We start from the raw sequence: 70,633 nt of genomic DNA, 5'->3' as shown, positions 1-70,633 counted from the left end.
ATAAGTACTAACCCTACTGATCCACCAGGTATGCACTTTAGCTGAGTGTATGAGGTCAGACTGAACCCGAGTCTCTCGTTATGCAGATTAACTGATACATCAGTAGAGTCTGCTAACTTGCATGTTGTTGCCACAAACTTTCAATGATTTTTGTTCTGTATTCAAAACAAAAATTCCATGCAATACCCGGTGGTTTTCGTTTATTTTATAGAGGGAGCGCAAAATTATTGTAGGTGATGGGGAAACAAGTGGTTTTTCCCTCTCAAAAATGGCTAAAATCAGCACTTTCCGAACGCAATCCAATAACGAACTGAACAGTCTTTGAGAACCAAGAAAAATGCGATAAAATAGTAATAGTATTACTCAAAAATTTTAAGTGAAATTCTGAATGGACAAAGTCATAAATAAGAGTGCTTTTATGTACGAACTCTTGAGCGATGAAACGGCCAAATAAAAAAGAAATAAACTGCTCTACAAGGGATTACCTTGCAGCCGTATTTAAAAACCAACAAAGGTTTTTCCTTTTGTAGGAACGACACGCTTGTCCTGTTCTGTTATACGATCTCTTGACTCATATTTATAATCATTTAATGAATGACGATCATGGATCGCTCGCTCGATTCTCGCTGATCGATGATGCATGTGCAAGTTAAAAGCCCTTTTTAGATCTCTCTTGGTTTAGCAGTTTCCAGGTGCCGGACACCTTTTCTCAATGAAGTGTAACATATCAATCCATTAGACAGTTTTAGATTCACCTTTACGGAAAACGGCAACGTCAGTTTGTACCACATGACGAAGTTCTCTCTCTACTTGTCGTTTACTATTTACAATACAAAAACTAGTAGCTAATTCATGCTAGATTGATCTATATGAAGTATTTCTGCTCATTTCTGAATATGAGAAATTGTCACCTTGAATTTGCCGTATGGCGACTTTACCGTAAACGTGAATCTAAGGCTAAAAGCTACCCAGTATGATATGAACAACTATCCGATATATGTAACTCTCCACTTTAGAGATCGGCGTGGCGCAGCTTCGTTCCGTTACAAAAATCGCGCCAAAATCCCTGTTCTTATGTGTGTAAACAGAAGCTCTATCCGGTATGGTTTTCGTGCCGGCGCAAAAGCTATCCAGTACAGTATGAACACCTATCCGATATGTAACTCTTCACTTTAGACACTGACGCGGCGCAGCTTCGCTTCATCCGTTACAGAAATCGCGCCGAAATCCCTGTTGTTATGTGTGAACAGACGCCCTATCCTGTATAGTTTTCGTGCCGTCGCAAAAGCTATCCAGTACAGTGTAAACATAGTCTAAAACTCACTAATATTATCACGCTTTTAAAAAGTCGTTCCCAGCACCAGTTTTGAGGATCGCCAAAGAAAAGAGAGTTCGATAGAGTTCCCAAACCAACACCCCAAAAAATTGGAAAGAAGGGTGAGAGAGATAAATTTTATTGGAATATAAATACCAATGAAATGTCGAACTTAAGGAAGAAAAGCCACCGGACGTTGGATGTTTTTTATCTGCACATGGATTGATCGTTTTCAATTAAGATAAAAGTCAGTTATAACGCGGAAATTTTCTTTATGTGCTATCGGCTTCTTCATGATTGGTTGCTTATTTTGATGCCCAAGGTCTTATTTGAAACTTTATAACGGAAGGACATCTGTGAGCGGGGAATAAGTCAGCACAGAATTTGATTGTCGGCGAATTTCTGTTGGTCTGATTGGTCCGTTTCGATCCTATATCATATGATGATCCTCACTGAAAACGACTATCTTAACAAGACTCAGGAGCACCCAGCGACTATATTCTGTAAAATAACTGTTCGAAGGAGCAAATATTGCCTAGAAATTTCTAAAGCTTGAGAAGAGCTAAAAATTTCTGGATAACCGTTCCATTTTTTTACACTTTAAACTTTGAAAAAACTGAAAACTGCTCCGCGTGATCTGGATATATCAGGCAATTATTGAATTAAAAGGAAACAAAATTTAACAACAACAACAAAAAAAATACCGAGATGAAAAGAATTAGAAGATACAATTTAAATTTATCGTATTCGAAAAACACTATTTAAAAATACTGTTTCATCACTCTTTCCGGCAAGGATATATAGTATTCTGATTCCAACTTCTGTTCTGTTTCACATCAGTGAAACTGTAGAAATGTAGCCTCGAAATAAAGAACTAAAAACCTGCTAAAAATATGAGGTAAGTAAAACTCCTGTAAAGATGGAATAGAACAGTTTGCGGACGAAAAAGCATGTAGTTTGTACTGAAAAGCACGACAAAACAATTAAAGGGTTCAGTTACGTTGCAATAGTGGAAACGCGCCATCTTTCGATGCTATACCAAGAAAAAGTGGTTTTGTTCAAGATTTTGGTCTACACAGTCTTCGCACATATTTTTAAGGCACAGTAAAACCTCATTTTGTGCTAGGGGAATTTAAAATGTAAGTGAAAAAATACAGAGAAGGCTTTCAAAGTTGACCGTCACAACCTACAAATTTCTATTTCTTATGAGACTGATAAACAATTCTCATTTCCAGTCCCATGCTCCGCCACTTTTTAAACAGTTAACTATACTTCAATGACTTTATATTTCGTTCTTATAGACTTATATGTTTATTATGGTTTATAATTTTTTTGAATCATAAGCTGCCTGAAGTATATTTGAAAGTTATTTTAAGCCTGTTTCTAAGATTCATTTCTTTTATATTAGAGATGCCCACTGCAATTATTTTCTTCCCAAATTATGGCGAATTTTCTGTTCGCTTTACTGGAAATGCTCAGTCTTTGCTACTGGAACGAGTGAATAAATAAAAACAGTACCTTCGTAGGAGTCAATTTAAAGGGAAATTAAGCCGACTATTACAACTGTGAAACTATCTTTGACCTACCTCTAGCACTTTTGATCATTTTAATGTCTAAAGGCGCTATATTAAGTGAATAAATTATTATTATTATTATTATTATTATTATTATTATATTTTTATAGTTTCTGTTGTCTACATGCCTGTCTCACGAAATGTAAATACTTATTGTTTTCATTAATGTCTGTTTCTTTCATTGGAAAGAGAAATAAACCTGACTTGACCCGATACGACTTCACTCACTCAAACTTAACGCCCCAGTCGCAATTCTAATTCACTGATGAGCCGTGACGTACCTTACATAAAAGTAAATACTCCAATGTTGTTTGGCTTTACAAAGGTAACTCACAATTTCAACTGACCACTTTCACCCAAAGTTAAAATGGCCCCGTCAGTCCAAGTCGCAAATTCAACTCGTTCTCTAGCAATTTACAACTCGTTAGCCTGAGTACTAAGGATTAAGCATTTCTGGGGAGAAAAAGCGAGCTAGAGAGAAGCGGAAAAGGTCTTTTAAGTCCTGACCCTAACAGGTGAATATTTCACATACGGCGCATTTGTGACCGTTGGACATGAATATCCTCTGTCAGGATGATCAAAATTGATAAATGATTACGAAATATTGTAGTTACAAAAATCTCTATCTGCCATTCTTGTTAAAAAGTTTTATATCTTACGTACCTCAAATTTTTCAGCTCCTTTGATCGGTTGTATGTTTACCAACTTTTGGTGTCAAAAAAGCTTCTTAATTCTGAGCAAACTTGTCTGAGTAGGTTGCTAATGAAGATGTTTTATAAATTACGTAAATGGTTTGGTCAATAAAGCAAACAAAATTTAAAGCAATTAAAACTCAAAGATAACGTTCAACACAGGATATGTTTAAATTTTTTTTTGGAACGTCAAAGGTCCCCAATTTAGAACAATTAGAGACATGACTAAGAAACTTAAACGCAGAAATTCAATGTTTGTCAGACCGGTGGCGCCAGCAGTTAATTTTATTTATTGCTTATAAGTTGATAAAATGTTTGACCAAAACTACCGGGTAATAATGTCATATTTCAGTATTACTGACGTTGGCAGTTCGGAGTACTATTTAAAAACGCCAAAATATCTATTTGTAGTTATTACTCACTATTTTCCGATCCTGTCCATAAATTGTTAAATTCCGCCATCTGTCCGCAAAGAGACAATTGCAGTTTACTTTAACAAATACATAGTTTATTAAACTTATATGATTGATACAGAATTTCTTGTTTTTCCCTTTTTCCTTTTAACTCCCTTCCCTTTTCTAGGAACGACACGCTTGACCTCTTCTGTTATACGATCTCTTGACTCATATTTATTTAATGAATGACTATGATCGCTCGCTCGATTCTCGCTGATCGATGATGCATGTGCAAGTTAAAGCCCTTTTTAGATCTCTCTTGGTTTAGCAGTTTCCAGGTGCCTGACACTGTTTTCTCAATGAAGTGTAATATATCAATCCATTAGAGAGTTTTAGATTCACCTTTACGGAAAACGGCAACGTCAATTTGTACCACATGACGAAGTTCTCTCTCTACTTGTCGTTTACTATTTATAATACTAAAACTAGTAGCTAATTCATGCTAGATTTATCCGTATGAAGTATTTCTGCTCATGTCTAAATATGAGAAATTGTCACCTTGAATTTGCCGTATGGCGACTTTACCGTAAACACCTTTCTATCGCGTACCAGGGCATCAATTTACTGCGCCTGCTGAGAGTTTTTTCTTGAGCAAAGCTCCTCATGGAATCTAAGGCTATGTTGACACTATACTGGAAAGCTTAAAAATTAAAAGCTACCCAGTATGATATGAACACATATGCGATATGTGACTCTCCACTTTAGAGATCGACGCGGCACAGCTTCGGTAAACAGAAGCTCTATCCCGTATGGTTTTCGTGCCGGCGCAAAAGCTGTCCAGTATAGTATGAACACCTATCCGATATGCAACTCTCCACTTTAGAGATTGGCGCGTTGCAGATTCTCTCCGTTACAGAAATCGCGCCAAAATCCCCGTTGTTATGTGTGAACAAAAGCCCTAGTGTCCGGTATGATTTTCGTGCCGGCGCAAAAGCTACCCGGCATAGTGTCAACATTTTCTTAAACTCACTAATATTATCACGCTTTTTAAAAGCCGGTCCCAGTACCAGTTTTGAGGATCGCTGAAGAAAAGAGAGTTCGACAGAGTTCTAAAACCAACACCCCAAAAATTTGAAAAAAAAGGGTGACAGAGATAAATTGTATTGGAATAAAAATACCACTAAAATGTCGATCTTAAGGAAGAAAAGCCACCGGACTTTGAATGTTTTTTTATCTGCACATGGATTGATTGTTTTCAATTAAGATAAAAGTCAGTTATAACGCGGAAATTTTCTTTATGCGTTATCGGCTTATTGATGATTGGTTGCTTATTTTGACGCCCAAGGTCTTATTTGAAACTTCATAACGGAAGGATATCTGCATGTGAGCAGGGAATAAGTCAGCACAGAATTTGATTGTCGGCGAATTTCTGTAATCCTCCATCGTTCTGCTAGTGATAAGCTAGCCGTTGTTCACTCCTCTTGCTTGTTTGGGGCTGAGTCTTATTCCGGTCAAAGAGAGAGAAAGAGTGTCTGGCAAGGTTTCCAATATAACTCTTGAGCGATGAACCGGCCAAATAAAAGAAATAAACTGGTCGACATGCAAGCGATAACCTTGTAGCCGTATTTAAAAACCAACAAAGGTAAAGTTTATTTGCTGGCTCTTCCTCAGTCGTACGATACATGCATAATACATGAAATAAACAAAAACTAGACAATTGATGCATGCGCTTGAAACATTGTGTAATATATCAGACAGTTACTGGATCGAATTGGAAGAAAACAAAATTTCTGAGGACAAAGTCGTAAATAGATAAATGCTTCTATGAACCAACTCTTGCAAGCGATGAATCGGCCAGATAAAGGTGCTCTATATATACTGGGATAACCTTGAAGTCTAGATAGCAACAAAGAAAATATATTTACCGACTCGTATACGCAACGGTCAAAAAAGAAAAAAGAAAAAGAACTTTAAAAAAAATATATGCCAACTGATGCGAAATTTGAAACACAGTCCCAACTTTTTGAAGAAAAAAAAAAGAAAAGAAAAGAAATACACATTTTCAAATAAAAGGTTTCTTTGATGGAATAAGAATGGCAGACCTCGCCGAAGCATCCAAATTGATGACTGGTCCGTTTCGATCCTATATCATATGGTGATCCTCACTGAAAACGACTATCTTTACAAAACGCAGGAGCACCCAGCGACTAAATTCTGTAAAATAACTGTTCGAAGGAGCAAATATTGCCTAGAAATTTCTAATGAAAAGAGCTAAAAATGTCTGGATAACCGTTCCATGTTTTCACACTTAAATATCAAGATACTGCAGAGCATGATAAATGAAATTGTCCCGATCTGCAAGCTTCTACTGGTAAATCCGCAACCATCGCAGCAGGAAGAGGTCAATTTCGGCAGCTCGAAGGTTAAAACCGTCTGAAACATGGCTCCATTTCGTGACAATGAATAAAGAAAGGTTCTAAACAGCCGCAAGGAGAAAACGGACAAGCTTTTGAACTAAATGAAACACGCGAAAATTGTGATGCTGCTGTGCACGGTTACACCTTTTTGTTACTAACTCCTTTCTCGTTTGTTGAACTATTTAAAAAAATGATTGATGAGTTGCAACTGTATTAAAAAATATTGAGTCGGCACCAGGTAAACCATTTTTAGAGTCTACAACCCCACAACCTCCGCCCCCCTCCCCCAACTTCACTTTAAAAGAGGTGGATCGGCCCCCGCACTTTGAAAACTGCCGCGCGTGCCCTGGATAGATCAGGCAATCATTAAATTAAAAGGAAACAAAATTTAATAGCACAAAAAAAATACCGAGATGAAAAGAGTTAGAAGATACAATTTGAATTTATCGTATTCGAAAAACACTATTTAAAAATACTGTTTCATCACTCTTTCCGTCAAGGATATATAGTATTCTGATTCAAACTTCTACTCTGTTTCACATCAGTCAAAATGTATAAATTTAGCTCCAAATAAAGAACTTAAAACCTGATAAAAAGATGAGGTAAGTAGTACTCCTGTAAAGATGGGATAGAACAGTTTGCGGACGAAAAAGCACGTAGTTTGTACTGAAAAGCACGACAAAACAACCAAAGGGTTCAGTTGCATGTTGCAATAGGGGAAACGCGCCATCTTTCGATGCTATACAAAGAAATACTGGTTTTGTTCAAGATTTCGGTCTACACAGTCTTCGCACATATTTTTAAGGCACAGTAAAACCTCATGCTAGGTGAATTTAAAATGTAAGTGAAAAATACAGTGAAGGCTTTCAAAGTTGACCGTCACAACCTGCAAATTCCTATTTCTTATGAGACTGATAAACAATTCTCATTTCCAATCCCACGCTCCGCCACTTTTTAAACGGTTAACTATACTTCAATGACTTTATATTTCGTTCTTGCAAACTTATATGTTTATTATTGTTTATGATTTTTGTGAATCATATGCTGCCTGGAGTATATTTCAAAGTTATTTTAAGCCTGTTTCTAAAGATTCATTTCTTTTATATTAGAGATGCCCACTGCAATTATTTTCTTCCCAAATTATGGCGAATTTTCTGTTCGCTTTACTGGAAATGTTCAGTCGTTGCTACTGGAAAGAGTGAATAAATAAAAAAAGTACCTTCGTAGGAGTCAATTTATAGGAAAATTAAGCCTACTATTACAACTGTCAAACTATCTTTGATCTACCTCTGGCGCTTTTGATCATTTTAATGTCTAAAGGCGCTATATTTAGTGAATTAATTATTATTGTTATTATTATTATTATTATTATTATTATTATTATTACTATTATTATTATTATTATTATTATCATTATTATCTTTTTTAGTTTCCGTTGTCTACATGCCTGTCTCACGAAATGCAAATACTTATTGTTTTCATTAATGTCTGTTTCTTTCATTGGAAAGAGAAATAACCTGACTTGACCTGGTACGACTTCACTCACTCAAACTTAACCAGTCGCAATTCTAATTCACTGATGAGCCGTGACGTACCTTACATAAAAGTAAATACTCCAATGTTGTTTGGCTTTACAAAGGTAACTCACAATTTCAAATGACCACTTTCACCCAAAGTTAAAATGGCCCCGTCAGTCAAAGTCGCAAATTCAACTCGTTCTCTAGCAATTTACAACTCGTTGGCCTGCGTACTAAGGATTAAGCATTTCTGGGGAGAAAAAGCTAGCTAGAGAGAAGCGGAAAAGGTCTTTTAAGTCCTGACCCTAACAGGTGAATATTTCACAAACGGCGCACTTGTGGCCGTTGGACATGAATATGTTCTCTGTCAGGATGATCAAAATTGATAGATGATTACGAAATATTGTAGTTACAAACATCTCTATCTGCCATTCTTGTTAAAAAGTTTTACATCGTACGTACCTCAAATTTATAAGCTCCTTTGATCGGTTACATGTTTACCAACTTTTGGTGTCAAAAAGCTTCTTGATTCTGAGCAAACTTGTCTGGGTAGGTTGCTAATGAAGATGTTTTATAGATTACGTGGATGGTTTGGTCAATAAAGCAAACAAAATTTAAAGCAATTAAAACTCAAAGATAACGTTCAACACAGGATATGTTTAAATATGTTTTCAGGAACGAAAAAGAGCCCCAAATTAGAACAATTAGAGACATTACTGAGAAACTTAAACGCAAAAATTCAATAATGTTTGTCAGACCGGTGGCGCCAGGAATTAATTTTAATTATCGCTTATATGTTGATAAAATGTTTGACCAAAAACAGCAGACAATAATCTCATTTTTCAGTGTTACTGACGTTGGCAGTACGGAGTACCATTTAAAAACGCCAAAATATCTATTTGTAGTTATTACTCACTAATTTCCGATCCTGTCCATAAATTGTTAAATTCCGCCATCTGGTCGCAAAAAGACAATTGCAGTTTACTTTAACAAATACATAGTTTATTAAACTTATATAATTGATACAGAATTTCTTGTTTTTCCCTTTTTCTTTTAATTCAACTCCCTTTCTAGGAACGACACCCTTGACCCGTTCTGTTATATGATCTCTTGGCTCATATTTATTTAATGAATGACGATGATCGCTCGATTCTCGCTAATCGATGATGCATGTGCAAGTTAAAAGCCCTTTTTAGATCTCTCCTGGTTTAGCAGTTTCCAGGTGCCTGACACTGTTTTCTCAATGAAGTGTAACATATCAATCCATTAGAGAGTTTTAGATTCACCTTTACGGAAAGCGACATGACGAAGTTCTCTCTCTACTTGTCGTTTACTGTTTATAATACAAAAACTAGTAGCTTATTCATGCTAGATTCATCCATATGAAGTACCGTAAAATTCAAAAATAAGCCCCTCCAAATATAAGCCTCTCAAACCGGTAACGCAAAAAACCCTCCATTAAATCGCCCCTCCAAACATAAGCCCTCCGGGGGCTTGTACTTGGAAAATTGCCCTCAAGTACAAAGTAAAACAAAGCAAAAACGGTAAATTTCCTTCCAACTATAAGGCTAGCCCAATCGATTTTGAAACGCAAATTTCCCTCCGTATATAAGCCCCTCCGAATATAAGCCCCTCAAAAAGGGCCTTTGAAAAATATAAGCCCCGGGGCTTATTTTCGGAATTTTACGGTAGTTCTGCTCATTTCTGAATATGAGAAATTGTCACCTTGAATTTGCCGTATGGCGACTTTACCGTAAACATGAATCTAAGGCTATGTTGACACTATACTGGAAAGCTTAAAACTTAAAAGCTATCCAGTATGATATGAATATCTATCCGATGTGACTCTCCACTTTAGAGATCGGTGCTGCGCAGCTTCGCTCCGTTACAGAAATCGCGTCGAAATCACCGTTCTTACGTGTGAACAGAAGCCCTATCCTGTATAGTTTTCGCGCCGGCGCAAAAGCTACCCGGCATAGTGTCAACATTTTCTTAAACTCACTAATATTATCACGCTTTTTAAAAGTCGGTCCCAGCGGTGACCAGTTTTGAGGATTGCCGAAGAAAAGAGAGTTCGACAGAGTTCCCAAACCAACACCCCAAAAATTTAAAAAAAAAAGGGTTAGAGAGATAAGTTGTATTGGAATACGTATACCAATGAAATGTCGATCTTAAGGAAGAAAAGCCACTGGACTTTGAAAGTTTTTTATCTGCACATGGATGGATTGTTTTCAATTAAGATAAAAGTCAGTTATAAGGCGGATATTTTCTTAATGCGTTATCGGCTTATTCATGATTGGTTGCTTACTCAGGCCACTTAAGGCATGACTATGTAATTAAATACGCATATTTTGATAAAATGCTATTTAGCTTAGAACGGTTTGTTTTTATCAATGATCCTGAAAATTGAACTACAAATGTAGCTTAATGGCCTTAGCAATATGAGTGCATTTTAGAAGCTCAAATTTTCGTCACGTGACTGATAATTGAGAATTAACGGTCAAAATATTTACTCTAAAATGGGGAAAGGATAATGAAAGAGCAACAAGTTCTTTTAGGTACATTTCAGAGGCTATTAACGTTAACGTGCTTACGTTATATAGGAATCGGTAAATAAAGGGAAAAGGGTCACGTGACTTATTAATAGGATAAATAACATTTCCAATCATACAAGGCGAATTTACGATTTACACTGTTTAGGTAACACTTTGGTAGTGAAAATTCCTAAGATTAAGGTTTGCAACCCTTCCCCGTTAAGGAAATCGTGTTTTGTGACGTCATTGACGAAGCGATGTCACGTGTTATTTGGAATCACGTTTCACGTGATTTTTTCGTTGAGACACATTTGTAGTTCACTTTTCAGGAGCACTGATGGAGGCAAACCATTCTAAAGAGCATTTACTAAAATATGCATATTTAATTAGGTAGTCATGCCGTAAGTGGCCTGAGTATTTTGACGCTATCGCGGTTTTGACTTTTTTTTTCATGGGGTGGATTGAACAGTATGGTAAACTAGCGTCATTTTTTTATGCGTCTGTCCTGTTGCCGTTGATAAATTAACTGTGTCATAAACTTTGACAACGTTACGACGAAATTTAACATCTTTAAGAAAACACCACGCCCAAACTAAAGTGACGTCATTTTAGAAACAAAAATCAAAGAGAGCAATATTAATCTCAAGTCGAGGGAAAAGATTACCCAAGCAAAATTCATACAATTTATGAATTTTATATTCTACAAATGAGGTAATTATTATTTTATAAGTAAGGTTATTGTCGTCAGCAGCATTGGCAAAGATGCTTGAGATAGCGTGTCAGCGATAACTAGGGTGAAGCCCTTGCGATCCTTTACCCTGAAGCTGTACAGCATGCTTTGCAGATGACGGGGAGCAAGTGCAAGGGAACGATTGAAAATCGCCTCCAAGGGCTTATGATTGGTATGTACTGTGATGTCTCCTTTGCAAAAAGCAATTGATCGAACTCCTTAAAGGTATGGACGATAGTCAGGCTCTCTTTCTCAATCAATTTTATGCGTATTTCTGTTCTGTGGGCTCGCAGTAGAGAACTCAAACTGTAGGCAACAGTTTGTCACTCAATTTAAGAAATGTTTGGTGACACTAGATTCGATTCTCCCAGTGCTATTTAATCCCCGGGTCGACGGCCCGGCGCAATTTCCACTCTTCTTTTCTCCCACGTTTATTTACAGGTTAGGAATTTTTGTTACAGCAAGGGTTATGTTCTGCTGCCCTTTTTACTGTCAGCCCACTTCAGCTATAAACAGCAAGGGGGTTAAAGCCGTATGCCCAGCCTTTACCCATAGGAATAACTTTTATCGGGATCAAGCACTACTACAATGATGTGCCAGACAGAATGGCCTGATAGAAGGTGACGGCCGTACGCCCATGAATGATAGAGACATGGGAAAACAAAGAAAAAGTGTTTTTTTAAGCAATGCGTATATTCAACTTAATTTCTACCATTTCTACCTGTTTCTATAAGCGTTGTAAAATCCATTGATTTTTGTCGGGCGTGAACTGGAACCATGTTGGTTGATACTTATTGCACCAAGATGTAGCCCATTTCTCTCTACCGCCATAGTCTGGATGTTTTGAAAGTTTTTCTTATTCTGGGCAATCTGAGGTGGGCTCAGGAACGATGACTACGTGTTGCGTGGTGAACGCGAACATGGACCAGTCAGGGGATCCGGGTAATCAATATTGCATGACAAAACATGACTCTTCCTACCCACAGATAGTCTACTGTTGGCGCGTGAGCGGTGTTGAATTATCCAATGGATGAGCGTATATAAAATGATCGCGTTTACCACGCAACATGGAGGCATCGAGGTTCCTGAGCGCACGTCAGATTGCCCAGAACCAAACACTTTCAAAAAAATTTCCCTCAAAACACAACGCAATGCCCATGACCTGGCGTTAAGGATTTGGCGCTCTCATGACGGGTGAATCGGTGCGCGGTTTTTTGATGCAGGAGAGATTTGTGAGTTGAGACTGCACACAGTCACCTGCTTTGCTTCGCTTTATGTAGGAAAGCAACACCAAACAAACAACGAGCCGAAAAACAGTATAAAGTGGCCATGAATTGAGCCCAGTTTACACAGAAAAATCAACAACAGACCCAAGTTTCCGTAAGTACAATTTATTCCTATATTTAGGCCTTCATTTCTACGTTTGAACATATATATTAAATTTCTCATACAAAGTCTTTAAATCGTTCATAATATGCAAACCAGTATCGAAACTAGCGGTAATTTGTGCATCGAGTTTGGGTCGCCTGTAGTTTAAAAAGGAAAAAATGGTGCACGAGACGTACATTTAATGCCGCACTGTATTCATTTTGGGTAGAAACCAACTAGCATACTATCTCGACCTCTGCAATGTGACTGGCTAACGTACTCACTATCTATTGATACGTAGTGAGAAGCGCGTCGGTATTTTGTGCAAAAACAAATAGAGATCGGCGTGGCCCAACTTTGTTTATCGAAATCGCGCCGAAATCCCCGTTGTTACGTGTGAACAGAAACCCTAGTGTCCGGTATGATTTTCGTGCCGGCGCAAAAGCTGTCCAGTATTGTGTGAACGTAGCCTAAGTTTCGATAAGATGGGAAAAGATTCCATAATCTGAACTAGTCATGAATTCTTTATTTATTATCCGTAGGCTTTAGTTTGATTCTGTCAACAGGTTGTTTTGGATGTTATGGCTTATTTTCCATAAAAGTTGAATTATTTATTCTGTTGTCGTTAGTAGTGGTGTGCCAGCATTTTGGGCCTTTTTAAGTACCAGCCATGTTAGGGCCATTTATACGAGGAAAAATAAGACGCGTCTTAAATAAGACGCGAACTGTACCATTTATACGAGCATGTCTTATCTAATAAGACGCGTCTTAGCTAAGCCGCGTCTTATTTTAGACGAAATGTGCCGTTTATACGGAAAGTTCGCGTCTTATGTAAGACGCGTCTTAATTTTCCTCGTATAAATGGCCCTATTGTGGCTCATAAATAAAATGCGCGGGAAACTTTTTAATTTATGCTAAACATGTTCAGCCAAGTACTAGTAATGACGTCACGACAGCATAAAGGGGCCTGTCGACGTCTCTTTGACAGTTTAGCAAGCCCATTGTGTTTTGAACATAAAAGCTCCCATGGCAGGTACTAGTAATGACGTCACGATACCATAGTGTCGATGTTCATTTGACAATTTAGTAAGCCCATTGTTCTTTCAACATAAAAGCCCCCACCTTTTAAGTCAAACGGGCCATTTTAAAGGTAAATTTTCGCAAAAGAAATTACAAGTTCCTTAGGACTTCATTGACAACGTACTTGTTGGTCTTGTTGGTTGTCTAACAGTTGTTAAGTGTCATTGTCACTAAGGACCAGGCAGGGTCCGCGGATCGAGGTCGGCCGATTACCTCCAAATTTTCAGCATTTTTTCTCTATCAGATAAGATTACGATCGGTGGTATTTTTAGTAAAATAAAATTAATTTCTTAGAATTTTGACCACCCCCCTAGTTTTTGATGCTATTTTGCCCACGTGAGACGGAAAATTTGGGTAAACTTCCACGACACATTTTACTTACTTGGCATTAGCCTTATTCATTTATACGAACTGTACATACTTTGCAGCCTATAACCAGCTCATGTCTCCAATATAAACGAATTTGGTTAAAAATAACTTACTTTGGAACGGTTCCAAATATCATCACTTCGTGGCTATCGCAAGTAAGAAGAATTTTAGCAATTTTCCAATCTGGTTTTCTCTAAAGTGCGGCAGTTTATATCCAGATCAAAACTATTTTTTATTAGCCTGTCATAAAGTCTTTACAAATACGCAAACTCTTATTTGGCAAGTTAAAATACCTTCGCGTGAGCTTTCTCACAACTTTAACCTAATTTCCTAATTTGCATAATTGTCGTTTTTCCCGGAAATATTTCACGCTTGATTAATTTGCGACATATTCCCGGTGTTTGTGACTAAGAGCAACACATTACTTTTTCAGATAGGTGGCCTGCATATTATACTATACTTCACTGTCAAACTCTTTGAAATATTGAGCGGTTCTGTTATTTGGTAGAAGTACACTTCAGGGAAAGATAATTTTCCATCCCTTATCTGATTATCTGCAGACAGCTGTCCTGTTCAGCTGATTTTGCTGTTTTCAAGATGGATGTTAGTTTAACTTGTTCGTTCAGTTCTCCTGATTCTGCCTGTAGTTTGGAGGGCACGGGGTCGCAGGTTGTACCCCTGTTGGCGTGCAAGCTAGACATCACTGCACATCTACTAAGCCTGGGAGTCAGCTCAGGGCAACTGCGAACCGGAGACGAAAACGTTAATGAGGTTGACCTGATCCTGAATAGAGCTGGATACTTTGTTACAACCGATAACGAAAAAATGTCAATGACAATATGCCCGAGACACAGAAAAAAACTAACTACAGACTGGGCTGGCAGAAAGAGCAACACATGCTCGTATCCAAGTCATCGAGGACCGCGGAAAACTATAAAGAAACCGCGCCGCGTAAACGCCACCTTGTCGGAAGAAATTTATCAATTTCACCAAGCCACAGTTCCCATTGGCTCGGGTAAGTACAAATCGGGTGCAGCCAGACCGCAGCCTTAATACTTAGAGTTGTAGTATGGACTTCACTGGTAAATACAAACGAAACCTTTATTTCGAAGGTACTTATTTTGCTTTGTGCTTATGGATATGGTTAGTACATAAATTTTATTTCTTTATCGGAATATGCTAAGGGAATGAAGCAAAACGTAATCCGATGCCATTGCTTTTTGTATTTGAATGAGCTTTTCTCTTTTAGTCGACTCGTTTAAATATACAAAGGCATTGCCTAATTCTGTTGCATTGTCTGATATCCTTCTGACTTTTTCGGAAAAGGGGAGGGAGAGGGGACGTTGGGGTAGTGTTTCGAGGTGGATTGAAGTGGTAATTTGCTAATCAAGCACCCCGCCTGCAAGATGACGCCAAATGGGAGAGGACGGGGGAAGAGGAGAACTAGGAGGGGGATTAGAGGGAATGGGAAGTTGGGTGGGGCTGCAAGGGACGCCCAAACACTCCTTATTTCACTCACCTTCCTTTCTTTAGCTGTTAAGAAAGCAAATTACCGCACTTTAATTTGGTCTTACGTGAGTGACACAAACTACAGTCAATGGACATAAGTATTCGTCACTTTCAAAAATAACGCGCGAAATTCTTACCCGTGTTGTGCACACTACGCGGGGGAAAACTAGGTGCGGAGCGCGACATCGGTCAATAAAGGCGGGAAAATTATGTAAAAATAAAAACAAACAAACATCCGACTAAGAGCGAGAAAAAAAATTTCAAACTTCCCAAAAGGAAACGAACAAAAGCTGTTTGTGTTTTGACACATCGTTCAGTCATTAATTCAACAGTAAATGCAACGGGTGGTCGCAAAAAAAGATCACAGTTATTTTGTTTTGCTTCTGATAAACAATATTCAGCACTCGTGAGTCGACAAAGTGCTTAACTGTCTGCAGAGACAAAAGAATTAATTGTTACTTTGTCAGAATCCGTGAAAAACAAAGCTGAACTGTCAAGACTGTTGAACATTCTAAGAACGACTATCACAGGTGGAACAAAAGATAAATTTGATGATCTGGGGATGTTTTTGATATGATGGTGTTGGAAGTGTGACTTCAGTTGAAGGCAACAGCAACTCTGCCAAGTACACTGACATCCTAGAAAATAATGTATGGCCAGTAGTTGTTTAGTACTTAGAAGACAAAGACTACATGTTCATGGATGGCAATACGCCAGTTCACAGCGGAGCACACAATGTAAATAATTATAAAGATAAGGCAAAGTACCCTTAATGGAATGGCCAGCACAGTCTCCAGATTTAAATATAATATAAAATATTTGGCTTTACATCAAGAGAGAGTTACAAAAGTCCACTGAAAATATCGCTACCAAGAATGACCTTCTTCGTGAAACCGAGAGTGTGTAGCGGAAGATCGAATTAGATTGAATAAGAAAGCTTTACCAGCCCATTCCTGATCGCCTAGACAATGTTATCAAAATGACGGGTCATCTTACCAAATACTAAGGTGATTTTAAACTTAAATTTACCGTAAACGAAGTTAAAACAGCGCGCGTAAACGCCGCCATATTGAAAGTGACGAATATATATGTACCCTTGACTGTATATTGATGATGGGTATGATAACGATAACCATAAAGACGATGGTGACGGTATGAAGGGTCAATCACGTTGATGATGATCGTGTTGGTTATTGTTGTCAGTATTGTTAATCTATTTATCATTATCATTTTTTATGACAGCTGTGTGTTCCAGCTGCCGTGGAGCACACTACAAATCCCGTAAGGCTCACGGTTTCATGTCTGGAGAGCAGGTAAGCTAGCACACATTGGCCATTCACAGCTTAGTGTAACTAAGCATAGTGTAACTGACCATATAATCAGAGGATGTTTTGATACCGCCAACAGGTGCACTGATATCTATAACAACTGACAACATGAATAACACGTACCTTTGTTGGTTTTCCTGTCTTTTCTTCAATGGGTAGCCATTTGGAATCATTAAGGTGTGGTCGATTTCCAAGAGGCTTGGGACCTAGTTATAATGATAGCCATGTCTAGAGTTTTCAGATCGCGCGTCGAGAACAATTACTCGACTACATCTGAATGTTTTCTGAATGACAAATTGGTCTTGACCAGTGCTTGAAGAGACCAGCAACAACGAAGATGCGAGGGCACCCTTTGGCAGCGGCTAGGAAACACATATAGAGTTTCCACAATTACATGTATTGGAGATCTTTGTGGAATTGTTGACGATCTTGTCCATAATTTGCTAATCTATTTTATTACGCTCAGGATCCTTACTCAGACACCTTGGTGATTGGAGACGAGATCGAGGAGTCTGATTCTGCCACTGTCTCTGTCATTACTGTTTGTGAGGAGAGCACATTGCCAGCCACGGTGTGTGTAGCGGTCTCAAGCACTGGTGAGGGGTCAGAAACAGTCTCTTTGCAGTCCCATTCGTCCCAAGCCTCGATACCAGACGAAGAGATTAGTTTATGGGTTGACGAGATGGAGGAACAAAACAGCAAACGGCAGAAATTAAACGAAGCTGTCCACAGCATCTCAGGTGGCCGCTACAGCCCCGTAATGTCCAGCCTGAACACGACCTGGGACGACGTCTCCGACACCCAGCAGCGATATTACATCCGCAAAGCTAAGGAGACTATAGTGACTTCATTGTCTGTCATCACTCCCGGTCAAGAGGAACTGGTTTGGAAGGCGTTACAAACGGAGGTACTTTTGGATCCAAACAGAGACAACCAAGGAAAGCGCAAGCGTTTTGATCCCAACTCTGGTCTTGTCGACATTTTAGTCAAGGCCTATGAGCAAGCAGGTCATTGGCAAACAAAGCGACAGATCCTTTCCCTCTTTGCAGACGACTTTTCAAGAGCTGAGCTTCAAGAGATGATCCCTGGGCTTTCCAAATGGCGCATCGACCAAGCTCGCCAACATGCAACAGAAGCAGGGAAAGGCCAGCCTCTCCCTGAAATTCCTAGTTTCCGTACAAGAATTGAGCCTGAAAAGGTGGATCATTTCATTGAATATATCTCCAGACCAGAATTTGTCCAAGACGTGGCGTTCGGGACAAAGACTCTCAAGCTTGACTCGGGGGAGAAAATTGTCATACCAGCAGTCATTAGGACCGTCATTCCTTCACGCATCATCAGACAATATTTAGACTATTGTAAAGAACAAGAGTTCGAGCCGGCGAGCCAGCGTTCTCTCTACCGAATGATTGAAGTGTGTTCGGCCTCTATGCAGAAATCCCTTCAGGGACTTGACAACACCACTGCAGAGGGTACAGAGGCTTTTGATCAACTCTTTTCTATGTTGGAGGCCTTAGCAGATCAGGGCATCAACGTTACTGCCACTCAGAAATTTCTAAAGGATGCAAAAAGGTACTTAAAGAATGATTTCAAGACACACATCGGACGAGGAGAACATTGCAGTGATCACTGCACGGTCCACGCACTAAGTGACAGTAGTGCATGGGAGTTCAGGGGCGAATGTGATCATGAACATTGCTACGAATGTGAGCGCTGTGAGAGTCTAGAAGGAGTACTGAAACAGGTGGCAGAGATGCAAGACAAAGCGGACATGACGGAAGAGGAGAGGGTTAGGTGGAGGTTTGAGTACACTGAGAGTGTGCGCAGCATACAAGCGTGGAAGGCTCACTTGCTACGGTCAAGTAACCAGGACGAAGCCAAGCAGGATATTCTCGAGAAGCTAGACGACAACTCGTGTCTTGTCGTAATGGACTGGGCAATGAAGTTTCTGCCTGTGCAATACAGAGAACACATGAGTGATTTTTTTGGCAAGAGAGGAAGAAGCTGGCATATCAGTGCAGTAATCACTAGAGCAACAGTGGAGAGCAAGCATGAAGTCGAGTGTTTTGTACACATTTTCAACAACTGCACCCAAAATAGCTTTGCAGTTCTTTCAATAATAGAGGACTTGCTGCAAAAAGTCAAACTGGAGTATCCAGGGGTGACAACAGCCTACCTCCGATCGGATAACGCTGGATGTTACCACAATGGGCCTCTGTTGTTAAGTCTTAGAGAAGTAGGGGTGAGAACCGGTGTCAGGCCAGTGCGATATGATTTCTCAGAACCACAGGCTGGCAAGGACATTTGTGATAGGAAGACTGCTGCTATGAAGGCACACATAAAGCGCTGGGTCAACGAAAAGCACGACGTCGTCACTGCTGAAGATATGAAAGCAGCACTAGAATCCCATATCAAAAGGGTGCAGAGCAGCGGTCGTTGAGGTGGACACGACCAGGGAAAGAAACAAAGATAGCAAGATACCAGGCATTAGTGTGTTGAACAATTTCCAGTATGAGGAGTGTGGCATCCGTGTGTGGAAAGCGTACAACATCGGCCCTGGACGCCTCATCCCTTATAGCGGTCTTGGAGTTACACCACAAGGAGATACTGGAGTAAGGGTGGTAAAGCCATTTGGTCAAGCTACACACAGGGGAAGCGTGGGTGAGAGTGTCAGGAACCAGTCCGAGATCTACTCTTGCCAAGAGACTGGATGCGTCCTCACGTTCAAGACCCAAGCAGAGGCAGACAACCATATGGACACGGGCAAGCACCGTCTTGAGGTGGACTGTGAGTCCATGTATGACCGCGTTAGGAGGAAATGGGCGGGAATTGTGACAGGGGTGACGTTCGCTCCGGATATGCCAACAACCTCATCGCAAGGTGAGAATAGTGGCAGCGCTTTCAGAGAACATGACCCTAGACCATTGGGGTGGGCTCTGAAGGTAACAAAACGACCCACTAGAATGACTGATAACGTCAAGACCTTCTTGATGAAGAAATTTGAAGAGGGTACAAGAACTGGAAACAAGGCCGATCCTGTACGGGTAGCGAGGGAGATGAAGACCCTCAGAAATGAGGACGGAGAGCCCACGTTTAAGCCTGAAGAGTGGAGGACTGCGCAGCAGATCAGTAGCCTGTTTTCGCGTCAGACAGCGGCGCTGCGTCATAGGGGTATTGATGCGGAGGAAATCTCGGAGGAAGACATCGAGGCTGCCGAGTCGGAAATAGCGTTTGACACCCTTAGAAGTTTGGTGATGGATGATATGAGCAAACCAAGCCATCCAATCATCGTGGGCATTAGCAATATCTGCGAACTTGTAAAAAACAAGAAGCTTGACTCACTCAAACTGGCAGCTCTAAAAGAAATCTGCAATCAGCTACACCTGACGACAAGCGGACCACTGTCAAGAAAAAAAACTTTCTTTGAGGCCATTCAAAAATTCTCTGAGAGTTGCACGTGTTTTCAAAAATAACGTTACATGGTTTTAGTAGGGAGGATCTCTATGTTTCTACCCCAATCTTCTCCATTGGGGCCTTTTAGATGGGTACAGGGAGACCCTTCGATAACAGGGTTTATAAATACTTGTAAATTAAGAAATCGTGAGCAATATAAGACTGCAAACTGAATGAATGCTATGCTAAACACAGTAAAACAAAAAACTGCAAGGATTTTTACATACTGCTAAACACCAGCTGTTTGTCGCTATGCTTGAATGCTATCATGGATGAAACCAATTCGGTTTTCTTCCTAGACAAAAGAGCAGTGCCGGAAGATTTCAGCAGCAATGCACACGAATTGATCAACTTTAGTAACGTTGTGTCAAATCTGTTACGTTATAATGCATTAAGTTTCGACTCACTAATTTGCGCATCTGTTCGAATTGCATTTCCTCTGCCACGAATTGACTGTCATTTCGGCAGCCTGTTTGCCTTCCATCACACGTGGAGAAAACATTAACTCTGTTAGTCTCCAAAACTATTCACTACTTTACAAAACACAATCTTGAGCCTGTCTGGCATATTAATTTGCATGTCCATGTTTAGTGAAATGACAGAATTGTTATGTTCGCCCCAAATTTGTGAACTGTCAACGTCTGCAAGATCGAAACAACAATTAGTTTCAAAAACAAGAACCTTATAAAAATTAATAATTAATTACGTGCAGGGTTATCATCGCTTGTATATAATATCAACAGACAGGTGAAGTTTTCCCGGGGAAATTCGACAACATGCAAATTAGTTAAATTTGAAGAAAGCTTACGGGAGGGGATTTTGACCTACCAAATGACAAAATAGGCCGATGAACTATGGCCACTTATCTGAAAAAGTAATGTTTTTCTCTTAGTTATAGTAAAGAAGCCAATAAACGCCTGCAACAAGTCGCAAATCCAGCGTGAAATTTTTCCCGGAAAAACTACAACTATGCAAATTAGGAAATTAGGTTAAAGTTGTGAGAAAGCTCACGCGACGAGATTTTAACGTGCCAAATAAGAGTTTGCGTATTTGTAAAGACTTTATGACAGACTAATAAAAAATAGTTTTGATCTGGATATAAACTGCCGCACTTTAGAGAAAACCAGATTGGAAAATTGCCAAAATTCCTCTTACTTGCGATAGCCACGAAGTGATGATATTTGGAACCGTTCATTTTTAACCAAATTCGTTTATATTGGAGACATGAGCTGGTTATAGGCTGCAAAGTATGTACAGTTCGTATAAATGAATAAGGCTAATGCCAAGTAAGTAAAATGTGTCGTGGAAGTTTACCCAAATTTTCCGTCTCACGTGGGCAAAATAGCACCAAAAACTAGGGGGGTGGTCAAAATTCTAAGAAATTAATTTTATTTTACTAAAAATACCACCGATCGTAATCTTATCTGATAGAGAAAAAATGCTGAAAATTTGGAGGTAATCGGCCGACCTCGATCCGCGGACCCTGCCTGGTCCTTAGTGACAATGACACTTAAATTTTCGGTTAACTGATTCTTGGCGCGCAAATTATGCATAGTCATGAGTGTACAACATAACCAATTCTACCCAAATTCCAAAAAATTAACTATTTATTTCAGCCTTCATTACATTACAACTCCAATAAAAAAAAATTAATCATCTTCTTCTTCGCTCATGGAGCACTTGTAAGGTTTGATTCGAAATTTTTTTACGGCTGAGTCCGTTTCTTGTCTTTCTCATGAGCACCATTAACTATCCTCCAAATATGATTTAAAAAGAGTAAAATGCAAAAAGATTCGAGGCTTGTAACAATCACGCGTTTAAAGCACAATTGTGCCAATCATATTCGCTATATCAGACTGCTTGATTCAATGAAGAGACTTTAATCAATAGCTCCGTACCATCAAATTCAGGACGAGACTTTACATATGTTGCAGAGATACAGCTTTTAATGAAAACAAAAACAGAATAACATTTATGAGGAGGTCTTAGAAAAAGTAGCGTTTGCAGCTAGGCCAGGAGCCTGGCTAGGTTAAAGGAAGACGACGGCGAATTTTTTTGCCCTTTGGGTGATTCCTGCTGAAAATTAATTCAAGCGCCGATTTTTGCCGCAGTTTTATGGCGTTTATGCAGTTGTTTCATAGGGTGCATGTAGGCTGGTGCATGCAATGAAAACTTTAATCGCCTCAGCTCTATGTCTTGGGTAGCTCACTCTCAAAAAATACAAATGAAATCAGTTCACGGGCGCAAAAAGCGCTAGCTTGGAAACGCATACTTGCGAATACTTGCGTAGCCTGTTCACAGACCCTCTATTTTCTCTTCAAAGTCCGTCGGGTGATAAAATATAAACTGCAGGAGATTTATTGACCGCCAGCGCAAGGGGAAATAGCGCAAGCTTGAAATATAAGCGTCGGCGAACATCGGCATTGTTGCGTAACCTTATATAAAATGTGTGTTACGTCTCTCCTGTGTGGTCCATGGGCCGATTTATGGCCGTTTTATGGGTAAAAGGTTTTCTCTCTATATTAAGGTTCATACACAGGTTTACCAAGCTCGACAAACATCGGCATTGTTGCGTAACATTCGAAATATAAGGATTTGTACGGAAAAAAAACCTATCGTTTCCGTAACCTACGAAAATGAAAGGATTTACATAAAATGTGTGTTACGTCTCTCCTGTGTGGTCAGATTTACGGCCGTTTTAAGGGTTTTACTGTAAACTGTTTTCTCTCTATATAAAGGTCTTTATTGAGAGAAATCCTTTCAGTTTCGTAGGCAACGAAATTTCTCTATTTATATAGAGAAATCCTTTCATTTTCGTAGGTTACGGAAATGATAAGGTTTTTTTCCATACAAATCCTTATATTTCGAATGTTACGCAACAATGCCGATGTTCGCCGACGCTTATATTTCGAGTTTGGTTGACCTGTAGTTAGGTCCAGTTCAATTTGGAATTTCACCTGTGCCAAACTTAATTCCTGTTTTAGTCGACTAAAATAGTTAAATACGGCAGTTGATTCAAACGCCGAATTTAACTCTGACGTATTTAACTCTGTTCGCTGTCAATATTTCCAGTCTCTCTAAATAAAAATTCATCAGATTCATGCACCTAAGTCGAATCTTCGAATGTTTCAGTCGCTTACACGGCGAAAGTAGCATTTAATTTAAACTGTCGAATTTAATTGATTCAAACGTCGCACTTCACATGCATTTAACTCTCGCAATAAGTTCGGCGACAAGTTCGGCACGTTTTGGAAATCAGCATTTAGTTCCCAAATCTCTCCCGGTCTTGCACAATCGCATAATTTCGTATTAAATTTCGAGGACAGATAACGGTAACACACTTATGGAAACTTCGATTTCTCTGCAAGAATTACAAAAGCACAACAAAGTCGACGATGCTTGGATAGTAATCAATGGAAAGGTATTACTTCTGAAGGTTTTGTTAACGATAAATCTCTTTTATTGTAAGATGCTAATCTTTGCTTACGGTAGGTCGAAACAATCAAACTGCATGCCGGTGAGCTTCAGTAAAAGACAAATAAATGTCTTAACGGTGCCAGAGTGGGGATTTTTTGTCTGGTTAGCGATCGAGGCCTACAATAGTGCACACAGTATGCTGTTCTTTATATAAGGGAACAATCAAGAGCCTTTTTTGAAACGTCAGATCGCAGCATAGTCTTCCTCTCAAAGACAAGACGGGTCTTCCTCCCAGCCGTTTTTAGTGACGTCACGCAACGCTACCCCCCACCTAACAAGCGTTGCGTGATGACACTACTAATCGTGGGAAAATTCAAATTAACCCCTGAGGGAGACCAATGTGGGCAACTCTTGCCTAATTACATAGAGAAGCTGCTCACAATGATTTGAACAACTCTACACAACAATTTTTTTTAGCTTATCGTTACTACAATATTAAAATGGTACTCAAAAAAGGCCCAAGGATTAAAAAAGTATGGTATTATTTTTCCCACATTATTACAGCAATAGTATAGCTTTTACAATCTTCAGGAGTTTTTAGTCATCTTCAGTAACTTTTGGAAGTTGCCAGAACTTCTTTTGCATTGTTTAGGAGTCATCTGAACATTCTTATGGATACAAAAAAACTTACTCAGGAAAAGATTGCTGATAGATAATTTCCAAACACTGTGCATTAAGTAAAATATTGCTTGAGTGAGACCTGTAACTGTTGTAATTAAAAATATAAATAATCCCAGATTTCGCTGATCAACCGCATCATCAGGGATGAGATAATATTCTGCATAGAGCTATATGTATAAAAAGTTGGTGCAAAGTAAAATGCACGAAAAGCATGAGAATGAGGCAAAGTATGAGAGGCATAAACAAAAAATTTGAAATAATCTAATGAGCAAGTGTCACAGAGTCTCTCAAATGTAAGAAGATAGTCTCTAAAACTATTAAGGTTGCTTGACATATGTGTTATTGACCAAGCATGAGGTCAAGATGGCTGGATATTAGCAGATTTCTTTTTTGCATTTTTGTTGAGGTCTATATAAATGCAGAAAAGAATCACGTCAATATTTAGCCATCTTGACCGAACGAGCTTGGTCAATAAGGATTCATTATAATGGCCAAAAAAGATCTTTTACTTGCAGGACCAATGCGGGAAATCCTGAGTGGGCAAGATGAGCCCATCTTGGCCGCTTGGGTAGCCAATCAGAATGCAGGATTCCCTTCATCTAAGTTTCTGTTCGTTGATTCAGCCATATAACAATGTGACATATTGTATTATCAGGTGTATGATGTCTCGGATTATGTGACCACTCATCCTGGACAGGAAGCCATTCTCAAAAATGTTGGTGGAGACTCAACACAGGGGTTTACCCAACAACCTGCACATAGAGTTGTAAAAAACCATATTTCATCTCTGCTGGAAAAGTTTTATGTAGGTGACTTATCACCAACAGATGTAAAACGTGGTGGACCAACTTAGTTATTATGGTATGTTAAGAAAAAACTGTGGCAAAAATAATGAAATGATGTAGTTTTGGGAATCTGAATATCACATGGCATAAGACAAACCTGTGTTTTCACATGAGAATTAGTCACTACAGTATTTTCCAAGTTCCCTGTCACAACCTTGGAGCAGTAAATTAATAAAGAGGCTTTGATAATATTGTTAAGAATTGAATTTGCACTAAGGTTTACTCTCATCCATTCATTAATATTTCTCCATTTCTGATTGGCTCAAATCCCAAGGCTAATTCTTGATAACCAAATTTGGAAGACGTCCGTGATGTCCTGAACATGACATCAAATAGTACAGGGTAATTGCCAGAAAAAGGGATGGCAACCAAGAAGTTCTGGGGATAAGGTTGCTTAGTTTTTGTAGACTAGTAGAAAATGGCATCTAACAGTTCACATGTTTTGTGTAGAAGAAATAGCTGAATTGCTGCCTAAAAGCATAGCATAACAGCAAGAATACAACTTGATGGATAACATCTGCTTTTTGAAGAATACCTGCTACACTAAACATCCCTTTATATCCTGAACTTGCTGTGAAACAGGCAAATGAAGACCTTAAAAATTTTCGGCGTCACTGAAACTGCTGCAAGAGAAGGATTTGCTACTGATGAAACTGGAAGTGTTTTGAATTTCAAAGCACCTTTAGTCTGAAACAAAGAAAGCAGTTCTTGCGAATAAGCAAATAATTTGTAACATTTTGGGTGATAATGAATTTTATGTTTTCTTTCTTGATCTTATATATAGGTGACAGACAGAAATAATCATGACACCACTTCACATCTTTCGGCGTAATAATGTTCAACACACTCCACCAACATCTTTGCTGCAGTACTACATTCATCCCATCGGTTTTTTGTTGTGCTGGATAGAGATTCCATGTTCTCTGTACACTGAAGACATCGCTTGAGGAACCTGCAAGAATGTGTGAAAAATAATGATAAATTAAAGTAACTGCTTGTTGTTTTGGAAACAATGGTGACATTGCAAGCCATAATCTCTATGTCATGTTGTTGTTGTCTCCAAACATGCATGTAAATTCACAAACTTACTTAATAGACTCTGTTTTGTGGAAAACATAAGAAGTCATTCTGTAATTTAATGCAGGGTTACCAGGACAGTAGACTTTGTAAATAAATGTAATAAAACAAAACTGCCTGCATGATTCTAGCTAGTCATTTAGAAACTACTTAGCTAGTTTTACTCTTTATATTCTATCCACAGTAATGTTGATGCTTAAAAATAGATCTTTGTTTTTATGGATGTTTTTCACTTTTACTTGAATGGGTTTAGATCAATTGATTTTGAATCATGTTACCAAAAATAAAGCTGCAGTTTTATTACCTGATGAAAGTATTCCTGTTACTTTGATCTCTGTTCTTTGGCAGTTGAAGCAGTTCTATGACAATGATGATGACAATAAACTGCAGGGCTACAAATGTGAGTGGAACCTGTGACCACAATCGTTTGTAGTTTGTCCTTTGCCGCTGTCTTAGCTGCCTGTTCTGCCACTGTTCAAATCTCACTGAGGCTGTCTCACAGATCTGGTTGAAAAGACAACCAAATCTTCAGCATTCTATTTTTCTTCCTTGTAAAATTAATTAACAAATTTTATCCACAAGGAAAATATTAAAGAAATTGACATTTAATGAGTGTGTGTATATCTTGGAATAGTTACTATTCTCAATCAATTACCAAAGTTAAAAACTACCACAAAATCTCTATTCATAAATAATGGCTGAAAAAGAAAAACCTTACTTTGAACTGAGGTTGTTTAAATTGGTGGGGAGATATAAAAAACATCATGCTCCAGTGACTCCATATAGGTCTTAATTCTAAAATAAGCCAGGAATGTAAATGTTACGATCCAGGCCTATTTTAGAAGAATTTGTATGGAGGCATCAGAGCATAATGGTGCTTATAACCCCCCACTCATTTACACTTGTTCTTTCTGAATATGGCAACTAATCTCATAAATTCACAAATTTGAATTTTTGAGACAACACCTCTTTACTTTACTAAATATTTACCACATTTAATTTGGTAATAAGAAAACTTTGATGAGGAACCCTACAGACTACAGATGAGGTGTGTTCCTACTTACCTGTCTAGAAATTACAATTCCATGCTGTGCTATGTTCCTTAGTAAGACAGCTACCTCTATTTCCTCTTTAGGCCTGTACAGGGTAGGAAATTGTGCTACGTTCAATAGTTCTACCACAACTTCAACAAAAGTGTAAACTTTTCCCAAATCAAATTGAAGTGGAAACAGCTTGGATACATTGTCTTCAGATAATGACGATGATGTGATTAACTTTTTGCAAGCTCTCATGGCATCTGCAATCTGTGTAGACAGTTTTTTATCACTGCTCTCTAAACCACTGAATTCATCCGCAAATGGATTGGGTAAATCCTGCCATTTTAATAAAGAAAGTGTCAGTTTACACACTGTCTTTCTTGCAAGAGAAACTGGATGAAAGCGTGATTTGTAACTCCTTGCTATTTCACAAATTCTTTTGCTGTTTGGAAATAGATAATCACCACTGAATCGGTTGATCTTATCTGGGTAAAGGTACAATCCTGCAAACGCTATGCACAGGCATAAAATGTGATTGGCTGATTCTTGTGAGATTTCTTGCAGATTAACTTCTCCATGACTTATGTGGTCCCTAATCCTTGGTCCCTCCTGATGAACAAGAATATCAAGCAACGATTCCAAATGGCCTTCTCCTATTTCTTGTCTCAAAAGATTGTCAGAACCATCTTGTAAAACTGGTGACAGTATCTAACGAGAAAAATGGACAAAAACATGCTAAGGGCACAATTTCATGTCCTCAGTGCCATCAATATTATATATTATCTGCTTTTGGGTAATTTGGAAGGATACGAATCATAATTTAATAATAAAACAGGGTTGTCAAAAGTAGTCAGCTGCCGGCAAAAATCGCCACCTACTTGGTTAGTATCGGCTGGCCTACTCTGCTTGGCATTTCTTTACAGATGGCATTTTTTAAATAAAATATCCTTGGACTGGCCACTCACTTTGACAACAGAGCTGTCTACTTCCAAACTTTCTGACAACCCTGAATAAAATAATGGTGGACAGACGTATGAAGATAATCAAAAAAAGCCCAACCTCCTCACATACAGTGTTGTATTGGTTTTCCAACCATCTTCCCCCCCCCCCCCACTACATCCCCCATGTATAAAAACCCTGAGTTACATTAAAATTAAGCTCTTAATATCAATAAATGCATAAGACTAGAACTCCAGCATAAGCTCTGACATAATTTGGTCCAGGAGAAGGCACAAGGAGGGCTCCTATTAGTGCTCTGTAAGCAAACAAATCAAAGTAAAAAAATTACAAGGCCAAGAAGAATTTCAGAATGTCTTTCCTACATTTGCAGTTTGAAAAAAAAAATACTGCCAGTTTCAAACTTTTTAGTGTAGGACAGGTGACTCCTTACAAGCCGTCCATTTATTTTAATAAGTGTAGGTATATGGTTTTGCCAGTTTTAATAAATAAATCCAAGGTAGTATGTTTATTTACCTCATCAAATGTGGTATACAATACTGTAGACTCTGCAGTCAGTGCTCTATGTGGACAATTATTAACACAAGCAAATACTCTTCTCAAGCCGTGCTCTAATTGAGGCAGCAGCAGAACAATGCACAAGTCAAATCTGAATGGTATAAACCAGTAATAGTTAATATAATAATTAACAAACTTGAAGGAAAGAGCTGAGAAGGAAGCCATTAGAGAAAAGGCATGTAGTCTTAATTAGGAGAGAGGGATCCCTAAGATAGGCTGTGTAGCAAACGTTTTTGTGCAGCTTCGGAGCAAAGAACAAGAATCACGGAAATGTTTGCTATGAGGGCTTTTCCGAAGAGAAAGGAAAGGGGGTAGGAGAGAACGAAGCACAAAGAAGTAAACTATAAGGAAAAATAAAGGAGCCATAGAGAAGAGTGGAGTGAGCAACAAAAGAGAAGGGAGGAGGGACTGTAAGTCATAGGGGATTAAGGAAGGGAACTAATTACAGAAGGGGAGATTAAGGAGCCATTGAGAAGAGACGGGACTATTAGTAAAAAAAAAAGGCAAAAGAAATGTGAGTGATGGACAGGGGAGGGAACATTAGAGAAGGGGGAGGGAACCATTAAGGAAGGGGAAAGGAGCAATAGTGAATGAGAGAAAGGAACTGTTAGAGATGAGGAAAGGAACTGTGGTTGGAGCAGGGAGGGACCCATTAGGGAAGAGGAGTTACAGGATTTCTGTTAGAGAAATGGAGACATTGTCTAACAAAAACATAAAGATGATTGCAAATTGGTGCAGTAAACAGTGTAAATAACGGCTGTGATTACAAGTATTACTTGTACCTTTGTATCAAGAAATAATCCACTGCTTTAAGCCACAAGGGAAGCATGCTTGGAATAATAAAGAAACTTGCACAAAATAAGTCAGATATCTCCTGAATGCTAGATAGTTCCAAAGAAGGGAAAATGCTGTTGTCTTCCCCAGTACAAGGAGATAATCTCAGTAAAGGTCTTCTTATTAATACTCTTGAAAAGAATGGGGCATCTTTCAACTTGTTACTAAGAGATGCAGTAATGAACAACAACAATGAGGCATACCTAACGACATAAGAAACACATTATAATGAAAATATTCAGATTATATGATGGTGTTCAGTTTAGTTGCTTGTCACTTAAATACTTAAACCTTCGTCCTTTTGTAAAAAAATAAAGGAATTATTACTAAATTTCTTGCGGTCAGAAAATGATTATGTCGAAGTCTCCCTTCTTATTAAGTTATTTAATACTTTAGGTTAGCCTCTCTTCATAATTGTTATGTACTTGCCTTGTTTTATGTTAGTTTATTCTATTTACTGTATAGTAGTGTCTTCACTGTTATTTAGTCCATCTATATATAAACCTTGTACTTGTAATATGTCTTCAGATCCCCCCGCCTCAATTAGTTTATAAGCTATTTGCAGGTGGGAAAGTAATGTATAGTTATATTTCCAATTTTCAATAAAATTTGTTGTTTTTGTTGTCACTTTCTATCTTAAAATCAGTGGTCATTTTCATAATGGAGTTAACTATTGTGGTAAAAATAGCTCACACCTGAGTCAAACTTGAAAATTCAAAAGCACCAAACATACATACATGTATATACATACATACATCTTATTCGTTTTCAAGATTGAAATACCTTATTTTAACACGCCTGCAGGTAGCTATGCTAATCTAGGCAGGTAATGCTTTCAGGAAATAGGAACTCATGAATGCGGAAATGCAGAGCACCAGCAAAAGTGTCTGTTTGCCACAAAAGAATGTGACAAACATGCAGTTAACAAGAGTTTGCTCCTTAGCATAAGGTTTGGCATATGTGAAGATTGACCTTTTACCTTGGCCTAAGGGACTATGAATTAAAAGTAGGTGACATAACTGTACTTGTTACCATCAAGATGGCACTTACTGAGTAGGCACTTCTCCAGGTGCAGCAAATCCATGCCACAGAACGTTCCTAAGATTGAGACTAGTAGGTGGACCAATTAAAATGTGAAGCAAGGTGATAACAGCATCACCAAATACTTCCTTTAGCTCTTGTGTAGTCAGTAAGTCCTTCAATAAAGAGGGGCACTGTTTGGCACCAGAATAGGATAGATACACATCACCTAGGGCATGTTCCAGTGAGGATGTTAACAATAAAAGGCACAAGTTATGATCTGCAGGGTGAGATGACTTGAGTAAACTAAAGCAGTTTATAAATCTATCAATGCATCCAGTCCACTCTAAGTTCTCCTTGTAGCTTTGTTCGAATTCCTGTGGCTCCAGGTTTATGAAAAATTGATGAATGGCACAACACATTGGACGTAATCTTTTCACTGCCTCAGGATAGTCACAGTTTGAAGCATCCACAGTGGTAATATCTAGAGACCAAGAAAAAATCTTGATGACAATTTATAGGCACATGGCTGAGCTCACGCAATATGAAGCTGATGCTCATTCTGTCATTAAAATTCATAATTTGCCAAATGCAATTCTTGATCGCTCAAACAGCCCCAAAGACAACTGACCAAGGATGCCAGTAACAGGTAGAATTGAACCATGCAGAGTGGGCTGCTGGCAGGGTGGGGAATGCACTCCCTATAATGGCCTATACATGGAGACTCCGCCCAAAAGGTGTACCTATTTCGGGCTTTAGGCATATCAAGGGGTAGGGAATTGGTGAGTTGAAATATATGAAAGAGTAGGAAAATCTATCATGGAGCTGATTATCCTTTCTTCTGAAAGACACCTCTCAGGATGCCATTTTTCAATGGAAGGTAACGATTAGGTTACTTTTTCTGTCAAAATGGTATTTAAAAGGGAGAGGAGTTGTTTGTTGGGGTGGAGCCACCCTGTTTAAATTTTTGTTGACTAAGTATCCCCTCGGGGCTGGCGGTAAGACTTTCTAAAAGTCCTTTACCTTTTTTTGTCACTCGCTCAGTCGCTGCGCGACCTCTTTGAAGCTTGCTTCACTCACTTTTTCTCACTCACTTTGCTTATCAGAGGTCGACTTGCAGCAAATCTAGGCTGGTGTCTAATTTCACTGGCTGAAAAAGACCTTACCACCGTCTCAAATTGCTCTGGAAAACAAACACGTGGGGTGATTTTAAAGCTGCAGTTGAGTAAGAAAGACAGCTTGAGTGATAAAAAAGCCTGTTTAGTTTTTCCTCAGCTAAATCCCTGACACATATATATGTTGTAGTTAATTTTTTATCTCAGGTAATTTTTCTTTTTCTTTTGTTTTTGGGTATGATAATGTATGCTAATGATGTTTAAACAAAAGAAAAAGAAAAATTACCTGAGATAAAAAATTAACTACAACATATACATTTGAACAGCTATCCACAGACCAGGTTTCTTGCTGTACCTTCTCGAAGTAGGCGACTTATTTTCACCCATATCTCCAAATTCTCAATCTCAGCACTGGTGATACTGTATTCTGTGCATGAGATGACAGCATCATCCCGCTGTTCAAAGGATTCGCAGATTAACTTGTACACATTTCTTGAAAGTGATGTTTCTTTATGTTCAGTTGGGTTGACAAATTCGCCATTTTCATTCACTGAATTTACGTTTGCTAGCGTTTTCCCCTCATTATATGCTCTCTGAAGTGCTTTTCCAAACCAAAATGACTGTATTAAGGAACTCTGCGATTCATGTTTCAACAAAAACAGTCCCTTGCTTCCACACGACATTCAACTATTTTTTCTGTGGATAGACGGCTAGGTTACCATTCTCGTGGCCGTGGCGGGTCGAAAGGACCCTGGAAATGAGGCCCGATTGCTCCACCGGATCGGATGATAAATGGCGAAGGCCGGGTTGTCCACATCCTCGGAGACCCAGGGGCAGTCGACCCGACTAACTGCCCCTGGGTCTCCGAGGATGGGTTGTCCAAAGCTGGGCTAAGATAACATCGGGTTAGTGCGAAATTTTTTGTTCAATAATGAAGGTTTAAAAAAAATTAAGTTTAATTCGTTTTGACTACAATCAGGAGCCCGGCCGGCCGCAGCGGATAAGTTTATTGTTAGCATCATTTAATTTTGCAGTTTTCTCGCGAAAATGGAAGCACCGTCCCGTATGAGTGCGCATCCCGGGACAATAATAACACAAGGAAAAGGTAAATGTATTCAAACATAACTTCAAGTCTCCGATTTTTGCCGATGGATTTGTCAGGCTCATTTGATGGTGAAAATTCGTGGGAAAATCGATCTAAGAAAAAAAACGCTGTTGCATGGGCAAAAGGGAGTTGCTCGGCTTATTAGACGCATTAAAAAGAATACAGAAAATTATTCAAGAAAATGCTTTTGAGTTTATCCAGCGGATATCGCTATCCACCTTTTAAACAACTGGGGAACGGATACCTCGGTTGAGTCGGCTGAACGTAACAAACGCGACACGAGACGTCCAGAGAGTGCCCGTGTCACGCGTGCCTCGTGCTCCACAACCGCTTCGTCACTGCTACGCTACGCTACGCGTGTCTCCCTCACGTGCGCCCGTTCTCTCTTTCGCCCACTACTTCCAAGCGCTACTCTGATCTGACCTGAAACGCCAGTTACAGGCTAGGGGTTAGGTGTCGAGAAGAAAGGACGTTTTTTGAGTGATGAACGTCAACCGGAAGTGAATTTTTTGCATTCTTGGTTAGTGGTTTTGCCCTAATTTTCTAGGATATCGTCTCTATAAGAATGTAGACACAGAGCGATACAAATTTAGTAGTGTCAAGGCATATTTGCCCCCGCAGCATATTCGCCCAGAAGGCAAAATCCCGACGAGGCACTCTAGTAACTTGCGCGTATAATAAGGATAGTAATTACAGTTGAAATATGGGTGTGTTTCTTTCGGTGAATCCAAAAACGGATTTTAGATCTAAAAACGGATTTCGCGTTCCTTTCGGCAAATCCAAATCCGGATTTTTGATCTGGTGAATCCTTTTTGAAAAAGGATTCATTGGATTTGAAATGCGAAGAATCCAAATCCAGATTAACGGATTAGTGATCTACGCTGTTCCATTCACAGTGGATCCGAAATTAGTCAGATGATCCAGCGGTATTTCCAGTTGAAGTATTCCCATAGAGGCCGTAGAGTTTCCTCGTTGCTGTCATTTGCCACAAAACATCTGAAAACATTAGAAGATTGTTCCTGGTACTTTAAAATATCCATATACTAACCATTTGTCTCTAAAGATTGCTTGAAATCAGAAATAAGTAGTAACAAATGAACTGCTATCTAACTACAAACTCGCTTGTAGACGCGACAGGCACTCGATCGTGTTACATAAAAAAAGCTGAGCTATGGAACTGGATCAAACTGGCCGACATTCTTTAGATAATTTTCAATTTTAATGTGCTTCTTTCTTTGTCTGTTTTGTATGTTCCATCGTCGCTATTCGAACTGCCGACCGCTAAATTCTGCACGGTATAATCGCATAATTTGTCAAACTGTAGAAAACACGTCATTTTTTGAGAGGCTGTCGTGCATAATTGCACGCGTTGGCGAAAGGTTACCAAGGTTACAAATCCAATTTCGGATTTCACGTTCCTTTCGACCGCGAAATCTGGTAAATCTAGGATCAAAAATCCGTTTTTGGATTCGCCGAAAGGAACACACCCATAAAGTCAGTATGCCAGAAAAAGTCTCGATTTGCTTGAACAGGGACCGCGAGAAATCGGTAGGTAATGATGACGTTTCTATTGTTTGCGCCGAAATGGTTAGGATGACGTTAAGACAGAAAATCTTGAAGGGAACGCTTAGGTAGATTTTGTGACATTAATTGTCCAGTCATACTTCGATACTCTTTTGCGTTACGTGTTATCTGTGACATTCTGTGATTTTGAAAGCCATGGACCAAAACACACTCGTTAAGCGCAGATGAAGTTATGAGATGCGTATAACTGAGTATATATAGCATGATATAAACACTTGGAGAGTTGGCCAGACACGAGTTCACAAATCTTTTATTGGAAACCTTGCCAGACACTCTTTCTCTCTATTCAGTGGCCGGAATAAGACTCAGCCGCAAAAAAGCAAGACGAGTGTACAACGGCTAGCTTATCACCAGCAGAACGATGGACGATTACAGAAATTCGCAGACAATCAAATTCTGTGCTGATTTATTCCCTGCTCATAGATGTCCTTCCGTTGTAAAATTTAAAATAAAACTAGGATGCGCGAGCGTGAATTGATCAAACGTCCTTTTAATTTCTAAGGCTTAAATAAAATTAGCTGAATGTAAAAAGTGAAAGAGAAGTAGCAAAAAATTCAACTTCTAATTAAATATTTTCTTATGGTTTAGAATAAACTAATCTCGAAACTGAATCGAACTGAAACTGTGCATGAACCTTGCGTATCCTGTTTTTACCTCACTTATTGTATGGAATATGTGTGAAAATCTTCATTATGAATCGGTATATTTGCAAAGAGCTACACAACGACCAAGAATACTATTGACCGACAATATTAAGAGCGGGGGCAGCTGTAGTGTCAACTATTTATACTAGTTATATATGAGGGGAAAAGCGTTCCTTGCCTGGCATGAGGTGGTGGCCGAAAGTGACGCCAAGTGCGTGCCTCAAAATCTTGTGTGGCATACATGAAGTGATCGAACCATCATACCCAAAAGGTGAAACAGAAAGCATTTTGCCTTGAACACGCCTGTTAAACGGCTCGGTTGGAATGAACAAAACAAGTCATCAGCGTGATAAGGTGCTCTTTTATAAAAATATGACAAAAGTTCCTGCGTTTTATTCTTAAAATTCACCCCCCTAAAATCGCTCACGCGAACAAATATTCCGAGCACGAGTTTGATTCATGGCGTGTCAAACTTTCGTGAGCCGAGTATAACGTAGCGTGTAGAAAGTTAACCGATTAATACCTTTTCACAATACTCTGTTGACTTTTTGTTCGTTGTCACCGTTGAAGAATCAGACGAGAATTCCATGGGGATGAAAAGGTAAGTTAAATTCTTTGCATTTTTGTTTGGTTCTCGATCGAGGGAATCAACAATGGCGGCTGTCGTTTTGCAGTTTGGACGTTTTCTCGGCGCTATTGTATGAGAGTAATAATGATTAAAATCATAGGTTGCTGATTCTTGGAAAATTTTTTAAACTTAAACACCTTAGGGATTTAGGATTACGTTGTTCTATGGTACAATTAGCTCGGAATTCATTGACAGATAAATTTAATTACGCATTAAGCTTATTTGTGGAGATAAAAGTGAAAGTTAAAAGTCGTTGTGTATTCTCAAGGCTTACTGAATCTAAACTGCCAAAATGAGTGATCATTATCATTTATCTTATGATAATTCCCTTTTAATGTACACCTTCATCGAATACTATTAAAAACTTGGAAATTTTTAGTGAGCCTTTTTTTGTGGTCACAGGAAGTTGTAAGTTTTCCGTGTCATACATGCCCTCTAAATGTAGTATAACATTTTGTTTGAATGGACCACATGGAAAGTGAAATATTCTTGTTTCTTTTTTTCTACCAAATAAAATGTTTGAAGCAACTGAGGTTTTAGGAGAGCATGTGAACTTAATTTGGAAGCCCCCAAAACAACGGTCTAGTGAAAATGAAAATATTGACGTCATAAAGACTGTTCAAAACGCATATTTACACAGGGATTGTCTCTCTAGAGGAAAGTGAACGAGCAGTTGGTACACATGGTATTTGCAGGCTAGATTATTTCTTGTAGAATTGTAGTTGAAATTTGTTCTCAGGTTAAACCAGTGTTCTACCAGGAAAAGTTGGTTGAAGCTGAGACAAATTTTAGTTATGATGTATTTGCCTCCGACAAACCGTGTATTTCTTAACTATTGAGACGGGAATGAATGTTTCCCTTTAATTATAGAGAAGGATTTTGAAAATTTATTTAATAGTCAGACTTAAAGCTGCTCTCTGTACCAGCTTGCACTGCCTCCAGTCTCCTTTAGAGTAACTTACGACTGCTGTTACTCTGCCAAACAGGTATCTGGCAACTTTTGACATGAATAATCCCATTTGCAAGTTCATTACCAGCCATACAGATAAGATCTTTTAATAAGCATTAACGTAGCTTTGAATCTTAATTCAGGAGAAACAAAAGGGTGTTAGCCTGAATTTCATCCGATTGCTTCTAGTCGTTATTACTCCCTCAGTAACGTCTGAATCAACCGGCCGTTAATGCCGTCCAGTGACGTCACTCACTACCCGAAAACCTGGTAGTAATTTTGATTGGTTGATTGTCTAAACATTCGCATAATTATGTATTATTATGAAAAATTTTAGCAGGATTGTCGCATGATATTCAGCGGATTGCATCCCTGGCCTTCTTTCCTGTAGTTCAAACATTTCGATAAGTTTAATCTTTATCTTAAACAGCAAAATTGCCTTTGTCTTCGAAACTGAAATGCTAAATTGAACTGCGAAGGAAGAACCTTTGGGGAGAGTCGGTAGGTTTTTCATTTAGAGTGCTGTTTTGTGGTTTTGGTGTCCGGTGATTTTGTTTATGTGAAGTTTTCTGAGATCAATGTTATAAATTATTTGACCTTCTTGCTATTTTCACCGTCAGGTGTAATGACTCTGTTAGCTTTTCTTGCTTGTTTCCTTGTTTTTTTTTCTTCGTTAAGGACCAAATAGCTTCTTTTCAATTAAAGCAAATCATTGTGTTTTTGTACTAAGTGTCCCTTGTGTTTGTTTATTTCATTGTGTGATTGCGACTGAGTTTGATTACAGAACTACAACCTGTTCAGAGTTGTACTGCAAGCAGTTGATAGTTTGAACGTTAAACATGAATAATTATTTATGATCAAAAAAAAATAAAGCAATTCTGTGTCATGCAGACATTTCCAAACTGTATTTCTCGGTTTGCCACTTGAAAATCGTGTTTTACTTTTTGCATGAATTAAAGCAAAGGTCAAAGAGTAGTGACGTCACTGGACGGCATTGAAGGCCTGTCGATTCAGACGTTACTGAGGTAGTAATGACGACTCGAAGTAATTGGATGAAATTCAGGCTAAAGGGTGTGGGATTGTCCTCAGTCTCCATTTTTGCAAAAATGTATCCACAGGTCTAACTTGAAGTTGCATCAGGGTTATTTCTGTTATTTTATTTTTTTTACCGTGTCTTATGTAACCACGTAACACACATCCCTATGAAGATTTTAAATCTGTTTTGAACGTTGTAGGTGTTATTGTTTTTTAACTTTTCATCTCTTAGTCCTTTACTAAGTCTTGGTCTTGGGTTTGATAAAAGAAGATAAGGCTTAGTCTTGGAGTTTAAAACCTGGGTCTTGTGTTCTTACAGAGTCCCAGTTCTACCATTTTTTGCCCCAGTGGTACCCAGTTGAAGCTGCTTCCAACCTTAATAGTTCCTTTTTTCTTTTTTTTTTTTTTTGTTTCTTAGGACATGAGCAGCTCTTAGTAGACACAGAAAAGACACGTACAGCACTTATGATTATGGATCACCGACCAGGCAGGGTATGTCTGATTTTTATTTTGGTTGGTTAAAAGGGATGCCACAAGTTGGAAAAGAGCAAAGAGCAAAATATAGAGTTTCTACAGCTCATATGATGCCTTGAAACTGTAGGAAAGGGAAGGCAGTTTTGGTTGAAATTCTAATATTATTGCAATCTTCAAAAGAACCATGGCTCAGAATATATCAGGACTCTCTTTCATTCCTGTTGTTTATTTTATGCAATATTTCACAGCTGTTTTGAAATATTTTCAAGAATTTGCTGGTAACTTCTGTTAGTTTACATGGTAAGGTACTTTCTAATAATGCAATAACAGTAATGATAAAATTTATTAACCTGTTCATAGAAAGGCATTCATTTCATTTTTTTTCTTTAGCAGAAGGATAGTGGCTCAAAACTGACAGAAAAATTCATTGCTGGACGAGGAAGAGCTCTTAGGGAGTCTGCAAGAAGGTCTCCAAAAGCAGAGGTTGATAAATATCATCTTTTTATTTGGTATTTTCTCCCATAAATTGTGATTGTTTTCTTAAAATGAGTTTTCCTATTAAAATGAGGCTGTCTTTTCCATGAAAAGTGATTAGGCATTATGTTATTCTTTTTTTTTTTTAAGTCATGTTTTTTGTTATAATAATTGCAATAATGCCTGGGGGAGTAACACGTCCATCTTTGAGACTCAAACAAAAGCGTCTCCAGTTTGTTGGTCATTGCTATCAGGCAGATAAGGAAATAATCTCATCACTCATCCTCAGGCACTCAGCAGGCACAGTGCATTCATGTAAGCTAACATATCCTGAAGTGATTGCTAGGGATTCAGGATTTGATACCAAGGACCTGAGAACAGCGATGGTGAATCGTGGTGTTTGGGAAGAAATCTCTATGAATGTCCTGTCCTGTCCACTCAGGTGATCTAAGGATGATGATGATGATGAATGCCTTTAGGTTTGATTTTGAATACAGCTGTCTGCTTAAACATGGCTAATGACACACATGGAAAGTGGAAATTAAGTGGGATTGCCAATCATTTGGTGGTTTTTTTTATTTAATTGCTTTAAAACAAACATTGTGTAGTGATTGCTAAAAAGGAAAGCATCATATTACAAATGAAGTTGTCTGCTGTTCATTGTTATTAGCAACCGCAGAGCATGTATTTACGTGGTCACAAGAATTACTGTTTTAAACATTATAAATTGAGTATGAACTTACAATTTTTGCCTGTTGTGTATTTAGGAGGTTGAAAAAAGAAAACAAATACAGCAGCTAATACTGAGTGGGAAAATCTTGCTGGACAAGGTAACAAAATTATTAACAAGAGAATCCAAAGCAACCATCGTTTTCAACCTGTCATAACCTACAACCCCTTTTCACTACCCTCTACCCCTGAATAATCCTTGAGAAAAGCGTGGCTTCCAAGTGACACAGGACATATTGATCATTTATGGGCTTGTAACTTCATATATCACACCATTCTCAGACCCTGAAAGGATGATTTGCAACAACTATAATATGTAGTGCTGGAACTATGTTGCAACAATTTGAATCAAAGTTGCAATGCTATGTTGCGCTAAAAATAATCATTTATTTGTGAATCGTCCAATCTGTTACAGGTCAAATTCGATTTCAGGTTTAAAAAATTTTTTTTACCTAGGTTGATCTTTCAAGGAGCAATAATTATTTATATTGTCTCTTAGAGCTAGTGTAGACAAAGAAAATTGAAAGTCAGCTGAGGTTAAATCTTTCAAAATTAACCTGAAATCAAATTTAGACTGTAACAAATGTAACATCACCTTAAGATGAAGTGAATGTCTATCATAGAGAGATCTGACCCCTTAGCGAGAGTCAAAAGGAACGACTTAAGGTAAGAAAGGGAAATCACTGAACTCTTAGTTACAATTTTTGGCAAGTGTTTGACTTACGTAGGCATGATCTGCTAAGAGATCTAGAGAGTTTATGGTAACTTGTAACCTTATAATCCCTTTTCAATTTTTTTTTTCAGGAAACTATTGAAAAACACTTAAATGCTGGCAAAAGTGGAAGTGATTCTAGTTCTCTCTCATCATCATCAAGCCAGCTACAGTTAGATGGAGATAATTCCTTATTTGATTTAAATAGTGGAAATGCATGTTCAAAGGCCCCTGTTGGATACTCTCAGTTGCAAGACCACATAAAAACTGAGGCCACGCAAAACAGTCTTGAAAACTGCATACAGAAATTGGATATTGTTGACGACAACAAAGGGGCAATCAATGATATGATTCCCCCAAGATTCCAAAACAGTAAGTGGGAAAAGAACTTCAAAAAGCAGAAAAGTAGACCATGGGTCAATAAGCAAAAACAGACTTATAGTAAAAGCAATAAAAAAGAGGAAAGCAATAGACAGAAGAGTTGGGGTGATGAGTCAACACCACAACAGGAACTTAGACCGTCAGGGTCTAGCATTCAAAATCAAGCTTCAAGTTTTGATCCCTGGCGTGAGTGGGAGGCATCGGTCGTTGTGGATGGACGGATTGAGGATGAATATTTAGAAGACATTGTAGTTGTTGATGATAATGACAACCTGGATGATGTGATGGTTCAACAGTACGTGAATGCACTGCATCAAGAGACAAATGGCACTGCTGCAAAGCCTACAACCTCCAAAGTGACTCCCAGTCTCATTCAAGAACTAGGTAACCTTAAGTCAACAACAAATGCTGATTCTTACAAAATGCCAGCAGGAACAATTCCTAACCCTCCCAAAGGCCCTGATCGCTGGGGTGGTGTTGAACTTAAAGGTATTGAGGAGCCCACTGGCTGGGGTGATATTGTAGAAGATTCAGGGAACTGGTATGATGATGGATCAATGATGTGGGGAGCTCCGTCAGTGCCATATGGAGCTAACGGTGGATGGAGTTGGAACAGTTAAACAAAGAACCATAGTAGTGCATCAACCTTTTTCTTTTTTCTGGTCTTGTCTACCATGAAGGTCAAAAGTCTTGGGACACTTAACACAATAAGACTAATTAACCTGGCTCCCTTTCCCCATGCCCTCAAGTAATGGTGTATTTTGTGCACACTGCCAGGGCTCAAAAAAGAAAAAAACTTGAATTCAAGCTTGTGTTTTGGGCAAGCAGCTCTCACATTTTGCTTGCTCGGGGCAACTTCTTGCTCGTCTTTTAATGGATGACTTGTTTGAACCATAATTGCTCATTGGGCAAGTGGGCTTTAAAAACGTGCCCAGCAAGAATATTTACTTACAAGTCCTGCACAACTAGACCAGACATTTTTCTAACCCTGCCTGTACACTTTACCCAGTCCTGAAAAAAGGAAATTTGCAACATTGTTTGGAGGGGGGAGGGGAGGGCCATTAGAGATATCCAAATTATTGCAAATTAAAATGGATCTTATGCTGCATTTATATATTTGATATGTTTCCTTTGTTGAAGGAAGATTTTAAATAACTGTCCCAAGGAGTTTTGGCCTCCATTGTATGTTAATGATGTGTTAATACTAGTTGCAAGCAGAATTTTGTTAAAATAATGACAGTGGAGGTATCATGCCTGAGCGGGGCCCCATACCTAAGAAAATTCGGTAATCTGCCCATCTGAGAAGTTTTCATGGTAATCACGTGACCGTATGCCTGTCCTTCCTCACCATAGGGAAACCAATTGGAAATGTGAAACTTTCTAGCTAGTGTGGGAGCCTGTAGCGTGTGTTTAACTTGATAATAGACATGCATATTATGGTCAATTTATTGACAGCTGTCAAAACAGGGTTTCCATTGACCAGTGAAATGACCAGGATTAACTATAGAATTAAATATTTATGTTAAACATTGTAAGAATTCAGTCCTCTTCCTCCCCAAATTGATTTTTGGGCACACCTCAGGGACTTAGGCTTCAGATACCTGATACCTGATTTACCTTATAGCCTGGCAGGTTTCAGTCTGCGAAGAAGAAAAGGGTTAAGTTTGAGAGCAGAATTCAGCAGAATAAACTATTATTATAATAGGAGATGGTTGATCATATTTTTTAATTTATAGTTCAGCAACTTTTCAACTTTGTGTCAGGTTTTTTTCATTTGAGCCAGTTTTAAAATTTGCCATCAAAAATGCTGGATAAAAATCTACATATACCGTTTTTGCCTTGTGGTTTCCTAGTTAAGGAGGTTACACAAACTACCCGTAGGTGAAAAATTCTAAATATTTTGGGACTGTGAATAAAAAAAATTAATGAAAATATCATGGGGAAATATTAAAGATCAGTTTCTCATAGCTGCATGGCAATATAACTTCAAGTATACATAAAGGACTGTTTTTTGTTTTTAACAAAGCATTTGGCTTTTCATTTTTGTGTCAGTCCCTAACAAAAAAAGAAACAATTATGGTGAAACAAAATTTTAGGATGAACAATCTAACTGTGGGGACAGTCCCTAACAAAAAAAGAAACAATTCTGGTGAAACAAAATTTTAGGATCAACAAACTAACAGAGGGGACCTAGAGGAAATGATTTTAGAGTGTGTTAGTTTCACTGTTTGACTCTAGTAGTTAACCTTTTTAAGTCCTAATATAATAACAAAGTGCATTTTCTCTGCATCATACTATGTATATTTTAAAGTGGAGAGGGTTTGTGTGCAGATGACGGCATATTAGCTCTGTCATTTTACCATTCCAATAAAGACTGTGTGAAGAAACGGGCAACGAGACATTTGAAATCATTGTTTGAACATTGTTAATCATTAAAAACGTTTCCTTGAGGGTAATTATTACCTTTGGGGAAATGTTTTTCTTGTTTAAGTGGAGAAGGGTGACAATAATATTTTCTAAAATGTGAGGCTTATTATGAAACTAAAGGCCATTGCCTAGCCACATTGTCTGTTTCTTTGTTTAAACTTTCTTTTTTAGCCAGTAAAACCTTACTCTGTTCCTTGCAGAAATCTTTTCAGACTAATCTTACAGGAAATAGTAACTTGTAATCCAAGATTATGCTGAACGAACTGTTGGTTTTTTAAATTTTTTGTGTAAGTTTTCTATTTCCTTGTTCCAAAGAGAATTTTTGAAAATTAGTTACTGCCATCCGTGCATTGTAAAAATAGAAATAAATTAGAAAAATAACATTATTTTTGTAGCTTAATATTATTGTCATGGCTGTAGGATTTTACTTTTTAAAATAAAGATACCTGGAAGGACAATTTTATGGAGTGTATTTTGATACTGTGATCATAGTCGAGGAGACTAATTATGAAAGAGGGCAAACATCCAAGATAAAGTTTATGTTGGGAGCTCTTAGATGGTGCACAATCTTTTATTTTCTGTTCACAAATTGTGACTGAATAAATTAAAGCGACGTTTTTATTTGTCAATTCGATGAAACTGGTAGGAATTCTAGAAAAATTAAGCAAATTCCAGAGGGTATGGGGGGAGGGGGGGGGGTATGACAAGCAACCCCTAGAATGAAAACTCCAGGGGGTGGGGGTCTAAGGCAAAAGTGCCCTCCATGGGAGGAGGGTATGGATATTTTCTGGAACTACACATTGAACGTTGTGCACCGTCAAGTCCACAAAAGCAAAACAAAGGAGTCTTACGCGCTTCAAAATCATTCCGCTCTATTACAGGGTTCGCAGAGTCTTGAAAAGTCCTTGAGTTTTAGTTTGGGTCCTTGAATTTCATCTTTCCTTCAAAATTACTTGAATTTCTTGAGCTTGAAATGTAGTGGGGTTGAAAGCAAATTTCTTTTGTGAGACGTTGGTATTCTTTTCCTGTTTTAAGCAGTTTATAAAGAGAAACTGAGAAGCAAAGTAATCCAATTCAAAATTCAATCAAACGTGGATGTGTCTTAATGCTCCTGCGTATGTTACATGTATTTTTGTTACGAGTTCTATGTTTCATTGGCTTCTTCGGCAAATAATGCCGGAAAGTGCTCTTTTAATGCCTGTTGGTTTTTGACCAAAACAATAAAATATAGAAAAAAAGATGGGGCAAACGCTTGAAGCCTTAAAATTCCCTTAGCTTACACTGAGAATGTGCATTTATGGACCATCTGTGAAATTACATTCCGGGTAGTTGGTCCTTGAAAATTCGATGTGGTCCTTGAAAATTGGTTGCAGTTTTTTTTTGTATGAACCCTGTATTAATAACCATGCTGTGATACATAATATTTATCCACTCTCTTTTCGTGGTTTAAGCCATCGTAAGACGGGCAACAAAAACGTGCAAAAGTGTTTTGCAACATTACTGCAAAACCGTTAGTTAAAAAGCTATCAAATAATGAATATAAATTATGAAAATCATATATAGGAACTAGGGGTAAAGAAGAGACTGATAAATTTAAGATCGTTGCAGTTTTAGACGCATCTTTTAGGAAGCCTGAAAAAATGCAAGCTTTTACGGGATTCAAACCTTTTACCTCTGTGATTCTGGTTTAGTCCTCTACCTTTTGAGCTACAAGTCAAATGAAGACAAGTCATTGGACCTCATTGAGTCGGTTCGTTATACATACATACATACATACATACACGCACGCACGCACGCACGCACGCACGCACGCACGCACGCACGCACGCACGCACGCACGCACACACACACACACACACACACACACACACATACATACATACATACATACATACATACATAAAACTTTATTAATGTGTCTTGGAATGTCTAGCCGATGGGGTTAAGAACCCCTCTACTAATTGGGGACACCTAACAATATAATATAGTTACCTAACAATATAATATAGTTAAAAACCTACTAACTATCAACTAATGAAATAATTGATTTAAAAAGATTAAGAATTACAAAAGATTTTTGGAGCAATTGTCGTCGCCTATCATTACACCTAGATCAAATTTACGAATACAATTTTTGAAACTAAATAATGATGGGAGAGTTCTGATATCGCTTGGTAGCTTATTCCACAACTTTGGTCCCAGGTAGGTGAGCGAGTGTTTACCACATTTATTGGTCCTAAATCTGGGAATGGCGAACTCTGCCGTCCTCAAGTTGTAGGGTGAGCAATGCGCGTAGAATAGCTCGGATATTTTGATGGGGCATAGTTTGTGTTTCACCTTATACATATATAAGGATAGCAATATCTTGCAGTCTTCTGTTCTGAAGAGTCGTTAGGCCACTTTTGTCCAGCAATGCTTGGTACCTTGATTGCTTATCTAGGAAAACTAGAACCCATCAAAGGATGACCATAAGATAATGAATGTATGAAACTTAGTAAAATATAGGAACTGCTGAGTGATGAATCAGTGAATAGATGAAGATCATTGCAGGTTTTAGTGGTTATAGATGTAACTTTTGCAGGTGCGAAAAGAAAGGCTGAAAAAGTCCAGGCTACATATTCAGGATACATTTTGCCGCAAAAGTCAGGCAGAACAATGATAAAAATTAAGAAAGTAATAAAATAATAATTTCCTGTACTCAGAACACCATGAAAAAAATTGAAAAGTGGAATGTTTCATTCACACCAACTAATAAACTTCTTCAGTCGCAATTAAAATGAGAATGTTAGGAAGGAATATTTCCCCGTAAGCCCCTCTATCCCACTCTTGTTCACTGTCATTAGAAGGGCCCAATGAATTGGCCCAGGTGCTGAGCTTCCAGGACTATTCAATGTTCATGAAAATCTGACGAGTTCCTCCGGATAAGCGTTCCTTAATTCAGGATTCTACATCTTTTTTCCTTCATTACCAAGCTTAACAGTTAAGCTGAGGAAGCAATTATTTTTTATGGCGTAGTCAAAAAGGAGTTCATTATTAACACTTAAACAAAGTAATAATTTAATGATAATTTCCTGTACTCAGAACAGCATAAAATAGCTCAAAGGTAGTTATTCCATTCAACACATCAACTGAAATTCATCAGCCACAATAAAAACTTTAAGAAGGAATAAATCACGCTCATTAGGGTCTCGAAAGGACTGAAATAGTGTCATAGACGTCAGCTATTTCGAAGCAATTGTCTCTATTAATGTCTCCCACTCTTTTGCAGCGTTTTCAAAGAACACGTCACGTAAACGAGAAGGCAGCATTTTCAGCAATCTCCACTCTAAAGTAGGTTGACTTTGATCGTCCGGGTGAACGTAGTCCTGAATAGGACTGTTGTTGTTGACAGTGACTAATCTCCTCTCTGTCGGAGACCATGTTTGAAAACCTGTGTTTTTAGTTCCCGAAAACGCCGTTTATGTCTGTACGGAGGGCTTAAAATGAGAAAAATAAAAGAGAAGCTTCTTTTTGCAATTGTTGGAAGACAGGTTTGATTTGTTGGTGGTAAAATGTGCAATATCGCTTTTCAACTCGTGTTTCACCAATGTTACGAAACAAGTAGCTTTGTTTTACCGCACTTTCAACAGGAACATTTTTTCGTGATTTGTGGTGCGTCAGTTATATTGGGGAAGGGGGGCAAAAGGAGATACTGCACAAGAGACAGTCTCCAGATTTAGGAACTCTGGAGGTTGAATCTATAGAGATCTGTAGCATAGAGATAGGGATAGCAAGAAAAAAAGAAAAAAGTCACAACAGAAGTCATGGATTTTCTTCAAACTTGATATTAATCACTTTTATTTACCAAAACTACAACTGTACAAATAAGTATTTATATGTGATGATATTCATTTATTATAATAAATCAGGGCTGAAATAAGTCCTGTCCAGTTTCTTTTTAAGGAAGCAGCCTTTGATACTCACTTGGGTTGTTTGTAGCCTGCGAAAACAGACATTTCTCCTCGCTCATGGCGAAGAGCAAGGAGAAACGGCTGTTTTCGCAGGCTAGGTTGTTTGTTTGTGTTGCGGAAACCATCCTTTGTTAGCTTTTGTGTTGAGGTGTGGATATTGTTCAGTGTCCTTTTCATCTGTTGTATTACGTCATTTGGCGATTGCACCCCAACCTCAGCTCCGTAGGGCGGGTTGGAGAGAACCCTGGGAACGACTTTGATTGCACCCATCTTGAACACGTCAAAAAAGACTTCCCCTTAATTTTTGCTTGTCTAGTAGTGCAGTTGCATGCTTCTTTAGTTTACCTTTTAGTTACTACAGATTGCCTTGCCCTGGACCCTCGCCCAAAAAGCGAGTAAGGGTAGTTTCTTGGTACTGCAGAATTAAGGGCTGCTTGTCCTAAGGGCAAGTAAAAATTCACGCTTTTTTTAAAGCCTTGCAGTATGAAAGTTCCTGTTAAATTGATTGTATTTACATACCATTACTACAAAACAGTGCCTACTAGTATAACGTTACATCTAAGAGAAAAAAACAGATCGCCCTGATTTCTATCTGTGATGTTTTTGTTGGCTTAGAGCCAATTTCTGTCTGCGTCGATTCTGTGCTTCACGCTTTTTTTTCTCAATTTCCTCTTTTGAGTATCTTGTTGGTTTAGTAGTTACCGCGCCACCTGAGATGGAAAAAGAAAAGAAAGGAGAAATTTCTTGTATGAGAAGCTTTCAAATCTCGCTTTTTGAAGCAACGCTAAAATTAATAAATATTCAATCACGTTTATTTCCTTTGTTTTCAAGATAAAGTTACATTTTTTCCTTTCAAACAACTCTGAATTCAATGCTGAGTTATTGGCCGAATTTAAACTAAAGACGAATTATCTGTCTCAGACGGATAAATCATCTACTAGATATAACTAATTAGGTGTTTAGACGAATCTTGGCCCCAAATTGGCCTCGTGTGTCAGCACGTCTGTATTAAAGACTTGCTACAGACGAATCACGTGAAGACGAATTTGAGGCTAAAATTCGTCTGAACACCCGATTTATGTCTAGAAGATTTATTCATCTCTAATAACTTGTCTTAGACGGATAATTCTTCTCTAGTTTAAAATTCTGGCATTGAGACTTTTTTATCATAATTTAACAAACTGAATTTAGCACTTAAGATCTAAATTGCAACTGTGCCATTGGAAAGGACACTTAATCCTGTTCAAAAGTCTTCCGTTTAATTTCAGATTCAATTCAATTTGTTTTTTCCTCACAATGTATTAGCACGTACTAGCCTGAAAAAATTCTGGATGGGCAGGATTGATGACATTTCTTCTGTAATTTGAATAACTCAAAAAATTTCACTTGACCATTGTGCAAGTTAAGGGACACCCTTTTCTTTGCACACCGACATGTAATAGTATCCATGCATTGTTCAGTAACAAACCGTTTTCAAATTAATATTTGACTGAGCATTTCATTAATTTAAGAGAGTTTCATGAAAAAAATTTCTTCGACCTTGTCGTAGCCTGTAAACAAAACAAATTTCCTTCCACTCTTCCCAACATTTTTCCTCCATGAACATGTTGTACCTTTACAAGCCATTTAAAACTTTGATGGCCATTCATTGTTGGCATTTTTGCTAGCAGTTCAGATGACAAACAACTCATTGAAAGGTTTAAGGATTCCTGTTTTGAAAAGTACAGTACAGAAATCATTTAGACTGTGCTCATATTCTTGACATAAGAGGCCAAACTACATCTACCATTGTTTTTCCTGTGCAAGAGTCTCTACTTTACAGGAAACAAGAATACTATGAAATGATGACCACTTTATACATCTTCAAACAAGAATCACTGTTCACTAATATACTATAAAATAAATTAATACTTACTTTGTATGTTCATTTGCCCATGACTGTCCTTCTGTCTGCTAGCATCTCCTTCTGCTAAATTTTTCTCATTGATTTTGTGACAATCCTTCTCTGCTTTTACAGCTTTGAAGTTGTCATTTGATGATGTAAGACTGTTACTGCTGTTTATCAGCTGCTCTGATCTTGCAGAAACAGTTCCCTGTATCGAAGAACGTGGTATAAAAGTGAAGGTCCGCTTTTGTGAGAAGTTTTGATCTGTAACTAAATTCTTTTGAAATGCAGACAAATTTTCCTTTGATCCTTTAGCAACAGGAGCTGTTTGTCTTGGTTCATTGAAATCACCAATTTTGCAAGTACCTTTACGAACCAAACTTGGCTTCACATGCAAATTTGACAGCCTACGCACATTTGGAATAGACACTTGTTGTGACTTTTCGAAATCCTCTAGTGCACTCTGTAGAATGTTTTCATCATCACTATCATCAAATGTATCGATGAAATCCCAACTTTCTGTAACTATGCTTTCATTTGAGCTTGCATGATATGCTGAATGGTTCTCGTTCAACAGTGTCTTTTGGGTATCTTTTCCGTTGTCAAGGAACTGGGTATTGGTCATAATTTGAGTCTCTGGAATGTTCTTGTTAAAGGATGGAATTTCCATCTGGCTAAGTAAGATATCATCTTCATCTGTATCCCACACATCAAAGAAATCGCCACCACCAACTGACAAACAACTGTTAGCAGGGTAGCCAGAAGTACACTTTGCTTTAATTTCAGGGTGGTTTAACACATCTGCCTCTTGATTTAAGTTTTGTTGTTTGTCACTGAAAGAGAATCAACAACACACCAAGTTACATGAAGTGCAAAGTAATTCAGTTTAACTTTCAAAAATATTTCTGTGTACTTGTCCATGTCCGTGATTTGAGAGTTCTCAAAAGTCGTCACTGGTAATTTATCAGCTTGGGAACTGCAATTTACATTAAAATCAAAATTTAAGAACGAAAAGCACCCCACATTTAGCGAACAAACCTGTCCACATTGTTGTCCAACTTCTGCAAAGCCTGGAAAGCTGGTTTATGTAGACTGAGTTTAATTAATAGCCAGTAATAATAACAAAGCTATCAGGAACCCCTTGATTATTTAGGTTTAGTTTTTAAGTAATAATTAAATGGTTTCAGGCCCTGGTTCCACTAGCCTTATGTTTATTTGCCAAAAGCGTCTGGCAGTTGTTCAGAAGACACTTGGGTTTCTTCTAAAAGATGCCTTTAATATTGCCAAGGAAGTGATTTCCGGTACCTTGACTCTTGAATGGTTCCTTTGTCTGAAACTGACGATTCCTCTTCTGCAGAAAAAAAAAAAAACATTTACCTTTGTCAACAATGGGACAACGGTTGTACATCCTTACAAAAACTGACAAGAGCATGGTAAACATTGTTGTTAAAACCACACACAACTGAGACATCAAGACTGTAAACGATTTACAGAAAAAGCCTTCTAAAACAAAACAAAGAAATTGTACCAATTATACAACAAAAAGCTGTGCCAAATTTTTGTTACATAGAATTTATCAGCAATCAGAGAAATGAAATCTTTCCTCCAGTTCCTATCTCTTTTTTTTTCCTGTAAGTTGACACCTATTGTATGCTGAAATGAATACTTACTTAGTCCCATGGGGTGTCTACTTATGAGATCTTAAAGTGTAATAATTTATTAATTATCTCTTAGCTACACACTCTAAACTTGATTGGCCAATTTAGCGTACATCGATAGTGTAACTACAAAAATGTCCTGATTAACTTGAGCGGGCCCCATTTTTTCAAACATTAAGGTGGATAGTGCTATCGATAATGCAATTGGTTTCCATCTGATACTACTTATCCGCTGGAAAGTGATTTATCCCATGGATAGCGCTATCCAATGTTTGAACAATGCGGGTGCCAGCTGCAGTGCTCAAAAGTTCTTAGATTAGTAGACACATGATTCATTGACAACAGAAGAAAATGTCAAATCCCTGGTTTCTTCAGTCCATACCTGTCTTTTCCACAGGATGAATAAGTAATTCAATGTCTTGCTTCAGCAGTTTCATCTTTGACTTATTGCATTTTCTAACAACTCTTCTGTAAAAGAGTGAATTTATATCCACGATGATAATATCATTACAATGTTAAATGTATGGGGACTTGTGTTGCTTGGATACTCGGTATGACTCAAAATATGTGTGGTTATACTGTTGGTTTTCTCCTATTCTGTGCAACTACAGTAAATGGCAGAGGTTTGTCCAAGCAACATGCTCTATAATTTAAATTTGAGATTAATATTATTGTTTAACTTCCTTGAGCAAATTCTTAGGAGGAGTTGTGGGTAGCAGGGGGTGGGGGTTGGCAGAGACAAAATGTTACAAGATGACTAATACAATGTCTACACATGAAATTACATTTTTCAGTGTGTTTATTTCAATGTAGTAGTGGTTTTGTCACTGCAAAAAGTCTCTGTTACATGTTCCTATGAGTGAACTATTCATTTTTAACACTGCTTCATGTTGCTGCAACTCATATCCTGGTTTAAGAGAGTACTATTATTGACAAACCTCGGTCTTCTGGATGGTGTTTGAAACTCCTTTGTGCTCTTCTGTTTTGTGACATTCTCTTTCTTATCAGCTGTATCATTGCTACTTTTTGGTAAAGTTGTTGTGTTATCTCTAGACATCCAAAATGCAAGTAACGGTGGATTGGCCTCTGGGGTATGACCAGACTGAAAACAAATAAGATAGATGTTAAATTTAATCAAAGATGGAAAAATTTTGAAGAAAATTCTTAAATGACAGTAATTTGCTATTAAAAACCCTTCTGGCCCTTGTTGTTCAAAAGTTTGATTGTGCTATCTACCAGATAAATCTCTATCCAACAGATCAGTAAGAGGGAAGCTGATTGCGCTATCCACTGGATAGAGATTTATTTATACAATGATTTGAATACTATGCACGCCTTGATTGGTCATTGCCTGTGATTTATTAGAGTACAGATACATGGATAACGTCATGGGAAACTTGTTTTCTTTGTTTTGCTCAATGTGGCGCACAGTTTTGAAAATGTTTGTGAGATTATTTCAGAGTAGTGAAAGCCTTGAAAAAAGTTTAGCAGTAGCTACTTCTAAAGAAGAAAAAGGGAGAAACAGAAACAAAACGAGTTCTTGCCAACTTGAGAATACCTTAACTGCAAGAAATTACCACAACAGTTGCCATCATGTGTCATCGCTATGAGAGGCTCACAGTTTTGCAAAATGCTTTTGTGATTATTCTGCTTTGAGCAAGTGAAGGCATTGGAAAACTTTTCAGAGAAACTGTATACAAGAAAAGATGAAGAAAAAAGGAAGAAGCAGAGATGAAAAGTGGTGTTTGGGACTTAAAAGGGCCTTAACTAGCACAAATCCTTAAACAGACAAGCAGTACAAGGAAAGTATGTGTACGTTGTTTTTTCCTCACTTTTCATTTTATAAAACAAATAGATTCCATGTTGCCATGGGTCTGGTCAGTAACAGATCACAAAAGACGTCAAAATGTGGTAAAAACATCAATGGCACACTCATCTACGGCTCTTGCCTGCGTGCAGACGTCTCCTATTTCCTTTGTTGCACATGGAAAAGGGACGCCTGCATAACGCCATCGCTAATCGTGTTCCAGCGTCCCGCTGGGTTCCCAAGATCTTGGGAACATGCTGTGATAGGCTGACACACAGTGCGCATTGTTTGACTCAACGCTGATTAGTTGCTATCAAATCTGGTCTGATAATGCATGCTGTGATTTATGTAATCGGGGTTTTCCAGCCAAAACAAATCAAAACATGTGCCATTGTGTGCAGACCTTGCAAATCTTGTGCGAGGCCACGGAAAAGTTAATGTGTGTGACGAAATTATTTCTTTACAGTTTACTGTGTATGACACATCACATCATATTTGTAAACAGTGTCTGAGAAAACTACAAAAGCGGCGTGGACTTCGCACCAGGCAGGCATTTTGGAGAAAGCCAGCCAAAGAAACTAAAATCTTTATTTAGCCGTAACAAAGAGAGGTCGAAAAAAAATTTAAACACTTTACAACTGCATCTGAAATCAAATCCTATCAGGAACACCCACAGAAGCATAAACCACAGGAAATGATTACTCAGTATGCATGTAACAAACCTGCTTCATGACCTCTAAATGTAAGACTTAGTGTGGCAAAAAAGAGATTTACTCAGTCAAAGTTTAGAATGCTACATGCACTGTGTAGTGCTAGTAACCTTCATACGAGAGAGAAAAGAAGAAAAACCTCTGTTCAAGCAGACTCTTAAGGTCACGTTTCGCATTATCAGGAGCATATGATGTTGTGTTTGGCCTGTCAACTCTTATTTCTAACCGGATATTATTTCACAATTTATGCGAAATAGAATACCCTGCCAGCCGGACGCTAGAACATGATTAGCGACGGCGTTACGCAGACGTCCCTTTTCCGCGTGTAACAAAGGAAATAGGAGATTTCTGCACACAGGCAACTACGGCTCATGTGCCACTTCTTTGCTTTTACTACATTTTGACGTCATCTGTGATCTGTTACTGAACAGACGCACGGCAACATGGAATCTATTTGTTAACCAGTGGATAGTGTTATCTACTGGGGCCAGTATAGTCTGCTACACAGCCGTTTTTAGAGTCGTCACGCAACGGTCCTCCCCACTAATGGCTGCTGAAAACCGAACTACATTCCTTTCCCATGATTAGCCAATTATAATTCAGCTCCTATTTTCTGGAAGGTGTTCGCCCCAAGTTTGCGGTACTGTGATTCCTCCAATCACAGCTTTGCTTTTATCGGTGCCCCATGTGTGAATGACAGAATAATCAAAATCGTTGCTTGAAAACAAGCAATTAACTACAGTAGTGTTGTCGTAGTCGAATCCTATTCAAAATTTAGGAGATAAGCAGCAGCAGCAAGCAAGTCGAGCAAATTGTGATGCACAACATGGATGTGCTCATAAAGTTGCCAGGTATAGTTTCAGGAAATCGCTCATCGATAATTTATAAGATTACTTTTTGAATCAGTACCCTGGAGAGTTTAGTCTTCACAGAACACAATGAGCGCTTTCGGCACATTAAATTCTTCACTACCTATCACTACATATGCACGTTAAATAAAGAACCAACCGATCCTGGTAAAAGTCTTCCAGGCCTATCAAACCTTTTTTTCACTTGGAACTTTCTTGACCGCTTAAAACAAACTTTTTTGCATATTAACCTTTTCCTTGCCTGAAAACACAGGGCCCATCTAAATTCAGCGACGATTGATTGATTTGTCGAAAACTGAGAAGCGTGCTCGCCTCCTAGCGCCCTGCGGCTCATGTATTGTCAAATCTCTTATACATGATTGGCTTGTTCGTTAGACCACAAACACAAAGGGAAAGGAATTAGTTTGGTTTTCAGCGGCCGTTTGTGGGGAGGAGTGTTGCGTGACGACACTAAAAACGGCTGTGTAGCAGACTAGGGCCAGTAGGGTATAGAGTTGAACCTCCACAATGGCCAAGTGAATAATGTAGATGTCATCACAGTAAGCAAAAACTCAATTATTTTGTACATTTTGCAAACTAAAATCATGGTCTTGATTTGAGAGAATAAAGGAACTTGACTGTGATTACTTGTATTGGCAAATTTTATTTGTTTGCCCCCTGAAATACCAGGATGTGACATTGCTTTTATCATATCAATCCTGATGTGCATGCAGAGATGGTGGGTACATGAATAAGGTCTATTTGTTTCATCACCACGTATCACAAGGTCTCGGGAGGCACCTACCTTATCTGCCAGCTTCTGCACTAGATCTGAAATTTCACCACCACTGCTGCTGCTGTCACTTCCATAATGTTTTTTCCTTTTACCTGATTGAAACAATGTCAAAAAATTAATAGCTGCTACAACCAGCCCATTACAAGTCTCACTATGTTCCTTTGCAAATAATGTGGAACTTCAGGCCATGGTTGTTCAAATATTGGATATCTACCAGATAAATAACTATTAAACTATCAAGCAGATAAGTATTAGGGAAACCTATATAGCATTATCCACTGGATAAAAATTTATCCATTGGATAGCATTATCCACCTTTTGCATGAACAACCGCGGCCAGAACTGACAATACTATTATTCTTTACAGCCCTGTCACCTTAAGATCTTGCCTTGACAAGTTACATACTTTGAAGCTGTAGATAAGTAAAAAGCTAGCTGATCTGTTCTAGGCCAATTCTTTCTGGCTATTTCTCAGAAAAATCATAAAATCAATCAGTGCAGTTTGTAAATTTTTCATTTTAATGTTGAAATAAACTTCTCAATCTCATTAATAATTCATAGAGAAAATACAAAGGAAATTAATGTTCAATGAGTGTTTGAAAATCAGATGAAAAACTGCTCATTTTTGCATCCTTAAGTTCTCCTTCTAAAATCATTTTGTTTGAGAAGTAATGTCAAGTATTCGACACAGCTGTGTTTCATCACCAGATGAAACACCACGAAGTTCGTCAAAAATACTCCGCTGTGCGTCATATTTTTAACTCTCTTCTTGGGGTTTCATCTGGTGATGAAACACTGCGTCTCATGCTTGATACATTACTTGTCTTGAACTTCTTGCCTAACCAGTTCAGAGAGCCCTAATTTCATCTGAAAAAGGTTAATTGTACTGGTAATACTTTAAGTAACTGGTTGACTACATGTATTTTAAACCCAGTTCCAAAAGCAGAGAAGTAGTTACCTACCTAAAGACAAAGTCCTTGCAGGTGAAGGAGAGTTGTTGTCCCACACTATCTCTAGAGATTGATCAGAGAAAGAGTTGTTAAAGCTGCTTGCAGCAGGGAAACCACAAGGAAAATGCTGCAGTCTCCTGACTGGAGTTCTAGGAGGAAACCCTGCAAAACAGAATAATAACTGGAACTTGTATCAACCACTATATATGGCTAGATTGCAGCTGCAACCAGATGGCACCATACACCTGTAAATGTAGACTCAAAGGCACTTACATTATGTCATCTGGTGTTGAATAAATTGAATAATTTAATTTTGTACAAAAAAAAATAAGCAGGGCATCAACACAACTACTGGTGCAGCTTGCAGACGACTCTGTAAAAAAAATAGCTTCACATGCACTTTTGAATATGCAAAAAGATCACAGAATATGCACAAAGATCACAGAATATGCACAAGGATCACAGATACCTTGTATTCAGTATGCACGACAGTCATTTAAGGGCCAGGAATTTCCCCTGACTACTAAGAAAATGACCCCCAGTTAATTTCATAAGAAAACAGAAGAAAACAAGAATTTGAAGATATCCCTAGCTGCCTGATTCCCAACCTACTTGTTGTATTAACCTGACAACTTGAAATCCTAGTGACAGCCCTGCATTAACAACAGACCTGGATTAATCTTAATCATAAAACAGATCCTCCCACACCCGACAGTTAACCCTAATTTCTAGAAACTCCAGTTGAAAGAACATGAAAGTAGCCTCTAACTGTTGGTGAAACTGTGATTTAGTTTAAACAGTAGATTACCACATCTGTATTGCTACATGAATAAATGTTGTTTTGTGCCATGGTTTTGTCTTGCTTCTTTTGTCTACGTGCCTTATCATGTTGCGTGACTTTTCATGGGGATCTTAAAAGCAGAGGAGGGATTTAACTGGACAAAGCCCTATTTCTGTCTGTTAAAAAGAGGCCACTGCAATGACACAGGAATTTAAATTCCTGAGACAAGACTACAAGCTCTTGTTTTCTCCCATTCCCCACCCAAAGCCCCCCAGAGAGCTTGCTAGCAGCCTATCTGCCTGCCAATGATTGGCTCACCAATAAATAAATAGAGCTCAAGATGTATTCAACTCTTTGGACAGAAATTTAGATTTTTTCGTCATATCGACCAAGTGTCGTCCAAATATCACCTGATAGTATTGACCAACACTCAACCAAGGGGTGCAAAATTTAATACACAAGATCCTAACAATTTTTAGCAGTGCGACGACCCGGGCTCGGGGGGGGGGGGGGGGGAGGGGGGCACTCCCTCATTTGGCCTATACGGGTATGTGCCGCTGAACAGGGTATGGTTTTCAAGGTCTTGAGTCTTAAACAGGGTGTAGAATTTCATTATTCTTTTAGAGTCACGAAAATAATAACATTTTAGGCTTCAATAACATTATTCTTGTTCTCATAACTAACTACTATTGCCTTTCCACAGGAATGATGTGGATAAAAATCCACACTTAAGCTTACTTTTGATGCGATGTGGCTCGCGTTTCATATTTTCGGAATGAGGACGCGCTATTTACATTAGTTTGACGTCAACGAAACTTCCAAAAAGTTGCATTGTAATGAGGCACTTACATTTTAAAGTTAATTTATTTTATATAATTTATATAGTCTTTAGTTTATAGGATAAATACAATCTTATCGTTTGAGGTTCAGCGAAGCTACCGTGGTGCTTAATCAATAATTTACCTGACTCATTTCCACGCCCTTGCGTTTTATCAGTTGATCGCCTTTTTCTCATTTGAAAACACTCTGTGATATTCATATTTCAGATATGAAGCCATTGAACTCTACCATACTCCTTTACTCAACGGGAAAAGACAGTTTCAGAAAGATAAACACAGTTCATGGCCACATTCTTTCAGCATACCGTGCAAATATGGCGGCAGATTTCGAACAATTTGCCTCGATTTCACGCAACGTTTTCATTGGTTTTCAAGGGCCGGTTTCCAATGAAGCATGAACGCGTGGTGTACTTGCGTGAACTTCTGAAACTCGCGTGTTCAGAACTATATGGATGATCCCCAGGGGCCCCACTCACATATTTTAATGACGGGGGGGTCCGACAGAGGTTCATATTTTATACCCAAAAAAATCCCAACTTCAGAATTTGTCTACCCAAAAAAATCCCTCGGTGTTTTTGCATCAGCAAATTTTATTATTTATCTTCTGGAAAGCTAAAACATGCCAACTTCAACTTTGGGTTTTTTAATTTGGTCAAAAACAAAACTATAAATTGCGCTTATGTTATTGTTGATTTGAGCTGATGAAAAATACAATACCCAAAAAGATCCCTGTGTTGTTTTCGCGACCCAAAAAAATCTCGGCGTCTTTCATAGACCCAAAAAAATCCCTTTTGGCCGAAATGCCAGACCCAAAAAAATCCTTCGGACCCCCCCGTCATTAAAATATGTGAGTGGGGCCCCTGGGGGATGATCGAAGGATCTTTTTGGGACTTTTTGGGGTAGGAAAATATGGCAGGTATTTTTTTGAGTGGCCTGTTCGTTTTTCTTTTTTTTTTTTTTTAGGTAGGGGTTTTTTGGGGTATGGATCGTTTTCACTGTCACGCAACAAAAAAATAAATTGACAATTGAAAACCATATATCTTATTACAGGACGCGCGAGCAGAACATGCGAAGGGGAGAGGAGGCCAGCTCCTCCCCTTTTCTCCCCTTGCACTTCCTCTTCCTCTGCCCTTAAAAGAAATGGTGCCTGCATGAAAACAAGAACGGTACCAATGTCGTTATCCTTGTTTTTTTTTTTCGCCATGTTTTTAATATATTAGTTGCAACAGCTAAATAAATTGAGAAAATCTATCTAAATTTTATTTTTGTCAATCACACGATTGTTTTGATTTCTTAGCCTGTGTAGCAAGCATTTCTGTGTGGTTTCAGGGCAAAGAACGAGGAACAAGACCCCGCGAAAAAAAGGCTAAAATCAATTATCCCGTTCCTTGTCATTCCTTGGTCATTCTTAGCTCTGAAATCACGCGGAAATGCTTGCTACGCAGGCTATGGATTTCTCTCCTTTCTTGTTTTGTGCCTTGTCCTTTCATTTGGTCTTCATAAGACAAATGGGATAAGAGCACGTCGAGACTTTGGATAATCCTCAAACTTGTCCAAATACCATCTACAAAGCAAAACAAAAACATTTTGGTATGAAATAAAATCAGCAGACAAACAACAGTGAAAACAACTTGGTACTGCAAAAACTGCTGGTCAAACCAAAAGGTACGTCATCACCACAATCAACCTTATCGTTTCTCTTTTATATGATTCATCAATTCATGTATTATGTTTTTTGATGATGTGCTCTTGAGTTTCAACAGTCTTTGACTGTATTTACATATGACCGCAAAATTTTTCTCTTTCGTATGCATGATGGTATATACCAGGCGTATACCAAGTTATTAAATTTTTGTGCAGAAAATTTTCATCAAAATTTTTTTTTCAAATACCTGTGGTGCTGAATTGCCCTTGGACCAATGTTAAGAGCAGTAAATGTTGCAAATGCCAGGCTAGGAAGAGACCAACATGCCAGTGCAAATCCAGACCACTCAATAATCTCACCAAAGAAGTTAGCCCCAGAAACATAAGTGAACATACCACCTATTAAAAGAGAAGAGTAGCGAAAAATATTGGAATTTACTTGGCTTTTGAGGCAGAGACTATTTTCCACATACTCCACCTTATGTAATAAGGGACCATTCATTATTTATACCAGGGAGTGGGCTGGTAAGATCCATCAGAAAGCACAACAAAACATCTTGACCCGTTCAAAGGAAAACTAAAAAAAAAAAACTAAAAAAAGGCATGACCCCTCTAAATGTGCTTTTAAAATCTGGCTAGCCCTCCCCCCCCCACCCCACCAAAAAAAAAAAAAAAATGCATGTAAGAACAAAAATACAAAACCCAAGCTAAGATTATTGAGTGTTTGAATTAGTCTACATCACTATATCGAACTGATCCTTTTCACCAAGGGGGTGGGGGGGGGGGGGGGGACTCCGCATATGAAAGGGGTGGGGATGCTCATCAGAAATTTTGAATTAAACTCCTAAAGGAGACCGATCTGGGCAGGGCCCAAGCTTTTTTGACCCCTAAAAGAGACTATGTTAAACCACAGACAATATATATATTTTTATGTTTTTTCGTGTGCAACCCTAAATGAGACCTTCACGGGTAAATATGATGGCGTTTTGCCCAGAACACCCTAAGTGAGACCAAAATCTGAAATTTATACCCCTAAGCGAGACAACGAGCATCCCCACCCCTTTCATATGCGGAGTCCCCACCTTCCCCCTAGTCCTCAGTGATATACTCTGCTCTCCCTCCTGTGCTGGAACTATAATAAATAGAAAGGGAATATAAAGTTGCCAATATAAAGTTGCCAATAGACGATAGCTGCAAGGATCGATAGTTCTTTTCAAACTTTTTTTGTATCAGAAAAACCAAGTGAGAGTTTCTTTTTCATTCCAGAGTAAAGAGTATTGGTCAAAGATAAGACATTGATAAAAAACGAACCAGGCTTATAGAACATAAAAAAAGTATAGATTTCCGTGAAGCCCACTTCCAGCGAGAGGCAACCCTCTACAGAATGCAAGTCAGACAGCCGTGTGGATTAACTGGGACACTTTATTTCATGCTGGTGAAATTCAGCAGATAAAGGTAAAAAAAGGATTTATTTCATTTTAAACTTTCACTAAAAGGCAAGATAAAAAGAAATATCATTTCGTAGAAATTGTGACTGTTTTCTTTATTAGCTTTAAACTACCAGTTATGTACTGTTAGCCTTTAGGAGGCTTGCAAACCATGTACCGTTAGTCCAGAGCGCACTGGAAGTATTTGTTTGAAAATAAACCAAAAATAAAAATTCTGGTAGCCCCCCATCTTTGTGTGCAGATTTATTGATGACCCCCCCCCCCCACCTGACTGTCCTGAATCTGACTTGGCCCACCCCTCATTCTTGCCAGCCCAACCCCTGGAATAAATAATGAATGGTCCCTAATATTATACTAACTTTGCAGAATACATGTATTTGTGTGAGTTTCATATTGACTTGACATAACCTATACATCTCGTGCATTGCACACATCTGATGTAATAAAGCTAAGCGGAAAACATAAAACAGACTCAGTTGAAGTAGGGTCTTAAATACACTAAATGTGAAGGTTCCAGAGCATCTAATTTAATATTATAATAGTAACAATAATAATGATAATAATAATAATAATAATAATAATAATAATAAAACATGAAAAATATCAAGACTTAGCAAAGGAAATATCTAGACTTTGGAGAGCGAAGACAAAAGTAATACCAGCTGTTGTGGGAGGTCTAGGAGGAGTGATGCCGAACAACTTAAAGATGCACTTGAAAGAAATCGGAATTACATATAGGTTCAGAACTTTGCAAAAGTCTTCACTTCTTGGAATGGTCACCATATTGAAAAAGGCCTTTGAAGTCTAAGGTCTAGGGACATGACAGAGCTAATAGTGGAAAATATTGTTGTTTCCAGGACAGTGAATACCTGTGCAAATTAGAGATGTTAATTTGCTGTTGCTTAAATTGCAATAGCCACTGTCACAATCATATCTTAATTTAAATAACAACAACAACAACAAGTTACAACAACAATAACAATACTAATAATAGTAATAATAATAATAATAATAATAATAATAACAATAATAACAACAGTAATAATAATAATGATGATGATGATGACGTTGATAATATGGAATATTTTAACAGGATAAGAAAACCCATCACTATAAATCATTATCACTGGTTTTCACACCAGCTTCACATAATACAAGTGGTACAAGCTATTTGCTAGGCAATCAAAATGTTAAAAAATCTAACTTAACTAAAGAAACTTACCTTTTGGAATTTTGTAGCCTGTCTCACCAGGTTTCCTCAGATTACGCAAAGTGTGATCAGAGTGAATATTAATTGCCATGCCTGTGACAAACAATGCTACCCCACTGATAAAGATGGGACTTGACAGCCAAGAATTCTTGTAAAAAGCAAATTTACTCAAGTATCTTGCCTGTAGGTAGCCATTTAACATACAAAAGACAAAAGCCATGGATGAGAGCAATACAGGGGTTGGTTTGCCTCCTTTAATGAGCCAGGGATAAATCAAAGATCTGAAAATGAGAACAGCGAGAAGGGTTGGAGAGACAGGCTCTGACGTCAGTTGTTTTTATTCATTTTTTAAAAAGCCTTTTGTGGCTCCCCCTGAAATTTTGTCAATGAACTTGAAGGGTGCAATATTTCAAGTGCAAATAAATAATTACCCCAAATTTGGTAATTTTTCATTTTTTTGCCATAGGGTAGAGAAAGGGCTCTTAGGTAAGTCTGAAGCTAAAAGAAATAATATTAATAGTATTAATATCAATAGTAAAATTATTTATAGTAATTAAAGTGCAGAATTTCAGAAAATTAATTTCAGAGCTTTAAAAGAACGAGACAAATAACAAATTCACAATTTTCTTGTTATTTAGTGAGAAGCAAATAAGTATGAGGTTATTCCACATCTTTCCGGAGACTGTTTGACAGTCGGTTATGTAATCTGGTTGAGTAATAACACTGACAGCCAGACTAAAATTTGGAATTGTGGGAATTATTACTGGCTGGAAGATTTTAGTACATACCACTAACCTGTGAGTATAATGTGATAAGTATAATAAGAGAAGAAAGGTATTCGGCGTTAATCCGAAGACGTCTTTGCGAGCGAAAAAGAGCAACACACAGGGTACAACAAAGGCTGGTAATTCTTGAACAAACCAAGCAATTTTGGGGTTCACTCCAAATCCGTACTTTTGCGATGAACTCGCTGAGAAATATCGTCCATATTCGGCTTTTAAAAAAATTAAGCAAAAAGCAACGATAACTGCTGTAACTATCATCACAATGGATGTAATGTAAATAAGTTGTGGCTCATTCAAATCTAACACAAGGTTGACGAAGGACGCCATCTTGCAGAAACGGATTAGTATGTCATGTAAATCTTCACATACTGTCCCGACTTTGGCGGCCACAGTATGTCGGGGAACTGGGTGGTTACCAAGCACCTCGGCGCGAAATTGAAGTGAAAACAACAGCAGTCCAAATAAGACTAATCTCTTGGGGTTTTTGAGTCATGAAGCTCGAAATTTATAACCAGATATTGACCCTGATGCATACCTATGGCTCAAGAGATTGTTTAAAGACGATAGCCTTGCAGTTTCCTGGGTAAGTGCCCTCTGTAACGCGAGTTCTCCTCCAAAGACTTGTAAAAAGCTCAAAGGTGATGGACGAGTAAAGCTTAATATCGCGTCTGAAAATTGCTAAAAAAAGGGAAATAATTTTGGAGTAAGTTGCGGGCGCTCATGAATTTCATATATTTTTGTATAATCTTATATAAGAAAGCAGCCCGGAACAGTTTCATGAATTGAGAAAGCTTGTTTTACAAGTCCAATCACTTAAATGAGTCAAGTCATGATTCACGATCAGCTGGTCTGGGTTAAGCACAGGTGGCACAAGCGTAATACGAGAGTTTGTATGGGAAAAATAGAGTTTGAAACTTAGATAAAATAAATGAAATAAAAGCGATAAAAGTTATCAATAAAGTGTAAATATTGTTACCTCGAGTCGTTGTCTTTGTTTTTACGACGTTTCAGCGCGATTTGAGTACTTTTACATCATCTGACCTGACAGTGTAATTATTGATAACTTTTATCGCTTTTACTTCTTATTTCATCTAAGTTTGAAACTCTATTTTTCCCATACAAACTCTCATATTACGCTTGGGCCACCTGTGGGTTAAGCACTGAAAATAGCTGCAAATAGTTTTGACGGTAGAAATTAGGGTTTAAATACTGATAATAGCGTTTTGGATTAAGCTCTCGCTACAGTGATGAGAGTTAACCACTGACTCAAAGTGGTTGGTATTTATTGAGGTTTAAGGGCCTTTCCATATGAGTCCTGTTACCTGGACCAATTTCGCCTTGGGTTCATAAATTTCAACCCGGTTTCCGAGCTGAGGAAAGGTCACAGATCCTGGGGACGAGCTCTGACGCAAAATTCAAAAAGCAAAGCAAATATGGGGAAAAAATATAACTTTTGCACCAATCATAGCTTTGGCAACTCTTAAAGCTGCATCAATGCAGTTAAATGGGATGCTTATGATGGGGAAAATACAGCATTCAATGCAAGATGATGCCATCCGCGCTGCCAGAATTCACCCTGCTATCCGGGTTGAAGTCTTAATACGACAAAATTTGCAGCTCACTTACTGAGATCCTGTTTTGGAAAAACCGAAATCTCAGGAACCAAGCCAGCCGATCCTCTCATATGAACCTATTGAAAATTTTTTAAGGATTTAGAGGTAAGGTGAACCCGGGCCGGCCCAGTCAACTGGGCTCATATGAAGGGGCCCTTAGTTTGTCACTAAAAGTACTGTATATTTATCAAAACAGTTACTGGCAATAAATGCGGGAGATTCGATTTTTTTACTCCACTCATTAACTCATCAAATCATTAAAACTTTATTCTCTCTATTTTTATTGTGATTGCCCTATGGATGAGGCAGATTCCTACCACCTTGCCTTTTCATAGGACCCTTTGAAAATTTTTTCCTATCCCCTTCTTGTGGTCTTGTGAGGACTCTCATCCACTGGGCCTTAGGCAGTTTATGCAAAATGTGTGTATGTGTTAATGTATGTATTATAATTTAATTATTGTCATCTGTTCAGTGCTTGTAGAAGTTGATTGTGTGGCCTGAATGAAAATGAAATTTTCTAATCTTTAATGAAAAACATGCCCTTTTGTACTCAGCTTACTGCCCAGAATGCTGCAAATCACATGTTAGGGTTTTCAGGGGAACTTAACCCCAGATCCCCCTAGAAGGAGGGAACTAGAGGTACTTGTTGATACAGCAGGGTGTTCATTAGGCTTGGAGATCGGAAACTTCTCATTTACTTCTTCATTTACTACACAGAATTCTTTAGCTAACTTGTGATAGCCTATGACTATTTTTTATTCAGGCATGGAGCCTCTTTCACAATATTCTCCTGTAAAGTTACACCTTTCTCCTGCTAATAGAAGTCTTAGTGAAAACTCTAATACAGTTTGTTACTCTTTTTAAACTGAGATTTAAAATTTTGTGTCAGAACATTTGAGGACTGGGTAGAACTCTTATGTTGACTGAATCAAGGTTTTTCTGTTGCATATTAAGTGTAGTTCAGTTTCACTTTATTTTCTTTCCTAGAGTTACATACAATACCCTTGTCAGTATTTACTCACAGGATTATCAGGTAATTATATAATACAGATGAAAGGTCACTTGCTATATTAAAGTGGTTCAAATTGAACTTTTATACCACTGACTTACCAGAGATGAACACCTTTTTCACATTCTAAGGGTGTCTACTTACAAGAGCTTCCACTGTACCCTGTTATAGGCCTATTGTCAGGTGTAATTACTCTGTGAAATACATATACCTCTACCTTTAAGCCTTGACTGGAGACAAACAACCTACACATGTATTATTGGTACTTATTATTCCACTATTATGTCATTTTACCATATAAGGTCAAGAGAACAAGCAAATTACGAGGCCGTAATACACCGTAGTGTCCTGGTTTAACCGGTTTACAACAGGGCGAATACCAGCGGATGCAAAAGGAGCAACTGTGGCTGACAGAATCAGGATGTTTTGGATACTCTCATTAGAAAATAGAAGCCAAAATACTATTTTTCTTTTGCAGTAAAATAATTAACCTCTCATTCGATGGTTTGGCATATAATACGCGTGAACATTTTGCTAATTGTTAACGTCATTCTCACAGACAGAATCAGGATGTCTCTGAATACTCTTACCAAAAAATAGAAGCCAATTGCCAGATAATTTTTTTTTTGTAGTGGAATAATAAACCTCTTATTCGATGGTTTAGCATATAATTAGTATTATATGCTAAACCATCGAATAAGGTGTATATATTTGTCCCTAAATAATTCAGTCATGCCATCTTAATATACACTCTATGACTATGTTACTTTGGCAGAAAAAAATGCGTAAGAACCATCACAAGCACCACAAGTTAGAAGTAATGGAAAATTACTATCAAAGGTAATTCAGCATTTATATTGCATGGTTGTTTTACATTGCTTGTCATTTATCTGTGTAGGTAATTAACCTTTTTTTTTTAATTGTGTTTACCTGGAGATATTTGGCAGGAGTTGCTCAAGAGTCCACAGAGCCAGTTTTGTTAAGGATTGCAGAAGAAGTGGATTTGTCACACTCACTGCTGGCAAGAATTGTGTTAGAGAGACATCTTTCCCACACTTGTTTTGATGGAGAGAACCGTGAGTCTATAATGTCTAGATTTAATAGGCCATTTCTGAGTTCTGGACAATAACCCTTACTTTCAAAATGAGGCTAAGTGCAAAACCTTTTTTATGATAATGAGTTACATCCGGATGAGAATAACAAAATTAATCATTTTCACATCAATGTCTGTTCGCACTTAGCCTAGCTTTGAAACAGAGGCTTCAGGTAACTCTGAAATGGCCTATTTGCAGATGCAGTTGTGGGAGAAAATGAGGATGTTAGGATGGATCATGTGTTCTATAGGGCGCACAGGTCTCAATTTATTTATTGAAAAATGATGTTTATTTGTTTCGTGGTATGAACATCTATAAGGCAACTAGTAATGGTAGATTCCAATTTGCAGCTTTTGCACACAAGATTCTCTGATGCTCATTTCTTTTAAGAGACCGTTTTTAATACTTTATAATAATTATTGTATAAATGGATGAAATGGATAATGCCATAAACTAAGTGGATAAATATATAGCGTCACGTGGCCAGCATCTGTGCAAATTTATTGGAACAAAAGAAAATGTTTCATAAGAAAAGATTTCAACTCCCACAGGATTTATTTGGGACACCAACGTGGCCACTGTTTCATTGTTTTGGGACAACAATATGGCCGCCGTGATGTCATGTGAAAACGCTCTGTATGTCTGTTCAGAGGACAGTAAGCCCTTCCAAGTAACGCTTGTCTTATCCCCTTGGGCCAGATCGATAAACAGTACTGTTACCTGCCCATAAAAAAATTTTTTCAAAAGCACTAATTCTCCCAGTTGTTTCATGATTAAACTCCAGCCACTTTGATACATGTACCCTGAGGCTTGTTGATACCCTCATCTAACATGTCTCAACTTCTCTACAGGATAATGTTTCTGGATTTTTGATCTCTTATTACAGCTCCCAGAGCTGTTGTTAGTCAGATGATGAAAGACCCCCTCACCCTCATAGAGGATAAAACTCTTGCCAATGAAGTGCACCAGGTAGTAATAGTTTTAAGATTCTGCTACTAATTAGACAAATAGGCAAAGATTCCAATTTTATGGCAGTTTCCTACGTCAAAGAGTATCTTATTTGTAACCATGTGAAAAGATGGTCAAATGGGCCCTATCCTATGATGTTTTTGATATATAAAGTAGTATGGTACTGATTATATAATTATGTAGCAAAAACATGATGAAAAGAATAGGATTACCTATTTATAATAGTTATTCTGCGACAGGTGTTTTTTTTGGAGTGCTCAGCAAGAAGGCTGGTACATGTACATGACAGCATGATAGCTCACCTCCTGCTCAACCAGCTTTAAGGGTCATACCAGCAGTGTTGCTGGAATAGGCCGAGTAAAGGGTGGTGATGTTAGTTTTTATCAGCCAAGGGTCACATCATCACACTGGAGGGTTCAGTGTGTTGCCTCTCATCATGTTCGATTTACTGGCTATTAAATAGATACATCTTTTGTGCCTAAAAATTTCTAAGGCATTCAGGGCATTTAAGGATCTCCTTCAAATTTAGATGAGAAGAGCAATATGTTGAGTGATCAGTATCAAATATCTCGTTATGATATCAATGCTTCATAAGGCAGAGAGGAAATATGGACAAGGGCAATAAGTGTGAATTCAATTTTTGTGGGCTTTCTTTTAACAAAGTTGCATCCTTTATAACTGCGATGTTTTGCTTGCATTTACTTCTTCATTCTGCAGTTCCAATAAGTGAAATTCATATATTTGTTGTAGTTAATTTTTTATCTCAGGTAATTTGTGTTTTTCTTTTGTTTTTGCGGTATGGAAATGTATGCTAATGAAGTTGAAACAAAAGAAAAATAAAAATTACCAGAGATAAAAAAATTAACTTAAACATATTCATCATTTCGTGCTCTTGAACTGTTTGGAAGTTTATTAACATAGCCAAATTCGCGGGATATTAAACAAATCTAAAAGGAAAATGAGAGCCCAGCTTACTTTGACCCATGTTAGGAATGATAGACCCTGGGTGTAGACGAGTTCGTGGTTTTCTTTAGCATTTACTTTGGGCTGGCAAGGTTGGAGTCAGTGTTGAGATTTGATTATGTTGTACTTAGCGTTATTCTGAAGGTGTCGTTTTCTTTCTCAGTGTATACTCAATGATCCAAACTATGGACCATTAGTGGACAACATAAAACGGTATCCTTTTTTAGTTTAAAAGAATTGAGCTACAGAAGAGGCCAGAAATGCGATTGAGATTTCTTAACGGTGGAGATTTATTTTATTTATTACGGATCTTGTTCGAGTCGAGGAGAAAAAAAATCAAGGCTTTTTAAAGGGGCTGCAGTGTCACGGCGGTAACCGGTCATTTCGCCCCGGTTACTTAGCCCCCTATTTCGAGTCATTTAGCGCCCTTCATATGTAATGCTCCCCGTTCTATAAGCCAGAAAGCAAAACAACTTCGCTTCAAATGTAATATTCCTCGTTCTTTAAGCCATAAACCAAAACAAGCACGCTTCAAATATAATATTCCTCGTTCTAGAAAAGGGGGCTAATAAACCGGTGCGAAATGACCGTCAACCGTCACGACTGCTGTCTAGTTCATTTTATAAAGATTGCCTATTACTCTTCCTTACGCGCTATGCCTGGAACTTAACGTTAACGAACAAATTCAGGCGCGGATCTAGGATAAATACTGACCGATTTCCTAAACGAGCACCTTCTAGCAGGGTGCGGGGGCGGGCTCACCCAAGAAATTTTTTGGGTTTTTCTCCTTAAGTCCCCTTTTCTGGGTTTCCGAATCATTCAGACAGGATATTGGCCAATTTTCCAATTGGAAAGTGTTTTTTATTATTAAAAACATATTTTTTATGAAAAATGTGAAAGATTTCCGTAAAACGGTGGAAACCGATGTGGGTCCGCGCCCGAAATTACTTTTAAACGACGACTCCGAGAGCTTCTTGTCCAACAAATGTACTTCCAAAGCATTACATCAAATGTTACAAACAACAAAAATGAAAATTTTGAAGTTTCAAAACCCACTTTTTCAATCCGTTTTAATCTTCTTCAAGTTTGTCTATATCTGTGCCTATTTTTGTATTTGCTGTGTTATTAATACTTTCTGTTAATTTGTGCGATCATTTTTATATTTCATTCAATTTGGTAGCAGTTTCTGCGGTCGAATTTTGACGAAGTCCATGACACAGCTCCTTTAAGCAGTCTTTTCCTGCTTTCGTCAGTTTACTTTTTACACCTCCCCGCGCGACTGAAGGATTCGAATTTGCTCGGACTAAGGGCCTGTTTATATAGAGGTGGGAGACCCCAGGTAGGTGAGGTAACCCGCTTTGGTGGGTAACCCGCCTGTCCACATAATCTCTCATTTTACTTGACCACGTTTACATGATGGGTGGGGTGACCCCGCCGTATGTTACCTCACCTGTCTGGGGTCCCCCACATCCATGTAAACACGCCCTAAGGGCTTAAGAAACAACAATGATATTCATGGTGCCACGTTTCCTTGACAAGTGGTGTTTCAGCTCCGTTGGTTACGAGTATGAATTGATTCTACGCGAAAAACTACAAAACCGGGGCATACCATTTCTCGGTAAGAATGGAAAGTAGGTGATTATTTTTTTTCGTTCCTGGCAAGTTTAATTCCACTTTATTACAATGTGATTTTAAATATTATCTTTTTTGAAGGTGAGGATGACATGAGAAGTCGAGGATATGACAAAACACCAGACTGCAAACTTGAAATTCCCATAGGTACGTAATGCACTTAACGGTTAATTCGCCCAGGGGCCAACTCGCACTCAACAAACTGGCCGACAGGAAGGGTAACTCTCTCGCAGAGAATGATGCAGGGCAAAGTTGTTCGAAGGCCGATTAGCGTTAATCTGAGGTTAAATTTTTATTCGAAAGCATTTTCTGGCACATTTTCTTTTATTCTTTTAAGATCATCCAATCATCATGTTGTAGACAAAAAGATTTAAGGTAAATTTGCTTTTTAAGCTTTCAATTCTGAATTCAGATTTCGAACTAACCCTGGGTTATCGTTATGTTAACCCAGCTTTAATGAACTCGACCCTTTTTGCTTACGTTATAGGTGAATGCCTTTCTCCTACGTAAATCTCTTTTCGATCATCCGCAATGAGACTAAAGCTGACAGGGCACTGAATAAGTCCTTACCAGTTACATCTAAGACAGTGATTACAAAAACTTGAAAAGGTCGGAAGGGGTATTTTGCAGAACGCCGAATGACTCTGAAATTTGGTGATTAGGGTTAGGAAACTGAGTGAATCAATTAAGTTTCAGGTCAGTTTTCCCAGTACAACGACCCGAAATGGAACCTGCTTCACTCAGTTTCCTAACCCCAATCACTAAAGTCAGAGCGGTCATTCGGCGTTCTGCAAAATACGCCTAACATGAAAAGGTTGGCCACTGACTTGTTCAACTGCTGTTCGTTGCTGTTAATGCCATTCATTAACGCTATAAACGTAGACTACGAGCAGTCCCCATTTTTCGTCAGTGATAGTAGAGCGAGCGAAACGCGAGCGCGCGTGAAAATCACCCCACGCGAGAAAGGGTTTCGCTCGCTCTGCTATCCCTGAGGAAAAATGGGGACTACTCGTAGTCTACTATAAACGTAATTCCAAACTTTCTTTTGAAGTTGATTCCATTTCTTTATCATAAAAAA

At 38.3% G+C, this 70,633-nt stretch overlaps 6 protein-coding genes across 12 annotated transcripts in view; 3 read left to right on the top strand and 3 right to left on the bottom strand.

The window, feature by feature from the left end:
• Positions 1–19,581: 19,581 nt before the first annotated feature.
• On the top strand, positions 19,582–20,301 carry LOC140944792 (uncharacterized). Its single transcript, XM_073393895.1, has one exon. It carries the CDS (start codon positions 19,582–19,584, stop codon positions 20,299–20,301), a length of 720 nt encoding a protein of 239 aa, XP_073249996.1.
• Positions 20,302–26,009: 5,708 nt separating this feature from the next.
• Positions 26,010–32,547, bottom strand: LOC140943761 (endoplasmic reticulum membrane-associated RNA degradation protein-like). 2 transcript variants are annotated; one of them, XM_073392869.1, is made up of 7 exons: positions 32,178–32,547; positions 30,738–31,191; positions 29,636–29,890; positions 28,812–28,944; positions 27,366–28,046; positions 26,606–26,805; positions 26,010–26,176 (listed from the first exon to the last, which is right to left on the bottom strand). In XM_073392869.1, the coding sequence occupies exons 1-7, from the start codon at positions 32,503–32,505 to the stop codon at positions 26,026–26,028; spliced, it is 2,202 nt and encodes a 733-aa protein (XP_073248970.1). In that variant the 5' UTR covers positions 32,506–32,547; the 3' UTR covers positions 26,010–26,025. The 2 variants fall into 2 exon arrangements, with proteins under 2 accessions (XP_073248970.1, XP_073248971.1); XM_073392870.1 differs by having other exon boundaries at positions 30,738–30,936.
• Positions 32,548–35,379: 2,832 nt separating this feature from the next.
• On the top strand, positions 35,380–43,422 carry LOC140942827 (uncharacterized). Of its 4 annotated transcripts, none has more exons than XM_073391835.1 (5): positions 35,380–35,756; positions 38,186–38,259; positions 38,635–38,724; positions 39,483–39,545; positions 40,249–43,422. In XM_073391835.1, exons 2-5 carry the CDS (start codon positions 38,233–38,235, stop codon positions 41,155–41,157), a joined length of 1,089 nt encoding a protein of 362 aa, XP_073247936.1. In that variant the 5' UTR covers positions 35,380–35,756; positions 38,186–38,232; the 3' UTR covers positions 41,158–43,422. The 4 variants fall into 4 exon arrangements, with proteins under 4 accessions (XP_073247936.1, XP_073247934.1, XP_073247938.1 ...); XM_073391833.1 differs by having other exon boundaries at positions 35,381–35,756; positions 38,632–38,724; XM_073391837.1 differs by lacking the exon at positions 35,380–35,756 and adding an exon at positions 35,843–36,468.
• Positions 43,423–46,997: 3,575 nt separating this feature from the next.
• LOC140942899 (uncharacterized) lies at positions 46,998–57,640 on the bottom strand. The gene is made up of 8 exons (XM_073391917.1): positions 57,313–57,640; positions 55,581–55,730; positions 54,628–54,710; positions 51,396–51,559; positions 50,840–50,925; positions 50,105–50,150; positions 48,830–49,632; positions 46,998–47,624 (listed from the first exon to the last, which is right to left on the bottom strand). Exons 1-8 carry the CDS (start codon positions 57,386–57,388, stop codon positions 47,503–47,505), a joined length of 1,530 nt encoding a protein of 509 aa, XP_073248018.1. The 5' UTR covers positions 57,389–57,640; the 3' UTR covers positions 46,998–47,502.
• A 583-nt stretch (positions 57,641–58,223) lies between these two features.
• Positions 58,224–62,602, bottom strand: LOC140943313 (3-oxo-5-alpha-steroid 4-dehydrogenase 1-like). The gene is made up of 4 exons (XM_073392392.1): positions 62,286–62,602; positions 61,503–61,771; positions 59,081–59,231; positions 58,224–58,752 (listed from the first exon to the last, which is right to left on the bottom strand). The coding sequence occupies exons 1-4, from the start codon at positions 62,600–62,602 to the stop codon at positions 58,686–58,688; spliced, it is 804 nt and encodes a 267-aa protein (XP_073248493.1). The 3' UTR covers positions 58,224–58,685.
• A 113-nt stretch (positions 62,603–62,715) lies between these two features.
• The window catches only part of LOC140942673 (CDAN1-interacting nuclease 1-like), a 29,288-nt gene continuing 21,370 nt past the window's right edge, over positions 62,716–70,633 (top strand). For all 3 annotated transcript variants that reach the window (XM_073391629.1, XM_073391628.1, XM_073391630.1), the window contains exons 1-8: positions 62,716–62,858; positions 64,876–64,921; positions 65,673–65,737; positions 65,834–65,973; positions 66,878–66,960; positions 68,087–68,136; positions 69,474–69,541; positions 69,637–69,702. In XM_073391629.1, coding sequence (XP_073247730.1) covers positions 62,767–62,858; positions 64,876–64,921; positions 65,673–65,737; positions 65,834–65,973; positions 66,878–66,960; positions 68,087–68,136; positions 69,474–69,541; positions 69,637–69,702 — 610 coding nt within the window. In that variant the 5' untranslated portion in view covers positions 62,716–62,766. The remainder of the gene's footprint in view (positions 62,859–64,875; positions 64,922–65,672; positions 65,738–65,833; positions 65,974–66,877; positions 66,961–68,086; positions 68,137–69,473; positions 69,542–69,636; positions 69,703–70,633) is intronic.

The sequence above is a fragment of the Porites lutea genome, chromosome 7 (genome assembly GCF_958299795.1).
Source record: "Porites lutea chromosome 7, jaPorLute2.1, whole genome shotgun sequence".
Lineage (NCBI taxonomy): Eukaryota > Metazoa > Cnidaria > Anthozoa > Scleractinia > Poritidae > Porites > Porites lutea.
This window is presented reverse-complemented; position numbering and strand designations above follow the sequence as displayed.

Coding starts and splice junctions, on each gene's coding strand:
- LOC140944792 (XM_073393895.1), top strand. CDS start 19,582: ATGGACACGGGCAAGCACCGTCTTGAGGTGGACTGTGAGTCCATGTAT.
- LOC140943761 (XM_073392869.1), bottom strand. CDS start 32,505: ATGTCGTGTGGAAGCAAGGGACTGTTTTTGTTGAAACATGAATCGCAG. Junction 31,192..32,177: donor AAGTCGCCTACTTCGAGAAG/GTACAGCAAGAA, acceptor CTTGGTCTCTAG/ATATTACCACTGTGGATGCT. Junction 28,945..29,635: donor GATTATTTCTTGATACAAAG/GTACAAGTAATA, acceptor TATACCATTCAG/ATTTGACTTGTGCATTGTTC.
- LOC140942827 (XM_073391833.1), top strand. CDS start 38,233: ATGATTATGGATCACCGACCAGGCAGG. Junction 38,725..39,482: donor GAAGGTCTCCAAAAGCAGAG/GTTGATAAATAT, acceptor TTGTGTATTTAG/GAGGTTGAAAAAAGAAAACA. Junction 39,546..40,248: donor GGAAAATCTTGCTGGACAAG/GTAACAAAATTA, acceptor TTTTTTTTTCAG/GAAACTATTGAAAAACACTT.
- LOC140942899 (XM_073391917.1), bottom strand. CDS start 57,388: ATGAATATCACAGAGTGTTTTCAAATGAGAAAAAGGCGATCAACTGAT. Junction 49,633..50,104: donor GGAACCATTCAAGAGTCAAG/GTACCGGAAATC, acceptor ATTCTCTTTCAG/TGACAAACAACAAAACTTAA. Junction 47,625..48,829: donor TGGGCAAATGAACATACAAA/GTAAGTATTAAT, acceptor TTTCCATCTCAG/GTGGCGCGGTAACTACTAAA.
- LOC140943313 (XM_073392392.1), bottom strand. CDS start 62,602: ATGGCGTCCTTCGTCAACCTTGTGTTAGATTTGAATGAGCCACAACTT. Junction 59,232..61,502: donor AGGCTACAAAATTCCAAAAG/GTAAGTTTCTTT, acceptor CTCTTTTAATAG/GTGGTATGTTCACTTATGTT. Junction 58,753..59,080: donor AGGGCAATTCAGCACCACAG/GTATTTGAAAAA, acceptor TTTGCTTTGTAG/ATGGTATTTGGACAAGTTTG.